This window comes from Nomascus leucogenys, chromosome 18, assembly GCF_006542625.1.
Source record: "Nomascus leucogenys isolate Asia chromosome 18, Asia_NLE_v1, whole genome shotgun sequence".
Lineage (NCBI taxonomy): Eukaryota > Metazoa > Chordata > Mammalia > Primates > Hylobatidae > Nomascus > Nomascus leucogenys.
Genome location: NC_044398.1, coordinates 513544 through 582448, shown reverse-complemented (window position 1 = coordinate 582448; position 68905 = coordinate 513544). Strand labels below are relative to the sequence as shown.

The 68905-nt window shown below is 59.6% G+C and overlaps 3 protein-coding genes across 6 annotated transcripts; all 3 read right to left on the bottom strand.

The window, feature by feature from the left end:
* Positions 1-932: 932 nt before the first annotated feature.
* C2CD4C (C2 calcium dependent domain containing 4C) lies at positions 933-3883 on the bottom strand. Its single transcript, XM_030798196.1, has one exon. The coding sequence runs from the start codon at positions 3844-3846 to the stop codon at positions 2581-2583; it is 1266 nt and encodes a 421-aa protein (XP_030654056.1). The 5' UTR covers positions 3847-3883; the 3' UTR covers positions 933-2580.
* A 6903-nt stretch (positions 3884-10786) lies between these two features.
* Positions 10787-52502, bottom strand: SHC2 (SHC adaptor protein 2). Of its 3 annotated transcripts, none has more exons than XM_030798118.1 (13): positions 52017-52502; positions 34783-34853; positions 32790-32850; positions 32538-32657; positions 30525-30578; positions 30276-30327; positions 30061-30187; positions 28604-28760; positions 27137-27200; positions 19615-19749; positions 16967-17277; positions 13273-13406; positions 10787-11807 (listed from the first exon to the last, which is right to left on the bottom strand). In XM_030798118.1, the coding sequence occupies exons 1-12, from the start codon at positions 52473-52475 to the stop codon at positions 13278-13280; spliced, it is 1740 nt and encodes a 579-aa protein (XP_030653978.1). In that variant the 5' UTR covers positions 52476-52502; the 3' UTR covers positions 10787-11807; positions 13273-13277. The 3 variants fall into 3 exon arrangements, with proteins under 3 accessions (XP_030653978.1, XP_030653979.1, XP_030653980.1); XM_030798119.1 differs by having other exon boundaries at positions 10787-11762; XM_030798120.1 differs by lacking the exon at positions 52017-52502 and adding an exon at positions 51257-51731.
* Positions 52503-54462: 1960 nt separating this feature from the next.
* Positions 54463-64087, bottom strand: LOC100591829 (outer dense fiber protein 3-like protein 2). Of its 2 annotated transcripts, XM_030798121.1 has the most exons (4): positions 63725-64087; positions 62713-62820; positions 57363-57476; positions 54463-55487 (listed from the first exon to the last, which is right to left on the bottom strand). In XM_030798121.1, the coding sequence occupies exons 1-4, from the start codon at positions 63849-63851 to the stop codon at positions 54967-54969; spliced, it is 870 nt and encodes a 289-aa protein (XP_030653981.1). In that variant the 5' UTR covers positions 63852-64087; the 3' UTR covers positions 54463-54966. The 2 variants fall into 2 exon arrangements, with proteins under 2 accessions (XP_030653981.1, XP_030653982.1); XM_030798122.1 differs by lacking the exon at positions 62713-62820 and having other exon boundaries at positions 54584-55487; positions 63725-63984.
* Positions 64088-68905: the final 4818 nt, after the last annotated feature.

Below are 68905 nucleotides of genomic sequence, written 5' to 3'. Positions count from 1 at the left end.
CGAGTGCTTGCAGGCCCTCACCTGGCCACAGGGGCACTGTTATATACGGCGAACATATGAACACAGTAACATGGGCACACACGCAGTCACACTGCACACACATGCAGAAGCACATGGCTACATATGTGCACCTACCTGGCATGCACACGCACACACCCACACAGCCTAGGGATGAGTGGCTGGGGTCAAAGCGGCTACAAGGCACCCGTAGCCCTGTCAACCCATCCCAGGCCCTGACTGGGGCTCATCAGGCCACTGTCAGGAGGCCGGGCTGCGCGGAACCCCAATTCCCAAAAGCTCCTGGTGGATTTGAGATGGCGGAGATATCTGGACCCCATGGGCAGCAGGACAGACAGAGCAGCCCAGCCTGGGCTGAGCGCACAGGGACGGGTCCTGTCCTCAGGGGTGTGAGGGGGGACGGGGTCCCGCCCTGAGGGGTCTGAGGGGGGACGGGGTCCCGCCCTGAGGGGTCTGAGGGGGGACGGGGTCCTGCCCTGAGGGGCGTGAGGGGGGACGGAGTCCTGCCCTGAGGGGCATGAAGGGGGAAGGGGTCCTGCCCTGAGGGGCGTGAGGGGGATACAGGGCCATGTCTGGAGGGGGTCTGTGGAGACGGGGTCCTGTCTGAAGGTTCTGAGGGGAGACAGGACCCATGCTGTAGGCACCGTGTGGGGTCAGAGTCCTGTTTCCTGACATCCATGCAGTCACAGAGCTGGAATCGCGAAGCAGCATCCAGACCTGCTGCTCCAAGGGAGGTGGATTATCAGGGGCTGGGCTCCTGCCCCCTGCCTGCCTCCACCCAGGGCAGGAGAATGCGGAGGGCATTCTGAAAGTCAGCGAGAAGGACCTTGCTATCTGGAATCCTCTCCACCTTCCTCCCTGGAGTTCACGGCAGAACTCTCTGTTATTAAACAGCCAGGGAAGCCAACCTCCACCCCCGTATTCCCGAAACACCTTTATTGCACTATAAACAGCATTTATAAACAAACACAGTTGGGGAGTGTCTTAAAGATTTACCCACAGTCAACCTCAGACACTAAGATATCAAACAGTGCAGGGGGCTATGAAACAGGGGACCCCAGGGAGAACGGGGCCTGGGAGGGGTGAGCATCAGAGAAGGCGGGGAGTGCCGGCGTCTCTCTCCATGCAGGGCACCCTCTCCGCCTCCTGGGCCTGAGGAGCCTCCGCCCTGGGTGCCCTGGCTTCCGGAGAGAGCACAGCACCTGCAACACCAGGCTCAGAAGGGGCCTGCACTCTCCCTCTGGAGGGCTCACAGGTGTGTCCCACCGGACGTGCAGCAGAGGCCCAGCTGCTCCTCCAGTCCTGGGAAGCAGCTCCTCCACCCTTCCCTGGTCCAGAGGAACAATGTGTGGCAAACGGGCTGACAAGGGACGTCCCAGGATGCCACAGATGTGCCCTGGTTCCCCCGTGCCCCCCAGCAGCCGGGAGAGGTGAAGGCACCGGCCTGGCCTGGCCCCCGCTTTGAGTCTTATCATTTCTGCGTCATTCTGAGCTGGAAACCTCCCCAAAATCGTTCAAGGACCCACATAACCACACAATGGGAGGCTTGCAGCCACCTAGCAGCATGAAAGGCCACAGCCAGGTCCCCCCAGCTGCCTCCTGGGCTCCGACACACCCACCGTAGCCACAACCTATTTACACACGTGGTGTCAAAGCCACGGCCGTCAATCACTGCATGTCGCTCCCAGCTGCAGACGCTGGACAAAAGGGCGACAGGGTGGCAGCCCCCAGCGAGGACGGATGGGCCATAGGGCTGCTCTCTGGGCATCTCTGAGCAAGACCCTCCGGCACCACAGCAGAAATGGCCAGACAGGCCTGTACCCAAAAAGCCAGTGCAGACGGTGTCAGAGGAAAACAGGCCAGGAGAGCCGTCTCCTCCCCGCGGACCTCTGCCACGACCTCCTCTGCTCCGACTGGCAGCGGCTGCTCCCTCCGCGCCCACCCTCGTCAGGGCACCCTCGCCTGGCCCTGCTCGCCACCGGAGCCTGGGAAGCTGGGGGCTCCCAGAGCCAGCCTGACCCCTGGGAGGGGGCGTCTCGGGCAGAGCCTGGGCCTGGTGTCCCCGCGAGGCCCTGCTCTCCGCGGGGTGGGAACTGGATGGCGGCAGGCTGTGGGGGAGGAAGACACACGTGCAGTGAAGGAGACTGTGGGCTCCAAGACTTGTGACCTCCCTGTCCACGGCCCCGCCCTGGCCACTTGCACGGATTCCTGGACCCCTGAGAACCTCCTTCTAGAACTCTGCGTGAAAGGCGCGAGGCAGTGTGGAGGGGCAAAGGGGGACCTTCTGTCCCGCGAAGCGGCCCTTTCTCTTCCCCCGAGGCCCCCTCTCCTCCTCCTCCTCCAGAGAAGAAATTAATTCATGACAAATACTACTCCAGTCAGCATCGAGTGGCCCAGGAAACCTGCGTCAGCTACAGCCGCAGGCCCAGCCCAGCCTGAGGGTGAGCCCCTCCCCGCCCAGCCCCAGCCCAAGCCAGGGACCCGCCCGCCAGGACCCGGTGTGCAGGAGGAGAGACCGGGGTCTGCCCTGTGCACCCAGCGGGCAGCGAGCAGGTCCCCGCTCTACAGGAAGGGCAGCAGGGAGGTCAGGGGCAGCTCCTTCTCCCCGAGCAGCGCGTCCCGCTTGAGGCTGCTGCCCTTGTTCACCACCTTGATCCTGAGCGCCAGCTTCCGGACGCTGGCCGGCCCCAGGCCGTCGAAGAAGAAATCCTCGTTGAAGACGGGGTGGCGGCTGTTCTTGATGATGGTGCTGCGCTGCTTCTGCAGCTTGCCCGGCACCAGGCACAGGCCCACGCAGCAGTTGATGCTGCGCGCGTCGCACAGGCGGTCGTAGAGGCCCTCGGCGGCCAACAGACGCACCCGCAGGCGGGCCTGGCCTGCCTCGTACTCGGCCAGCAGCCGCACGCTGCCCCGCGGACTCACGTGCACCGTGTGCTCCCCACGCGCCTGGCCCGACTCGGGGCCCGGTTCCGGGGGCGCCCGGCGGGTCAGGCGGCGCCGGCTCCCGGGGCTGGTGTCCGGAGCGCTGTCGTCCGCAGACACGGAGCCGTGGCGACCCACCGAGTGTCGCAGCTGGCACACCTTGGCCTGGCTGTCCTGGGCGAACCCTCTGAGCAGAGACACGGAGCGGGACAGCAGAGGGGACCCGAAGGGAGAGGACTCGGCCGAGGACCCCGTGTCGCTCTCCCCGCCACTGAAGCAGCGGCCGGGGCTCATGAGGGTCCCGCCAGCCTCCCTGGGGCCCCCGTCGCCCACGTCGGCCTTGGCAGCTGCCCGGCGGCGCCCGGCACCCGGGGAGCCCACCTGGGCCAGGGCCCCGTGCTCACTGTGGAACAGGGACTCCTTGCGCCTCGTGTGGGGGCTCTCGGCCAGCGTGGCGAAGCCGTAGGACGTCTGGGCCTTGGGCACCGAGGGCAGGGACATGGCACCCTGGGCCTGGGGCTCGGCGTCAGCGGCCTCCCCCGACGGCCAGTCCTCCGCACTCTCGATCTGGATCACGTGCCGCGTGGCTGCCTTCAGCAGGCTCTTGCCCTCCGCTGCCAGCTTGGCAGGCAGCCGGGGGCTCCGTGGGGTCTGGCGGGGGCCCGCAAAGGCCAGGTTCTGTTCCGACGTGGAAGGGCCCAGCGCGGCCTGTCCCTCGCCCTCCACGGGGCCCGAGGGCAGCTTGGGGGGGATGAAAAAGTCGGGGATCTTGTCGGGCGTCAACACATTGCTGTACAGGGGCCCCTTGGAGGCCTTGTCCCCCGCCTCACTCCCCACGCCCCGGGCAGCACCGTTTTCCCCAGACCCCCGGAGCCGCTCCAAGAACCACATGTTGGTTTTTCTCATGGGGGCCGCAGGCGAGAGGCCCGGACAGGGGCTGCAGCGTCTGGGAAGAGAAGCAGGGGTCAGGAGCAGTGGGGGGCGGCTGGCAGGGGGGCCCCGGGCACCTGTTCCCTTGGGGCCACCCGGCAGGGGCCTGCCGGCGGGGTGGGGGTGGAGGGGTCCTCTGGGGGCGTCCCGCGCAGGCGCGGCGGCCCAGGACAGGAGGGAGGCGGGTTCCCCCTCCTTTTTCCGGAGAGATCCCGCTTAACTTCCAAGCACCAAGCCCAGGGGGGTGGGGGCCGCGCTCTGACTCTCCGGGGAGCTCCCAGGAGACTGGCCCCTCTCCCGCCCCCACTCCGGTTTTGAGCATCTCAACGCTCATTCCAAAGGGTTCCGCGCTCAGTCCCACGGGAAGACACGGATGTGGGTGGACCCCCGGGGTGTCCCAGCTCCGCCCCCCCCAGCTCCCACCCACCTGTGGCTTCTCCCTGGACTGCAGGGCCAGGCGTTCGGGGTGGGGGAAGGGAGGGGCGGCAGGTCTGGGGCCGAGAGCGCAGCAAGTCGACTCCCCGGTGTCCCCCCCAACCCTCCCCCGACTCCGCTTGGGGTGGGGGTGGGGTCCTGGCAGTCCCCGCAGACCGGGCGGGGTCCCTGGACTTACCTGCCCGGGGTGATGGCCCGAGGCTGGGGGTCTGTTCGCAGACACGTAGGGGTCTCGGCGCACAGGCTCCCGAGGCTGGCGCGGGGGACGCGGCCGGAGCTTCGATGCGGGCGGCGGCGGCAGCGCAGTCGGACTCATTCACCCGCGGCGGGAAACCGCCCAGCCCCGCCGCCGCCGCCGCCGTATTCCTCCGAGTACGGCCGCCCGCGCCCGCGCCCCCGAGGGACAGGGGGTGGGGCCGTCTCCCCGCAGCCCCCGGAGGCTGGTGGCAGGGAGGAGCCTCGCCAGGACCCGGGGGCTGACTGGGGGCCGGTGGGAGACAGGCAGGTGGTCACGGTTGGCTGATGGCCACCCCTGGCGCTCACGCCCGCAGATTCCGGGAAGCCGGACTCCCAACCCAAGCCCCTGCCTCCGTATATCTGAAGAGGGTCCCAGACCCCCTCCTCGCTGCCGGCGAGGAGCTTTCCCGACTAACGACGACGCATTAAATGACCGCAACAGTAATAAATGCAGCTGGGTTTATGATGGAGCGTTTCCTCCCTGCCAGCCTCCCAGCGTCCTGGCGGGTCTTGGACTCTCACACAATCCAGTACGCAGGTCCTACTGCAATTCGCAATTTGTAGATGAGGAAGGTGGGGGGTTTCCTTCCAGAAACAAGGACCGAGCAGCTAGGACAGCAGGTCTTACTAAATGTGCAACCTCTCAGCAGCCCTCCAAGAAGCCTGCAAGGGGGGGCTCCTCCTTCATTTCATGGACAAACGTTTTCTGAGCACCCGCTTGATGCTGGACAGTGACCTGGCCACCGGGGACACAGCTGGGACGGAGGGAGGTGGCCCCAGCCCTGGTGATGCAGGGGCAGGCTGCCTGCAGAGCGTACAGGTGCAGCTCAGAACTGCAGGGGTGGCGACTCCCGGAACACGAATTCAGCATGAAAGTGTGAGGGTCGGGGGCGAAGGGAGAAGGCACATGCGTGTGATTCACGGATGGAGAAATCCAGAGGGGGCAAGACCAGGTCCAAACCCAGGCTTCCTGGCAGTTCCTGAGACCACAGGGTCCCCCCTCCTGAGGCCCCGACCCCCCTCCTGCCAGCTGCTCATGTGATCTGCCAGCCCCGGCCTTCACTGCTTCCTTCTCTTCCCCGCTCGCCGCGTCAGTTTCCTCTTCTGGAACCGAGCTGAGCAGTTCGCAGCCTCCGCGTGCATGGAGACAGCAAGATAACATATCACCAGGACCCACCCGGAGCCGGCGGACGCCTGACGCTTTATTGAATTATTGATTGTCCAGGAGCCTCCTGCATTCTCGGAATATCCCCAAGGCTGGACGTGGCCCAAGCTGGGAGGAGCGGCTGCTGCCACAGTGGTAGAAGAGGGGTCCAGGAGGGCGAGGGACCTGGGCTGACGCCTCCCCACTCTCCACGTACCCTTGCAGTGAGGGGTTAGAGTCCTGCCATCCAGAGGGGGAAAGTGAAACCCAGAGGACCTGTGACCCCATCTCAGCTTTGCTCACCCAGCAAACGTTGATGAGCCCCCACTTTGTGCTGGGGCAACCACGACGCAGCCCCGAAGTCTGACAAGGAGGCAGACACCGAGGAATTCTCCCCTTCACTGCCGCCGCCTCCAGGAAGCCTGGGCAGGCCCCACCACAGCCTGGCAGGGCCCCGAACCCCAGCTCCTGCCGCCATGAAGAACACCCTTGGGCTGCTGTCCACCACCCCTGCTGGGCCCGAGCCGGGAGGAGGGTCCTGGGGGTCCTGTCCCTGTAGTGTCCCCAAGGCACAGGCCAGCCATGTCTCCAGTAAACATTTGCCAAACAAATGGGCGAATAGCATCGCCACAATGGCCCCGAAACAGTGCTCTTTCAGCAGGCCCGAGGGGAGGGGGCCTCAGGGGCCACAGAGCCACCCTCCTCCATTGCAGACAAGGACAGCAGGGCCCCAGGAGGGAAGGGGACAGCTTGGATCCGAGGAAGGGGCAGTGACGGGTCTCCTGACATCAGGCCAGCCCCAGGTATTGGGGGTTCGCTCTCCGGCACCCCTGCCCAGCCCAGGTGGGGGCAGACCCTCTCCTCCCAGCTGGGTTGGGGGATGAGGCACTGAGTTTACACTATGCCTGTTTCTGTGCTAAGGACACGAATCCAGAGCTGGTCAATCAGGGCTTGGATCCTGGTGCCAACCCTCCCCACGGTGTGACGCTGGACAAGCATCCAGACCTCTGTCTTTTCGGCAGCCCAGGGCACCACAGCACTCGAGGGAGGGCTCAACAGATCACTGTGTGCAAAATGCCTGCAGCAGCCCCACCACGTGTGCCAGGCAGGTGTCAGTCACCCTCTTCCTCAGACGCTTCTGCAGGTCAGGAAGGGGTCTCAGCCAGGGGGGAGCCGACCCAGACCTCAAAGTGTACCCCAGAGCCCTGACCCCACCACAGCCTGGCTTGGCCAGAAGCCCCACCCCATCCCCACACCCTATCACATTTGGGGGCTGGGGACACATAGGCCTGAAAAGTACCTGGGATGGGTCCTAACACCTGCTCTGTGGACGGACGCAGACCCCACCCTGGGTGGGGCAGGGGCAGGGAGGCCGGGGCTTTCCAGCTGCTTAGCTCTGCACCATCCGTAAGTAAACAGGAGCCTCTCCTGGTCAACAGAACCTTCTGCTTCCCTCTGCAGCAGCCTCGCTGCAGCCCTCCAGGATCAGAGACCAGGTGCTGTTGATTCCGGCTCAAGCTGGAGGAGGGGCCCAGGTGGTATCGACCAGCCCCCCTCGGCCCTGAGTCGTGGCGCCTCATGCTGGGAGGCTTTGACCCTCCATCCCCCCAGGTGGGGCCCCCAGCAGGGACCCGGGGCTTCCCAGAGCCAGGCCTGAATCCAAGGCTGCCCCACAGTGGCCTCCAGGGTAACAGGCTTGGAGGACCTACAGGGAGGTGGTTTTAAAAAAAGGGGGGGGCCTGCAATCCGAGCTCCAATGCTGAGGAGGCCCCTGGGTGCCTGTGCAGCTTGAAGACTTACCCTGGGCGCCTCAGGAAAGGGAGGGGACGGCGTAACAATAAAACAATCCCAGGAGCAGGACTGTCTGCGAGCTCCCATGAGGGACCTGGCTGGTTCGTGCATCACAGGTTAGCCCAGTGGAGGGCCCTGGAGGGCCACCATCGCCAGTTTCCAGAGAGGGACACTGAGGCACGGGGGAGTAGCCCGATTCCTCGGGGAGCGCACGGAACCGGCTGACCTCCAGGCCTGCCGCAGGCGGGGTGCTCAGTTGATGCTGATACCCGGGGCATCCTGGCCCCTCCCATCAGCTGATTCCTAGGGCATCCTGGCCCCTCCACGGCAAGTCCTCCTGTCTCCTCGTGCAGGGGATCGAGTGCGATTCAGGGAAGAAAACGACTCATCCAGGCTGCGCAGCATTCAGAGGTTGAATGTGACCCAGAGTTCTCCTGCCTCCCACTCCAGGCCAGGCTCCCGAGGAGTGGATTATTGACTTAATTATTCCAGTTATTGGAAGTACAAAGGTAGGAAGGGGTAGGAGACAGGTGTAGGGACCCAGCTGGAGCCAGGCGTCTGGGCGCCCAGACTCTTCCAGCCCAGAGAATGGGATTGGAGGATGGGGGCCCTCCAAAACCAGCTTCACCGCCTCCCAGTGGGATGGTCTCAGAGGTCACCTCGCCTCTCCGAGCCTCCGTTTCCTCATCTGTAAAGCAGGGAGAGTTTCAGCACCCCGAGTTCACGCTGCTCTTGGCTCATGTCCCAGCAGGCGCCAGTTTCTATTTACACAGGGACTTGGAAGAGGACAGACGGAGGTGGGGCGTGGATGGGCAACTTGGGCCCAGGGCTATGAATGAATGAAGCGCATTTAGACCCTCTCTGTCCTACGCGTCTTGGGAATCTGACCCTCCTTACTCCCCAGCATTCCTCTGGTCCAGCGCTTCCTCCTTGCCCTCCCCGCAATTCCCAACAGTTTACTTCCCACTGGGAAATCTCACGGGGAGTGTTATCGCCCCTGTGCTCAAAAGACCCCTGGCAGCTCTTCCTGGCACCAGGCCTCCCCCAAGCTCTGTGTCCTCACCCCACTTCTGACCTCACCTCGGCCACACTGGCCACCCTTCTGCTCCCTGAATGTGCTGGCTGAACACACCACAGGGCCTTTGCACACGCCGTCTCCCCTGCCCAGAGCTCCACTTTCTTCACCAGGGGCTCACCCTCCAATCACAGTCTCTATGTTGTTCCCACAAAGATACCCTCCTGGATCTCCCGGGATCGCTAAGCTCTGTGACATGCTCCTTTCCACAGTTGTTTGTTTGTTTTGAGATGGAGTCTCTCTCTGTCCTCCCAGCCGGAGTGCAGTGGTGCAATCTCAGCTTACTGCAACCTCCGCCTCCCAGGTTCAAGTGATTTTCCTGCCTCAGCCTCCCGAGTAGCTGGGACTATAGGCATGCACCACCACGCCCAGCTAATTTTTGTATTTCCAGTAGACATGGGGTTTTGACATGTTGGCCAGGCTGGTCTCGAACTCCTGACCTTAGGTGATCCGCCCACCTCAGCCTCCCAAAGTGCTAGGATTACAGGCATGAGCCACCGCGCCCACTCCACAGTTGTTATTGTATGTTGAGTGGTGATTTGCTGATTAATGTCACTTGGCCATTAACTCCATGAGGGCAGATCTGTCTTGGTCACTATTGCATCTTGGTTGCCCACCAGAGCTCCTGGCAGATAAAAGATACTCAATGCACGCATGCTGAAAGATGGTGGGTGGGTGGATGGATGGAGCAGTGAAGGGAACGAAAATGAACAGACGATGGATGAGCGGTAGACAGACAGGTGGGTGCACGGATGGTGAATGGATGGACAGATGGAAAATGGATGGATGGAAATAATGATGGAGGCTTAGGCAGATGGATGGGGGACCAAGTGGGTGAATGGATAGATGGCTGGGTTACTGATGGGTGTAGATGGGGGGATGAATGGGTGACTGGATGGATGGATGATTGATGGATGTGTAGATGTGGAGATGGATGGATGGCTGGATATGTAGACGGATGGTTGGATGGATGAGTGGGTCACTGATGGTTGTGTAGATGGGGGATGGGTAGGTGGATTACTTGATGTGTGAATGGGGGAATGGATGTATGGTTGGATGTGTAGATGGATGGATGGGTGGATTACTGATGGATGTGTAGATGGGGGATGGATGAGTGGATTACTGATGGATTTATAGATGGATGATATACGATGGATGGGTGGAAGGATGAGTGGGTTACTGATGCATTTAAGATGGATGATGCATGATGGATGGATGGAAGGATGAGTGGGTTACTGATGGATTTATAAATGGATGATGTATGATGGATGGATGGATGGATGAGTGGGTTACTGATGGATGTGTAGATGGGGGATGGATGAATGGGTTACTGATAGATTTATAGATGGATGATGTATGATGGATGGATGAGTGGGTTATTGATGGATTTATAGATGGATGATGTATGATGGATGGATGGATGGAGGATGGACGGATGGATGGATGGATGCAGGGTTACTGATAGATTTATAGATGGATGATGTATGATGGATGGATGAATGGGTTATTGATGGATTTATAGATGGATGATGTATGATGGATGGATGGATGGATGGATGGACGGATGGACGGATGGACGGATGGATGCAGGGTTACTGATAGATTTATAGATGGATGATGGATGGATGAGTGGGTTACTGATGGATTTATAGATGGGTGATATATGATGGATGGATGGATGGGTGGCTCTGCCTCCACGTCTTGGAAATGAGATGTGTCATCGAAGCCCCTTTTGGGTTTGCCTTTGGAAGGCTCCAGTCCTAGTTAAGGACAAACCAGAGTGGCTTTTTCTCCCCACACACACCCTTACTAGACCTGTCCCCCAGGGCAAGGGGTAGGGCCTGCCGTCTGCAGAGAAAGCAGCCAGAGATCCTCGGCCCTTGACAGACGTGGCCCTGCAGGGATGTGGAGAGGCTGGGAACCTCTCTCCTGGGAAGATGCTGTGTTTGTGGGAGGAGTTGGGGGGGCTCTTGGAGCCAGAGGCTCAGATATAACATGACGGCAGGTCTAAGGAATGGAGTTGGGTGCTTGAGCCTGATGCAGGGCGTCGGGGAAGAGCAGGGGCATCGAGGGAATGTCTTGGAGAGAAGTTAGGACAACAGAAAAGCCCGGCCCATCTAGGGCCACGCTGGGGTCATCTTGGAGAAGAAAACAAACAGCTCTTGTCTGATGTCCTGGGCTGTCTTAAAAGGCAGAGGTTTGGCATTTGGGTGATAAACTAGGGTGTCTCCAAGGAGGTGAGAGAAGTGTTTAATGGAGAAGTTGAAGTGTGTTTTATCCTGGATAAAATAGAGGTAACCAGAGAGATGCGGGGGCTGCTGGGCAGAGGGGTCACCCCACAATCTGCCAGGTACGGGCACACGCACAGCCCCGCCTTCCTTCTCTCCAAGTCCAGGCCCTTAGGTAGGCCAAATGTGGTCCCTCTGAGCCCCTCATCAGCTCTCCACCTGGGAGACTAGTCCCAGCCCCAGCCCCGCGAGGGCCCAGGTGGGTTTGTGCTCTTGTGGTCATTTCCAGGTTTAATTACAAACCCATCTGAACATCCGGCCTAGGTCCACAGCTGCGAGGGCGGGATTGCGGGGAAGCTACCGGGCGCAGCCCAGGCCGGGCAACCACATCCTTCCCCTGCTCCCAAGTGGAGTAGGGGCCTCACGACTGCCTCGATACCCACTGTCTCGGAGCAGCCTGGCTACCCCAAAATCCCAGGTGACCTCGAGGCTGCCTCCACTTCAGCGCCAGCAGGTGTCCTGGCCTGAGAACCCCAAAGCACCTTAACCGTCCCCCCTCAAAGACAACTGTGCACCCAGTTCCTCGGGTGGGAAAAGGAAGCCCAGCCAGGCCCGGAATCCGCCTCCTCCCCAGGGTCCTGGGAGCCCTGACTCCCCGGGGTGTTAGACTGAACCAGCCAGGCGAGAGGGGGACCCACAGGCCAGGGCTCCGGGGCAGCGGCTGCTTCCGGATATATTTCCTTTAAAGGCGAAACGGTTCCGTCTTTGGTATGAACTGCCCACTCCAGGCAAAGGAGGGGGTGGGCAGGGGCCCCCGCGGGAGGAGGCTCGGCCCAGCCCGGGGCCAGTTGCAGGAAGGGCTATGCCGGAGGCTCATGCGGAGGAAGGAGAGGCAGCGGCAGTTCGGCCTGACCAGGATCCAGCAGGAGGGCTGAGAGCCCCAAGGCCACGACAGGCAGGAGCGGGGGCTGAGAACGGTCACCTGCCAAGGCCACGACAGGCAGGAGCGGGGGCTGAGAACGGTCACCTGCGGGCAGAAAGAGAAGGCGAGGTCAGGGCTGAGACGGCGGCCGCAGACCTGGGCTCCGGTGCGAGCCACATCGCTCTTGTGCCTCGCCGTCATCTCCACGAGTGCCGCGCCTCAGGTCCAGCCCGGAACTCCGGTGCAGGTGTCCTGAGTCCTTTGCTGCGGACCTAGGGCAGTGCCCCAACCTCTCTGCTGTTCCCTCGCGTGCAAGCGAGAATGCCGATCCCACTGCCTGTCTCAGAGCCGAAGGGCTGAGCACATTCCCGGGACAGGGCAAGGCCTCCCGAGCAGGAATCATTACTGCCTTCCAGGTTATTTCTGGGGTCACCAACGCCTTTCCGAGAGGACGCAGGCAGGGACCGGCGCCAACGGAACACGGCAGTTTCAGGTGCTTTACGGGAGCCCCTCCCAGACCCGGAACCCCCTCTGCCTGCAGCCCGAGGCCTGGCTGGGGGCTGGGTGGAGGCCGCAGCCGCGTGGGGGAGGTGCCGCCCAGGAGAGAGGAGGCTGGAAGGAGACCGTTGTCATGGGGACAGAAGCGCAGCCCGACCTGGCCCAGAAGCGCAGCCCTTGGGAAATTCCACAGCCCCCTCCCCCTGCCAGCCCTCCCTCCTCCCCGGCTGCTCTCTCAGCCTCCGCTCCCTCCAGACCCACAGCTGCACCCTCTCCTGCCCCAACCTCACCCCAGAGGAGAGACCATGAAATCACCCAGACCTGCCTGTCCCTCCTCCGTCCACACCCTACCATGGGTGCCCCCCAGCCCCGCACCAAAAGTGGAGGCCTGGGGCTCCTCGGCCCGGCCTGAGGTGTGGTCTTCTCGCTGCCTGGGCTCACACGCCAGCCCCAGCCTGTCCCAGCCCACCGTCCTCTCCAGCAGTGCCCACCCCTCCTCTGGGAAGGAGGCCTGGCCACTCAGCACGCAGCCGGGGTCCACAAAGGCCAGGCGACGTCCATCACAGCTAATCGCAGTGTCACGGTCACCCGTGGGCAGTGACGCGCGTCCACACACAACCTGCACACAAAGGCTCACGGTGGCCAAAAGGCGTGAGCAGCCCCAGCGTCCATCAGCGGATGAACAAAGAAAATATGGTCCCGTCACACAGCAGGACATTATCCAGCCGTGAACAGGAGCCGGGCTCCGGCCCAGGCCACAGCGCGATGCACCCAGAGGACGTCACGCTCAGTGAGAGACGCCAGACACAGAAGGACACACAGCGTGGGATCCCACTGCTATGAAATGTCCAGGACAGGCCCATCCACAGAGACAGGAGGCGGATGTGTGGGGGTTGGGGCTGGAGAGGGGACAGGGAGTGACGGCTGGTGGGGACAGGGCCTCTTTCGGGGCTGACAGAATGTTCTGGAACTCGACAGAGGTGGTTGCACGGCTCGGATGCTGAACACCCCTGAGTCGTGCCCTCTAGAGGGAAAGGCATAAGGCCAGCGACCCATGGCGGCAGCCACACACCTGGCTCAGGGCTCCCGTGAGACCACGCCGCGCAGGTGCAGCTCACTCTCAGCGGCCACGATGGGCTGCCCGTTCTGCAGGTGATGGTCAATCAGGTGGCTGATGCTCTCAAACAGCACGTCCTTCGTCCGTACCTGCAGGACAGAGACCTCGGCATCAGCTCCCGGAAACTCACCTGGACCCGCAGAGTCGGAGATCGGCGTTCTGGGGTCCTGCCGGGGAGCCCCTAGGGTGCCTACATGGATGAGTGGCGGGACCAGGGAATTCCGGGACACCAGCCACAGGATCGGCCTCAGAATTCCAGAACCACATATGGGCGCGGGCTCTGAAACCCCCAGGGTTCTGTCAGGGGCTGAAGGGTGACCCCAAGAAGATATGGCCAGGTCCTAGCCCTCAGCCTTGTGAATGTGACCCTCATTTGGAAAAAGGTCTTTGTAGATACACAGGTCAAGGGTCCTGGGACGAATGCGTCCAGGATGAGCCAGGGGGGCCCTAAGTCCAGTGACCGCTGTCCTGACAGGAAGAGGAAAACACGCAGACGCACAGGACAGGGCAGAGACTGGCGCCGTGTGTCCACAAAGCCGGCAGCGCCCGGGAGGCCGGCTCCCGCAGAGCCTCCAGAAGGCACCAGCCCTGGCCACACCGTGAGTTCGGACTTGTGGCCTCCAGAGCCGTGAGAATGAACCTCTGCTGTTTTAAGCCACTTCGTGTGTGGCCATTTGCTACGCAGCTCCAGGAAACACACCCCTGAAATCATGGAGACACAGGCCTGAAACCCTGAATCGCCAAATCAAAATCCATCCGCATTTTAGAATGAGAACCTCTTAGCGCTACTGAGCGCTGGAACTGGATGCAACACCAAGAGACCCTGTGTCCCACGGCTGAGCCGTTCCCGGGTGAGGCGGGGCCCGGTGCACGTTTCACGTGGGAAGCGGGACAAATGCACATTCCCAGGCCTGTGGCAAAATCACGTCCTTCCACGGCACTGGCAATGGGAGCTGGGAATCCGCCTTTTAACAAGGTACTGGTAGACGTTCTGAAGCTTCTCCGGGTGTAGTGGCTGCTGGTCTGACCCCAGCCATCCATTTAACAGAGAAAGTCTGGCCTGGGAAAGAACTGAGGCATCACACAGCAGGCTAGAGGCTGGGCGGTGGCGGGGAGACCGGAAACAGTCTGCAGGGGTTCAGGAACTGGGAGAACAGGCACCTCTCACCCAAGCCCTGCCCCCTCCAGCTTTGTCCCAGGCCCGGGTGCACAAGCGCCCCCACCTGCCCGCCGCCGTGTGCTTCATGCAGAGACCAGGCTCACACCAGCCTAGGAGCCACCCGGGGATTCAGCTGGATGGCTGAAAACGCCTCCTACACTCTGAGAGGCCTCCGAACCCTCTAGCAGCCCCTCAGCTGGGAAATAACCTGTGCAGTCCTCAGACGCTCAAAATGCTTCATAAACCCTAGAACTCCTTGTAAATTGGAAAATGCTTTGTAAACCCTAAAACGCTTTAGAAGCTGGAGATTACTAAATCTCATTGGCCCAGAGCAACTGTAAGATGCACCACGATTTCAGGTACCAGGAGGACAGAGAAGAGAAAAACCTCCCTGTAAAATAATGATGCAGTTCAAATATGCAATTGATGGTTTTTAAACAAAATCCAGACTCCAGAGATGTCGAAATTCGGGCAGGGAGAGTGTATATCTTAGAATTGAAGCAATTAGGCCGGGCTCGGTGGCTCACACCTGTAATCCCAGCACTTTGGGAGGCTGAGGTGGGTGGATCACAAGGTCAGGAGTTCGAGACCAACCTGGCCAACACGGTGATACCCCGTCTCTACTAAAAATACAAAAATTAGTCAGGCGTGGTGGCGGGCGCCTGTAGTCTCAGCTACTCAGAGGCTGAGGCAGGAGAATCCCTTGAACCTGGGAAGTGGAGGTTGCAATGAGCTGAGATCGCACCACTGCACTCCAGCCTGGGAGACAGAGGGAGATTCCATCAAGAAAGAAAGAAAAGAAAGAAAAAGAATAGAAAAGAAAAGAGAGAGAGAGAAGAAGGGGAGGGGAGGAGAGGGGAGGGGGAGGGAGAGGGGGAGGGGGAGCGGGAGGGAGAGGGGGAGGGAGAAGGGGAAAGGAAGGGAAGGGAGGGGAGGGGAGGGGAGGGGAGGGGAGGGGAGGGGAAGGGAAGGGAAGGGAAGGGAAGGGAAGGGAAGGGAAGGGAAGGGAAGGGAAGGGAAGGGAAGGGAAGGGAGAAAGGAAGAAAAGAAGAAAAGAAGAAAGAAAAAAGAGAGAGAAGAGTAAGAAAGAAGGGCCGGGCGTGGTGGCTCACGCCTGTAATCCCAGCACTTTGGGAGGCCAAGGCGGGTGGATCACAAGGTCAGAAGTTTGAGAACAGCCTGGCCAACGTAGAGAAACCCCCTCTCTACTAAAAAAATATGAAAAATTAGCCGGGCGTGGTGGTGGGAGCCTGTAATCCTAGGTACTGGGGAGGCTGAGGTGGGAGAATTGCTTGAACCTGGGAGGTGAGGGTTGCAGTGAGCCAAGATTGCACTATTGTATTCCAGCCGGGGCAACAGTGGAAGACTCCATCAGAAAAAAAAAAGGAAAAAGAAAATAAAAGAGAGAGAGAGAAAGGGAGGGAGGGAGGAAGGAAGAAGGAATTGAAGCAATTCAGTAATTTGATCCCAAAATTCCTTGTAAATTGAGACATATTTTGTACATCCTCAAATAAATTAGAACCTGAAAATACCATATTTATCCCTCAAATGCATCACCATTTGTAAGGTGCACAAGTCACGATAAATGGGGGGGGAGCATCTTATGACGGAAGAAATCGTAACATTGGGATTACGACTGGGAGGCCAAGGCAGGGGGATCACTTGAGGCCAGGAGTTCAGGACCAGCCTGGGCAACGTGGCAAGGCCCCATCTCTACAAAAACTTAGCTGGGGACGGTGGCTCACACCTGTAGTCCCAGCTACTCAGGAGGCTGAGACAGGAGGATCGCTTGAGCCCAGGAGTTCGAGGCCGCAGAGGGCTATGATTGTGCCACTGCAGTGCAGCCTGGGTGACAGAGCCAGACTGTCTCAAAAATAAACTGGAAAGTACTTTGTAATTCTATAGTAGCTGGTCAAAGGCAACACCTGGAACAATCTGGAAAAGCTTCATAAACCTGGAAAGCTCCTGCATGCCCCGGGACCCTTGAGACCCTCCCACCTGTGCCCAGCTTACCACGCCCTCAGGGTCCAAGACCCTCCCACCTGTGCCCAGCTTACCACGCCCTCGGGCCCAAGACCCTCCCACCTGTGCCCAGCTTACCACGCCCTCGGGCCCAAGACCCTCCCACCTGTGCCCAGCTTACCACGCCCTCGGGGTCCAAGACCCTCCCACCCGTGCCCAGCTTACCACGCCCTCGGGCCCAAGACCCTCCCACCTGTGCCCAGCTTACCACGCCCTCGGGGTCCAAGACCCTCCCACCTGTGCCAGCTTACCACGCCCTCGGGGCCCAAGACCCTCCCACCTGTGCCCAGCTTACCACGCCCTCGGGGTCCAAGACCCTCCCACCTGTGCCCAGCTTACCACGCCCTCGGGCCCAGACCCTCCCACCTGTGCCCAGCTTACCACGCCCTCGGGGCCCAAGACCCTCCCACCTGTGCCCAGCTTACCACGCCCTCGGGCCCAAGACCCTCCCACCTGTGCCCAGCTTACCACGCCCTCGGGGTCCACGAGCAGCAGGTGCTTGGGCTGCCCGGCGTGCATGCCGGTGAGGACATACTGCCCGGGGTTGGTGACGCTGTCTCTCACAAGGAAGTCCCCGTCAGCTCGAAGCATCCTCTCTGCCGCCCGACGGCTCATCCGGCCATGGTACCAGGGCTCCTGACGCAGCTGTTCCTCCGTGGGGGCCACGGGGGCCCGGCGGGTAGGGGGGCTGGGCCACTGGTCCTCCAAGGGAAGGGGGGCTGCTGTCACGCCTGCCGCCACTGAGCACTCATGCAACTTCAGGGCATCCTCAAAGGGTCCTGCAGGCCAGGGACAGGGGTGCTGGGCAGGCAGGGGGCAGGCAGCTGCTCCTGCCGGGACCAGAGCTGGGAGAAACGGGTTCCCCGGGGAGTCCCTCGTGAACTCGTCGGCCTGCACTGACCAAGCGCCCACAGCGTATCAGACTCACGCTCGGCCCAGCCCCGTGCGTGCGGTGGGCTCACATGTGCAGCAACCCGGACCCCCAGGTTGGGTTTTCTAAGCACGTACAAGGGTAACAGCAGCTGTTTCTTTCAGAGGTTAACCCTTATTTCTTTTTCCTGCCTTGTCAGGTGGGCTTCCTTCCCAAAGCGTACGCCTCTCGTTTCCTTATCTGGTCTTACTGCATTGGCCGGGGCCTCCAATGTACCCTAAATACTCACGATGACAGCCGGCATCCCTCTCTTGCCCCAGCATTAAAATGTTCTGCCCTGGGTTTTCTAACGGCTTCCAACAACGCCGACATCCGACAGGCCACTCAAAGGCTGTCTCTCCTCTGAGTCTCAGTCCCCTCATGGTCAAACGGGGGTGGGCATGTCCCCGGGCAGAAAGCAGCGTGGCTCAGACCCTGCAGCGCTGGAGCCCAGCCCTGACAGAGACACATCTACCTGTGGCTGCGGCCGCATCGAATTCCTCCAGCTCCTGGTCCTGGGGGTCCTCCCGCCCTGACCTTCACTCCCTGGTCTCCCTGTGGCTGCGGCCGCCTTGAATTCCTCCAGCTCCTGGTCCTGGGGGTCCTCCCGCCCTGACCTTCACTCCCTGGTCTCCCTGTGGCTGCGGCCGCCTTGAATTCCTCCAGCTCCTGGTCCTGGGGGTCCTCCCGCCCTGACCTTCATTCCCTGGTCTCCCTGTGGCTGCGGCCGCCTTGAATTCCTCCAGCTCCTGGTCCTGGGGGTCCTCCCGCCCTGACCTTCACTCCCTGGTCTCCCTGCGGCTGCGGCCGCCTCAAATTCCTCCAGCTCCTGGTCCTGGGGGTCCTCCCGCCCTGACCTTCACTCCCTGGTCTCCCTGTGGCTGCGGCCGCCTTGAATTCCTCCAGCTCCTGGTCCTGGGGGTCCTCCCGCCCTGACCCTGGGGCTGAGCCAGCTCCAACTCTTAGCCTGGCCAGTCAGCATGTTCACCTCCCCCTCCCAGCCAGCGACTGGTTTGGGGATGAGCATGTGGCGAATCAGAGGCAGCCCCAGGACTCTTTGTGGAGGATGGACAAGAAGACACCCTTCCTCAACTGGGGCTGCCTGGCAGTCTGGTCACCCTGAGGGACAGCCTGCCTCAGAGGGACGCTCACAGCCTCAAGCCCCTCCTTTCCCATCTGAGGGTTGCTGTGAGGAGCCAAGAGGGCCAAGCTCTCCTCATAGTGCTTGGTACACAGCAGGCGCCCACTAGGTGCTAGATGGTGTCATTATTGTGATGCTAAGAAGAAGCTGCACTGTCAGGTGATGGAAGGAAGGGAGAAATTTGCAGCTAGCTTAGGAGGCGTCCTGAGCTCGGGCGAGGACCCTACCCAGGGAAGGAAGGGACGGGCTCACCGTCAGACCAGCCACTTTGCCCAGGGGTGGACTGAGCCTCCCTCATTGGACTGGGTGTTCCTTCAAGCAGGAAGCTGTGCCTCCCGCATCGGGCCGGGGTTTCCGTAGGAAGAATCCTCAGACCCCGGAGTCACATGAAGAGAAAACTCACATTCCCTCATCAGACCAGGGAGACCCAGAGTCAGCAAGACCAGTGAGCCAGGCAGTGGTCCCAGCAGGCCGGGAGTCCCACGGAGAAAAGACCAGGCCTCCCCTCACAGACTAAGGCGTCCCATGGGGCAAGGGTCTGGCTCCCCTGCTGACTGGAGGGCCTCACAGACGGCGCCGCAGCCTCACACCACACAGATCGTTCTTTCAAGGAATGACCAGGCCCCTCCCTTCAGACTGGGGGTTCCGACATGGGCAGGTGGGTTACCCCCGAGAGCGGAGCTTCTCGCAGAGTGGGGGCCAGCGGCATTCCCAACCAGACTGGGGGGTTCAGCAGGGAGGCCCCAGGAGATGGGGTCCTGTAGGAGGGGCTGGGCCTCACCCATCACGCTGCTCGGCTGCGTTCGCTAGAGAGAATGGGCCTCCCCTGTCAGACTGGCCCCTTTTAACACAGAGTCCAGGACACCCCCATCGGACAAGGCCTCCAAAAGGAAACAGACTGGGCTTCCCTGCCCCACCACTGTGGACTTGAAGGATCTCACGGGGAGAAGGGAGCCTCCCCCATCAGACCAGGGATCCCGCAGGGAGTGGGGGTGGGGTTGTGCCTCCCCCTTCAGACGACCACGGCCGCACAGGGTGACGGCCGCCCCCCAGGCTGCCACATACGCATGTCAAACAGATCCTTTTTGGGGCTGTCCTCTGGCTCGGGGGCGTCCAGACCCTGGGTGTTGACATACAGGTGCTCCTCGTGGTCCGGGGGGCCCCGGGCGTCCGCCTGCACATAGCCGTCCCCTGGTGGAGCTGCGGAGTGTAAGGAGGGGCAGGGGGTCGGCTGGGAGCCAGGCAAGGGGCTTGCAGGGAGCCAGGCCCTGGACACCTGACGGGGTCCCATCAGGAGGTCCCCCCGCCACCGTCTGTGCTGCTGGCTGCAGGGCGGATGATGCTGTGGCCTTGCCGTGGTAACCCGCCCGTCGGCAGGCGCTGCAGGGAGCATCTAACAGCAGCAAAGCCCCGTCGGGGCTCCAACCAGGGACACGAGTGGGACAGCGTGCGGCTGGGGCTGTGGGCACCAGACGTCCGCGCCCAGGGAGAAGGCAGCTGCTGCTCCACCCCGCCCTGCCCCTGCCCTCCCCGGCCCAGGGACCTGAGCTTCCCAGGGTGTATGTTCAGTCTCCACGTTTAAAAATAATCACAGCAACTCTGCTTCCCTATAATTATGCTATCAACATGACGCACGGAGGGTCACTTGTTCTGACTCAGTTCTATTTTAGGGTTTTCCTTCCTTTCTTTTTTTAATTGTATTTTGAACGTGTAAAGTATTTACATGGGGCCAGGCGTGGTGGCTCACACCTGTAATCCCAGCACTTTGGGAGGCGGAGGCGGGTCAATCGTTTGAGGTCAGGAGTTCGAGACCAGCCTGGCCAACATGGTGAAACCCCGTCTCTACTAAAAATACAAAAATTAGCCGGGTGTGGTGGTGGGCGCCTGTAATCCCAGCTACTCGGGAGGCTGAGGCAGGAGAATCGCTTGAACTCAGGACGCAGAGATTGCAGTGAGCTGAGATTAGGCCACTGCAGTCCACCCTGGGCAATAGAATGAGATTCAGTCTCCAAAAAAAAAAAAACAGTATCTACATGGTTCAAACCGGAACGGCATCGCAGGTATCCTCGGGGCATCTCCCCCGGGAGCTGCCTGGACCCCATCTGTATTCTGCCGGGTCCTGACCATACTTCCTCTGCCCTGGAACAGCGTCTGGCTGTGATTCCACATGAATGTGAGGCTGCGCTAGCCCTTGCTGGGTGAGGAGGGCAGAGGGGCTTCTCCCCAGCCTTCCCAGTCTACCGAGAGGGGCACAGATTCTCTCAGCTTCTTAGGGTCAGGATGGGTGAGAGGGAAGAAACGCAGTTGCAAGAGTCTGGGGAGGGAGGACGAGAGTGAGAGGGAGAGTCCGGGGAGGGAGGACGACAGAGAGGGAGAGTCCGGGGAGGGAGGACGAGAATGAGAGGCAGAGTCCGGGGAGGGAGGACGAGAGTGAGAGGCAGAGTCCAGGGAGGGAGGACGAGAGTGAGAGGGAGAGTCCGGGGAGGGAGGACGAGAGTGAGAGGGAGAGTCCGGGGAAGGAGGACGACAGAGAGGGAGAGTCCGGGGGGGGGAGGGGGGAGGGGGAGGGACGAGAGCGAGAGGCAGAGTCCGGGGAGGAGGACGAGAGCGAGAGGCAGAGTCCGGGGAGGGAGGACGAGAGCGAGAGGCAGAGTCCGGGGAGGGAGGACGAGAGCGAGAGGCAGAGTCCGGGGAGGGAGGACGAGAGCGAGAGGCAGAGTCCGGGGAGGGAGGACGAGAGCGAGGGAGGGGGGGGGGGGGGGAGGGAGGCGGGGGGGGGGGGGAGGGGGGGGGGGGGGGGGGGGGGGGGGGGGGGGGGGGGGGGGGGGGGGGGGGGGGGGGGGGGGGGGAGGAGGCGAGAGGGCAGAGTCCGGGGAGGGAGGACGAGAGCGAGAGGCAGAGTCCGGGGAGGGAGGACGAGAGCGAGAGGCAGAGTCCGGGGAGGGAGGACGAGAGCGAGAGGCAGAGTCCGGGGAGGGAGGACGAGAGCGAGAGGCAGAGTCCGGGGAGGGAGGACGAGAGCGAGAGGCAGAGTCCGGGGAGGGAGGACGAGAGCGAGAGGCAGAGTCCGGGGAGGGAGGACGAGAGCGAGGGAGAGTCCGGGGGGGGAGGGGGGGGGGGGGGGGGGGGGGGGGGGGGGGGGGGGGGGGGGGGGGGGGGGGGGAGGACGAGAGCGAGAGGCAGAGTCCGGGGAGGGAGGACGAGAGCGAGAGGCAGAGTCCGGGGAGGGAGGACGAGAGCGAGAGGCAGAGTCCGGGGAGGGAGGACGAGAGCGAGAGGCAGAGTCCGGGGAGGGAGGACGAGAGCGAGAGGCAGAGTCCGGGGAGGGAGGACGAGAGCGAGAGGCAGAGTCCGGGGAGGGAGGACGAGAGCGAGAGGCAGAGTCCGGGGAGGGAGGACGAGAGCGAGAGGCAGAGTCCGGGGAGGGAGGACGAGAGCGAGAGGCAGAGTCCGGGAGGGAGGACGAGAGCGAGAGGCAGAGTCCGGGGAGGGAGGACGAGAGCGAGAGGCAGAGTCCGGGGAGGGAGGACGAGAGGAGAGGAGAGGGGGGGGGGGGGGGGGGGGGGGGGGGACGAGAGCGAGAGGAGAGTCCGGGGAGGGAGGACGAGAGCGAGAGGCAGAGTCCGGGGAGGGAGGACGAGAGCGAGAGGCAGAGTCCGGGGAGGGAGGACGAGAGCGAGAGGCAGAGTCCGGGGAGGGAGGACGAGAGCGAGAGGCAGAGTCCGGGGAGGGAGGACGAGAGCGAGAGGCAGAGTCCGGGGAGGGAGGACGAGAGCGAGAGGCAGAGTCCGGGGAGGGAGGACGAGAGCGAGAGGCAGAGTCCGGGGAGGGAGGACGAGAGCGAGAGGCAGAGTCCGGGGAGGGAGGACGAGAGCGAGAGGCAGAGTCCGGGGAGGGAGGACGAGAGCGAGAGGCAGAGTCCGGGGAGGGAGGACGAGAGCGAGAGGCAGAGTCCGGGGAGGGAGGACGAGAGCGAGAGGCAGAGTCCGGGGAGGGAGGACGAGAGTGAGAGGGAGAGTCCGGGGAGGGAGGACGACAGTGAGAGGGAGAGTCCGGGGAGGGAGGACGACAGAGAGGGCGAGTCCGGGGAGGGAGGACGAGAGCGAGAGGCAGAGTCCGGGGAGGGAGGACGAGAGCGAGAGGCAGAGTCCGGGGAGGGAGGACGAGAGCGAGAGGCAGCGTCCGGGGAGGGAGGACGAGAGCGAGAGGCAGCGTCCGGGGAGGGAGGACGAGAGCGAGAGGCAGAGTCCGGGGAGGGAGGACGACAGTGAGAGGGAGAGTCCAGGGAAGGAGGACGACAGAGAGGGAGAGTCCGGGGAGGGAGGACGAGAGTGAGAGGCAGAGTCCGGGGAGGGAGGACGAGAGGGAGAGGCAGAGTCCGGGGAGGGAGGATGAGAGTGAGAGGCAGAGTCCGGGGAGGGAGGACGAGAGTGAGAGGCAGAGTCCGGGGAGGGAGGACGAGAGTGAGAGGGAGAGTCCGGGGAAGGAGGACGACAGAGAGGGAGAGTCCGGGGAGGGAGGACGAGAGTGAGAGGCAGCGTCCGGGGAGGGAGGATGAGAGTGAGAGGCAGAGTCCGGGGAGGGAGGACGAGAGTGAGAGGCAGAGTCCGGGGAGGGAGGACGAGAGTGAGAGGCAGAGGGTGGAGGAATCCCTGGACCCTGGACGTGCGCTATGGGCACATTTGTAGGAGTTCTTGGCCAGAGAATCGGGAAAGGCATGAGTACAAGTGAGAACAGCCCGGGTGTGGGCACAGGGGCAGGGAACGCTGGCGAGCCCCGGGGTGAGCAGCCAGCATCCCAGAGGAACGTGCGCCAGGACCAGATCACAGCTGGGCACCGGATGGGCACTCGATGGCTCGAGTTTCTCTAACCAGCTCGAGGGCTCTGACGCTTGGCAGTGAAATGCCAGACTGTTTGGGAAGATCTAAAAAAAGCTCAACACAGATGTTAGCAAGGCTGTTAGGGAACAGGCAGCTGCAGGCGGGGCTGGTGGGCGAGCCGACTGCACAGCCGCCTCCAGGGTGGACTGGCACCGCGGGTAACGTGATTAAGGCCGGCGCTCCGTGACCCGGCAGTTCCCGGCTCAGCATGCACTGGAGAAGAGGGCTCGTGGCAATGAGGGGCGCCTGCCGCGGAGTTACCTGAGGGAGCGGGAAGACCCTCAATGCCCATCAGGAATGGCTTGGGTAAGGAGGAATTGCACACAGCACAGGGAAGGGGAATTGCACACGGCACAGGGAAGGGGATGGCACACGGCACAGGGAAGGGGATGGCACACGGCACAGGGAAGGGAACTTGCACACGGCACAGGGAAGGGGACTTGCACACGGCACAGGGAAGGGGACTTGCACACGGCACAGGGAAGGGGACTTGCACACGGCACAGGGAAGGGGAATTGCACACGGCACAGGGAAGGGGATGGCACACGGCACAGGGAAGGGGAATTGCACACGGCACAGGGAAGGGGAATTGCACACGGCACAGGGAAGGGGAATTGCACACGGCACAGGGAAGGGGAATTGCACACGGCACAGGGAAGAGGAATTGCACACGGCACAGGGAAGAGGAATTGCACACGGCACAGGGAAGGGGGATTGCACACGGCACAGGGAAGGGGACTTGCACACGGCACAGGGAAGGGGAATTGCACACGGCACAGGGAAGGGGAATTGCACACGGCACAGGGAAGGGGAATTGCACATGGCACAGGGAAGGGGCATTGCACACGGCACAGGGAAGGGGACAGCACATGGCACAGAGAAGGGAGGATCTCTTGAGCCCAGGGCTTTGAGATTTGAGACCAGCCTGGGAAACATAGTGAGACCTCACCTCCACACAATTTAAAAATTTGCTGGGTGCAGTGATGCACGCCTGTGGTTCCAGCTACTCTGGAGGGTTAGGAGGGAGGACTGCTTGAGCCTGGGAGGTGGAGGCTTCCGTGAGCCATGATCACACCACTGCACTCCAACCTGGGCGACAGAGCAAGACACTGTCTCAAAAACAAAAAGCCAAAGCTCGAAGTGCCTGGTGGGAATGTCGGTTGAGCGGGCAATTACTGATTCCTACTGAAATGGCACAGGTGCCCCTCCCTGGGACGTGTTTGTTGAGTCCTGGCACACAGGCGGACCGTTTAAGGTCACTGCACGGCTGTCTGTCATGGCAAACGCCTGGAATCTATGCAGATGTCCAGGCCCAGGGCGTGGGTGGAATAAATGATGTAACAATGAGGAAGTCTGGCATGCACGGTATGGGAAGAACCCGTGATGTTTGCCCCATGGACGCAGCAAGGTGGAAGATGCATGGGTAGCACGCCCTATCTGCAAAAACGGGGGCTATGACGCACGTTTGAACTGGCTTGAATATCCATTCCAAAGCTAGGAAAATAACTCAGGAGCCACTGACAGCTAACAGTGGCTGCCTGATCAGGGAGGCAAAGAAAACAGATGCAGACAGGTATGAGAGAGTAAGAGTGCTCACCGAACAGCTTTTTAAACTTCATGATGCTTTGAACCATGTGGACGAATGCAGTACCTACACCCAACGTGCACGGAATCCTAATACCGCGTGGATGACGCAGTACCTACACCCAACGTGCACGGAATCCTAATACCGCGTGGATGACGCAGTACCTACACCCAACGAGCACGGAATCCTAATACCGCGTGGAGACGCAGTACCTACACCCAACGTGAACGGAATCCTAATACCGCGTGGACGACGCAGTACCTACACCCAACGTGCACGGAATCCTAATACCGCGTGGACGACGCAGTACCTACACCCAACGTGCACGGAATCCTAATACCGCGTGGACGACGCAGTACCTACACCCAACGTGCACGGAATCCTAATACCGCGTGGACGACGCAGTACCTACACCCAACGTGCACGGAATCCTAATACCGCGTGGACGACGCAGTACCTACACCCAACGTGCACGGAATCCTAATACCGCGTGGAGACGCAGTACCTACACCCAACGTGCACGGAATCCTAATACCGCGTGGATGACGCAGTACCTACACCCAACGTGCACGGAATCCTAATACCGCGTGGATGACGCAGTACTACACCCAACGTGCACGGAATCCTAATACCGCGTGGATGACGCAGTACCTACACCCAACGGCACGGAATCCTAATACCGCGTGGACGACGCAGTACCTACACCCAACGTGAACGGAATCCTAATACCGCGTGGACGACGCAGTACCTACACCCAACGTGCACGGAATCCTAATACCGCGTGGACGACGCAGTACCTACACCCAACGTGCACGGAATCCTAATACCGCGTGGACGACGCAGTACCTACACCCAACGTGCACGGAATCCTAATACCGCGTGGACGACGCAGTACCTACACCCAACGTGCACGGAATCCTAATACCGCGTGGATGACGCAGTACCTACACCCAACGTGCACGGAATCCTAATACCGCGTGGAGACGCAGTACCTACACCCAACGTGCACGGAATCCTAATACCGCGTGGATGACGCAGTACCTACACCAACGTGCACGGAATCCTAATACCGCGTGGATGACGCAGTACCTACACCAACGTGCACGGAATCCTAATACCGCGTGGATGACGCAGTACCTACACCCAACGTGCACGGAATCCTAATACCGCGTGGATGACGCAGTACCTACACCCAACGTGCACGGAATCCTAATACCGCGTGGATGACGCAGTACCTACACCCAACGTGCACGGAATCCTAATACCGCGTGGATGACGCAGTACCTACACCAACGTGCACGGAATCCTAATACCGCGTGGATGACGCAGTACCTACACCCAACGTGCACGGAATCCTAATACCGCGTGGATGACGCGTACCTACACCAACGTGCACGGAATCCTAATACCGCGTGGATGAGCAGTACCTACACCAACGTGCACGGAATCCTAATACCGCGTGGATGACGCAGTACCTACATCCAACGTGCACGGAATCCTAATACCGCGTGGATGACGCAGTACCTACATCCAACGTGCACGGAATCCTAATACCGCGTGGATGACGCAGTACCTACATCCAACGTGCACGGAATCCTAATACCGCGTGGATGACGCAGTACCTACACCAACGTGCACGGAATCCTAATACCGCGTGGATGACGCAGTACCTACATCCAACGTGCACGGAATCCTAATACCGCGTGGATGACGCAGTACCTACATCCAACGTGCACGGAATCCTAATACCGCGTGGATGACGCAGTACCTACATCCAACGTGCACGGAATCCTAATACCGCGTGGATGATGCAGTACCTACATCCACGTGCACGGAATCCTAATACCGCGTGGGTGATGCAGTACCTACATCCAACGTGCACGGAATCCTAATACCGCGTGGATGACGCAGTACCTACACCCAACATGCAAGGAATCCAGTCTGTGCAGGAAAAACAGACACTGATGATGAAAATCTCAGCGGAGTGTTAGGAGCAAGACGATCTCGTAGGTGAATGTGAAATAAGCAAAGAGGAGAAAGACTGAGGGGGAGCCAGCACGGGACAAGGCTGAAGAGCACCAGAATCCTTGTGGGTACCCCTTGCAGCCCAAGCCCATCCTACCTGTACCGGTGGACCCCACGTCCCATGGCAGGCTGCGGGCATCTCTTAGAGAAGGAGATGGGCCCTGGAAACAGAGAAGCGAGAGGTTCCCCAGTGTGTGCAAGCCCCTCTTCCTGGCTCAGGACCCCCAGTCTCCCCACCCGGCCCTCCTAGATGGCTGGAGACTTAGGGGTGGTGAGCACAGCCCTGTCCCTCCCACGGCTCCCTCGCTCTGTGACTACGCCCCCTGGGTGTCCGCCGCCCACCTCTGCCGTGGCCTTCCCCGCCTTCTCTCCATCTCGGAAGGTGGTCAGCACATCCCGCCACCTTGCAATGGCTGTTCCCCCTGCCTGGATAACCTTCCCTGCACTGCTCTCCCAGGCAGCTCCTATTCAGCAGTCAGGGCTCCGCCCAAATGCCGCTTCCTCAGGGAAGGCCTCCGGACCTCCCTGCAGAGTGCATGCCCCTGTGGACATCCTCACTGCCTCCCTGGTGGACTTATCAAGGCCGTGATTAAATCATTGCCGTATTTATTCAGTGTCTGAGGGTAGAAGTCATGTCTGAAATGCCACCTCGTCTAATGTGTCCAGAGTAGGCCGAGCAGATAGACGGCGCTTCATCGTGAGTGAGATTGTGACTGAGAGATAGAGGAGGCCGGGCAGATACACGGCGCCCCATTGTGAGCCTGTGATTGAGCGACTGAGTGAATGAGCGAGTGAGATCCTGAGTGAGATCATGAGTGATTGAGATCGTGAGTGTGTGAGTGAGATCGTGAGATCGTGAGTCTGTGAGATGGTGAGTGAGATCATGAGTGAGATCGTGAGATTGTGAGATCCTGAGTCTGTGAGTGAGTGAATGAGATCATGAGTGAGTGAGATCATGAGTGAGTGAGATCGTGAGTGAGATTGTGAGTCTGTGAGTGAGTGAGATCGTGAGTCTGTGAGTGAGTGAGATCGTGAGTGAGATCGTGAGACTGTGAGTGAGATCGTGAGTGAGTCTGTGAGTGAGTGAGATCGTGAGTGAGATCGTGAGACTGTGAGTGAGATTGTGAGTGAGTCTGAGTGAGATCGTGAGTGAGATCGTGAGTGAGATCATAAGTGAGTGAGATCGTGAGTGAGACCGTGAGTGAGATCATAAGTGAGTGAGATCGTGAGTCTGTGAGTGAGTGAGATCGTGACTGAGATCGTGAGACTGTGAGTGAGATCGTGAGACTGTGAGTGAGATCGTGAGTGAGTCTGAGTGAGATCGTGAGTGAGATCATAAGTGAGTGAGATCGTGAGTGAGATCATAAGTGAGTGAGATCGTGAGTGAGATCGTGAGTGAGATCATGAGTGAGTGAGTGAGTGAGTGAGTGAGTGAGTCTGAGTGACAGAGAGACCCTCCTCTAGGATCGAGGAGAACAGGAGCAGAAAGAAGAGCTGGAGGTAGGTCCAGGGAACCAGCAGCTGGGGCATCCCTGCCCCTGTCCCCCCGAGGGCAGAGGCTGACCTGGCTGAGGGCCGTGAGGGCGCAGGGCTGTGTCAGGGCCAGCCTGGAGTCCACCAGCCCGCCCAGCGGCGGCTCCTTCCCCGGGATGCTGTTGTAGTAATTGTGATCCAAAGCCTCCTCCTCGTCCCCCCAGGCCGACTCCTCCGGCCCCGCCAGCCTGGGGGACAGACAGCAATGGCCGTGGCACAGGCAGGGCCCAAGGGGGGCTAAAGCCTTACGGCTTGAGCTTCTGGGGGAGCAGGAAAGATCTGAGTTCGAATCCCAGCCCCCCACCTGTCGCTGAGGGTTCCTACCAGGAAACACTTCTAGGGCAAGTGACCAGGCCCACGACTTCCTCATCTATAAAATGGAATGTTGCACACATTTCCGAGCTGTGGCACAAAAGGCAGGTCGTTGGCAAACCCGGTCTCCACTCCTTTCTGCCCACCTCCGGCCCCGCCCGGCAGCAGAGGACACGAGCCAAGTTTATACCCAGAACCAGGACATCGCTGGTCAGGGTGGCAACTCTCTGGGATCAAAGCGCCCCCATCCTCTGGCCCCGACGGCACTGGCAGGAATGGATCCTGCAGTTGCTCCTCAGCAAGCACGGCCCTGAGAGCCAGAGGGGTGCACCCCACCTGGCCCACAATCGCTGCTGGGATAAATTACGAGGCAGCCTACAGAAGGCAGAGGCAGCTCCAGAGGCAGGCGAGGAGCCCGTCCCAGCTTCGGAGCGTGCTGAGCGACGTGCATCAAGCACGCTGTCCCCGTGCACAGAGGGGTGAGTGTGAGCAGGTGTGCGATGCCGCCTCCCTCGTGACCAGCACAGCTGGGAGCTCATGCACCTGCACCTGCCCTCCCACCACTGGAGGAAGCTGACTTTCTAATGATGAATAGAGACTTAAATAGCTCCTTCTCCAAGGCCAGCTGGCAAACCCCAGCCCAGGGCCAAATCCAGCTCACTGCCTAGATCTGTGTGGCCCACGAGCTAAGAATGGGCTTTCAACCTTTAAATTATCAAAGTTAAATGTTTGAGAAGACATCTAGAGAATCATATTGTGCAACACGTGACATTCACACTTCAATGTCTATAAAAAACGTGTTACCAGCACACAGACACGTCCCCCCCTTTACACATCTTCTGCAGTGAGACGGAGGCCGTTTTCTGCCCTTTGCAGGAGCCGGCCTCGCGTCTGGAGGAGGGATATTGGTTGTAGCAGCAGGGCTGACAGCCTCAGGCACACGGGGGAGTCAGCTCGCTCAGTCCTCCCCAGTCCTGGGGGGCAGGTGGGGATGCATTTATTCGGGTGTTACAGCCGAGGAAACGGGATCCTCTGGCTGAACCACATTCTCACGGGACAGGGAGGGAGGGACAAGGGCAGGACAGAGGCTGAGGCTTGCAGGAGGTGGAGCAGGCTCTGCACCTGGGTAGGTCACTGGGGGCGTCCCCAGGGCACGGGGGAGGCAGCTCTGGTTACCTTTCTGGGGGCAGCGCCACCTTGGGTGGGCTGTGCAGGTACTGCTTGAAGCGCAGCTCAAAGGCTTGGCCCACGGTGCTGATGATGCTCTGCGCCAGGCCCTCACAGCATTCCAGGATGTGGCAGGCTGCGGGCGCATTGGTCATGCGGCCTCCGAGCCACACGGCCGTGCCCCCCGGACACGGGACCCCCACCGGCCTCCCCAGGGGCCTCACCTCTCTGGTTGATGGGGTCCTTGGCGACGTAGGCCACGTAATCCGTCATGTCCTGGGGGCGGGGAGGGGCCAGCTGGACCTGCCTGGGCCTCCCACCTGGATTCCCAGCCGCCCACCCCAGCAATGCAGAGAGATGGGGCAGTGGATGTGGGCACAGGGTACGTTAGGCAGGCTCTGGGGAAGGATGAGAGGGTCTCGCGGCCGGAGGGGGCGGCAGGGCTGCAGGTCCACCCCCACCCCTGGCCTCACCGTGTCTCCGCCCGATGCGAAGGAGATGGACGGCATGTGGTGGTTGGCGATGACCTGAGGTGGCAGGAGGCACACGCGGTCATGGGGGCCCCGCTTCGAGGGCAGGGGGCCCGGCAGATGGAACAGGATCACAGCAAAGAGTGGGGCAGGGGCAGGGATGTAGGGATGGAGACGTCTCCTGGACAGGCACCCACTGCACCTGGGTCCTGGGTCAGCCTAGACAACAGAGGCTGGGATGTGGAGTCCCCAGCAAGGACGGGACTAGGGCCCTAGGAGATGTGTGGGGTCTGCAGGAGGTCACACGGGAATGTGTGTGAGTGGACAAACCACCCCCACTGCAACACTTCACACATGCACCTGCCCAGACGCTCACGCACACACACATCCCAAGCCCCACACACGTGCACACACACACACACACACACCCGAAGCAGCCACGGGAGGGACGGCCCCACACTCCTGACTCCTTTGTCCATGTGCAAGGGCATCTGTGAGTGTATTTGCGTGCTCATCTGCATGCTCATTTGCATGATCATCTGCATGCTCATTTGTATGCTTGTTTGCCTACTGATCTGCGAGCTCGTCTGCGAGCTCGTCTGCGTGCTCGTCTGCGAGCTCATCTGCGTGCTTGTTTGCGAGCTCATCTGCGTGCTTGTTTGCGAGCTCATCTGCGTGCTTGTCTGCATGCTCATTTGTGTGGTCCTGCTTCATTTGCTTCCCGTCACTCAAATCCCTCTAGGCCCCAGTAAGCCCCTGCTACCAGCCACATCCTGAGTCCTCCCTACTGAACATCCACTCCTCAGCCCCCATAGGGACCCTCAAGGCTTTCCCCTTGCCAACCCTGGCCCAGCCAGAAGGGCCTACTTGGAGCCCCAGTGTCCTGTCCATATGGTGGTCAGGGGTCCATGCCTCGCAGGGTGGGGGCAGAGATGGAAATTGCGTGGAAATGGCCCTCAGCCAGCTCCCCTGCCAGCTCCATCTTTCTCTAGCCTCCTCCCTGGAGCCCCAGCTGCCCCTCACCACCACCTGCCACCTCCACACCAGCCCAGGGACGCTGCCTTGCCCCAAACCCCTCACGATGACCCATGCTAACTTCTCCAACAGGGAGATGCCTCCTCTCTCAGCCACAACTCCCTGAGACCCCCCCTCCTCACCACCTCCCAGAGCCCTCCAGGAAGTCTCTTCTAACACACAGGGCCCAGCACATGCTCAGGACACCCCTCGCCTGGCCTCACAGTGCCTCCTAAAATCTATTATTTCCTTCATTTCTGCAATTATAGTTTTTTTGTTTTTTGGTTTTTTGAGACGGAGTCTCGCTCTGTCACCCAGGCTGGAGTGCAGTGGTGCAATCTTGGCTCACTGCAACCTCCACCTCCCAGGTTCAAGCGATTCTCCTGCCTCAGCTTCCCAAGTAGCTGGGATTACGGGAGCCCGCCACCATGCCCGGCTAATCTTTGTATTTTTTGTAGAGTCGGGGTTTCACCATGTTGGCCAGGCTGGTCTCGAACTCCTGACCTTAAGGGATCTGCCCACCTCAGCCTCCCAAAGTGCTGGGATTACAGGTGTGAGTCGCTGCACCCAGCCTCACAGTACTGGGGTTACAGGCGTGAGCCACCGAGCCCGAGCCCGGCCTGCAATTATACTTTTGTTGTTTGTTTCCACCTGAAGACTGGTAGCCAGGGTTTATCCCCGCCCCTCCCCAGGCACTGTGGATGTTGGGACAGACCACTCTCTGGGGCGGGGCGTCCTGGCCCCTGCGGGGTGCTGAGCAGCATCCCTGCCCCCACGCACTCCATGCCAGGAGCACCCCCGTACCGGGACAGCTTGCCCAGGCCGGGAGCCCCTGAGCTGAGCCCCGTGAGGGCAGTGGCTGCACCCCCAGCTCCTGCTCAGTGGGGCCTCGGCTCGTCTTTCCAGATAAACGCCACCTGCTGCCCACCCCCAGCACCCCACCCGGCTTTGCCTCCTAGGACTCCTGGCCCCTGGGACGCCAGGGGAAGAGGGCAGACCCACCTGGCGCGTGGCGGGCACAGAGAGGCTGAGGCCGTCGGTGGAGATGTGGATGGAGATGCTCATGCCGGCAAAGCGAAGGTTGCTCTTGCCCAGGACGGATGCCAGGGCCTTGTTGGGGGCCTGAGTCGGGGCCGGAGCACAGCGAGGGCGGCCGTGGGTGGGGGCTGCCGAGGGGCTCCCTGGATGGCCGCAGCGTCCCCAAGGCCCCCGACTGCCCCACCAGCCCCACGAGAGACCACAAGCCTCACTCACCTTTTTCTTCCAGGATCCCCGGACGCCAGGCACGGCCTCATGGAGCCGGTTGATGGCTTCCCTGGGGTTGGGAGGAGGGGGCTTAGAGAGTGTGGTGGGGGCGGCCATGGAGGGAGCTGGGGAGGAAGGGGTCAGAGAGGGCGGGGGTCTGGGGAGGAGGCAGGAGCTCAGAGAAGGGCGAGAGTCAGAGAGGGGAGAGGAGGGCAGAGAGGGAGGGGTGGGAGAGGGTCGGGGGGCCTAAAGTGGGGAGGGAGGGGGCTGGGGAACCTGGGGAAGGAGTGCCCAGCAGGACAGGTGCAGTGTGGGCACCAGCCCACTCCATGTGTGTCCTTGCATCCGGCAGAGGCCCGGCCGCCAGCTCTGGCCCCTCTACCACCCTCTTTCCCAGGGACCAGTGTGTCCCCGGCCTCGGCCCACAAGGAAGGCGCGCGGTCAGATCTGGGGGTTGGACCGGTGAGCTGGAGGCCCTGAGCCTGACCCCGGGTCCCGTGTCGTGATCCTGTCTGCAGCACTGGAGGAGCGACCTCCGCTCTGGAGGGCCCCTGAGTGGCGGCAGGAGCTGACCCCAAACAAGAGCGCCTCAAACCACTGGTCCCCAGGAGAGGTTAGAAGTCTACGGGTCCTGAAGGGGCCTCGGAAATGTCGGCGTCACGTGGAGAAACCAGATCCCCCCACCCAGGGCGCGTGGGAATTTTCACAGCATGGCTGCTGTGGAAAACAGCCGGGAGCTCCTCAAAAGGTTAAAAATTGGCTGGATGCGGCAGCTCCCGCCTGTCATCCCAGCACTGTGGGCCTGACACAAGCAAATGCATGTCGGGTGTGGTGGCCCCCATCTGTCATCCCAACACTTTGGGAGGCCGAGGTGGGTAGATCACCTGAGGTCAGGAGTTCGAGACCGGTCTGACCAACATGGAGAAACCCTGTATCTACTAAAAATATAAAAACTAGCTGGGTGTGGTGGTGGGCGCCTGTAGCCCCAGCTACTGGGGAGGCTGAGGCAGGAGAAATGCTTGAACCCAGGAGACAGAGGTTGCAGTGAGCCAACAGGGTGTCACTGCACTCCAGCCTGGGCGACAGAGTGAGACTTCGTCTCAAAAAAAAAAAAAAGAAAAGAAAAGGAGCGAGGCTTTGACCCAGGCCACAGCACAGACGCACCTTGGGAATGCCATGCTCAGTGAGAGACGCAAGACACAGGAGGCCACGCAGTGTGTGATCCCATTGCTATGAAACGTCCAGGACAGGCCGATCCACAGAGACAGGGAGGGGATGCGTGGGTGCCGGGGCTGGAGAGGGGACGGGGAGTGGCGGTGATGGGGAGGGGACGGGGAGTGGCGGTGATGGGGAGGGGACGGGGATGGCGGTGATGGGGACGGGGTGTTTTGGTGGGGTAATGAGAATGTTCGGAACTAGACTGGTGGTGGTCGTGTGACTCTGTGAAGAGCTAAAAAGCCTCGAATTGTACATTATATCTCACACACGCACGTGTAAACTATCCCACATGGTTTTTTAAAGTCTATACGAACGGAATCTACCAGTTTTCACAGAAAAAAAAGGGTGTCACTCTCCTCCCTGCTTAAGCCCTGGGCATATCCACCGCCCCTATGATTCCTTTCCAGACACCGCACGGCATCCTGAGGTCACCGTTCGGAAAACAGAGCGGGGACACAGAGACGCCATCGGGCCCCAGTCCCAGAGGGAACCCGCCAGGCCCTGCGCCCCCCGCCTTGCGGGGACTTGCCCAGCCCCCTGTGAGCGACCGGCGTTCTTTCCATCTCAGAGGGGGATCAAGGTCTGCAGGGCACGGTGACCGACACCTGGCATGGGGACAGGGCGGAGACGTGGCGTGAAGTGGGAGGGAGGGAGGGGGGCACCGAGGCTGCGTCCTGGGACCCCAGCGCGGCCGTCTCAGAGCCCGTCGCTGCCGCCCTACAGTGCTGCCGCCCTCCAGCGCGTCACTCAGCCCTACGCGGCCAGGGCAGGGTTAGAGGCTCACCTGGTCACCTGCGTGCGCGTGTTAAAGTCCAGGGAGCGCATGGAGCGGAGGACCTCAATGCAGCCCATGTACTGAGGGGAGAGAACAGGTGTCAGACGCCATCGGAACCCCTGCAGTGGAGCCACATCCCTTTTCCCGGCAGCCCTTCGCCTCCTCCAGCACCCCTGGGGTTGAGCACTTTCCTCTGTCCCTGGTGGCTCTGGGGCCTTCGTGCCTCCCCCACCTCAAGGCCCAGCCCTGATGCTGTCCCGAGAGCCGCCCTCTGACTCCAGACGTGTTTTTCTCTGTTGCTGTTTCCCGGGAGCCTGGCGGTTCCCTCCCGAGGCTCCGTGGTGCCTGTTCATTTAACCATCTTGCCCTCATCGGTGTCATTCTGTTCCACCAGCACCTAAGCCGAGGAGCGTGGGGACGGTGCCGTCCTGAGCACTTCCCTATCTCCAGCGCCCAGTTCAGGGTCTAGCAAACCGTGGGGCAGAAGTCCCGGGCAGCCACAGATGCACACACTGCTGGCCTCGCCCTCCACAGGAAGTTTGTAGGCTCCTGGCCAAGACAGCCGTTTCCGTGAAAAGGGAGTTCGCCGTCTCAATGACTCTGATGACACTGAGGGAGGAGAGGGGCAGGGACGTCCCACCGCGTCCTTGACCTGCTTCAGTGCCGTGAAGGGTGGGGGAGCAAGGCCAGGAGGAGAAGACCACAGCGCCCTTCCAACCTTGGCCCTTGCTGGAGAGAGGGTTAGGGGCACAGCCCACGTCATCTCTATGAAATGTCCTGCAAAGGCAGCAAGAGGATGTGTGGGTGCCAGGGACCGGGGAATGAAGGCTGACACGAACAGGTTTCCTACTGGGGTCATGAGAAATTCTGGAATTAGACAAAAGGGGTGGTGGCACGATATTATGAATGTACTAAATGCTACTGAATTGTGAAAAATGCAACATGAAAAATGATGAATAATGTTATGCGAAGTTCACCTCAGTTTTTTTAAATGATCAACACGCAAACACTTTGACCCTGCGCCTCCATGTTTAGGACTTTACCCCACAGATGCATCAGCCTGAGGGCTTCTGAGGCGTGTACAGGTCACTGTATGGGCTGGCCCAGGCTCTGCCCCTCTCCACGGCTCCATGTACCTGGAGTAGGGAGAGCAAGGAGCAGAGACAGATGCGAGAATGCAGGCAGGAAGCAGAGGCCACAGGACCTGGGCTGTGATGAGGGGCAGGGGCTCATCCTGGGCCAGCTGGGGAGCCAGGGAGCACTTAAGCAGGGCATGGACTGAGCGGCCTCACCTCCTGTTGAATGGATGGATGATGGGTGGATGGACTGACAGAAAGACGGCAGATGGATGGATGAATGAAAGAATGGATGGAGGATGAATAGATCGGCGGGTGAGGGGGTGAATGGATGGATGATGGGTGAGTGGATGATGGATACATGGGTAGATGGACAGGCAGATGGATAATGAATGGATGGGTGGGTGGATGGATGGATGGGTGGGTGGATGAATAGATGGATGAATGGGTGGATGGGTGGATGGATGGGTGGATGGATGGACGGATGGATGGATGGGTGGGTGGATGAATGGGTGGATGGACGGGTGGGTGGATGGGTGGACGGATGGATGGGTGGGTGGGTAGACGGATGGATGAATGGATGGATGGATGGGTGGATGGACAGGTGGGTGGATGGACGGGTGGGTGGATGGGTGGATGGACGGGTGGGTGGATGGGTGGATGAATGGGTGGATGGATGGGTGGGTGGATGAGTAGATGGGTGGATGGATGGGTAGATGAGTGGACAGATGGATGGGTGGATGGATGGGTGGATGAATGGATGGATGGATGGGTGGGTGGGTGGGTGGGTGGATGGACGGGTAGGTGGATGGGTGGACGGATGGATGGATGGGTGGGTGGATGAATGGGTAGATGGATGGGTGGGTGGATGAGTGGATGGGTGGGTGGATGAATGGATGGGTGGATGGATGGATGGGTGGATGGATGGGTGGATGAATGGATGGATGGATGGGTGGGTGGGTGGATGAATGGATGGATGGATGGGTGGGTGGATGAGTGGATGGGTGGATGGATGGAGGGTGGATGGATGGACAGATGGATGGTTGGATGGGGGGACAGATGGGTGGATGGGTGGGTGGATGAATGGATGGATGGATGGGTGGGTGGATGAGTGGATGGATGGAGGGTGGATGGATGGAGAGATGGATGGTTGGATGGGGGGACAGATGGGTGGATGGGTGGGTGGATGAATGGATGGATGGATGGGTGGGTGGATGAGTGGATGGGTGGATGGATGGACAGATGGATGGATGGGTGGGTGGATGAGTGGATGGGTGGATGGATGGACAGATGGATGGATGGGTGGGTGGATGAGTGGATGGGTGGATGGATGGACAGATGGGTGGATGGGTGGGTGGATGAATGGATGGATGGATGGGTGGGTGGATGAGTGGATGGGTGGATGGATGGACAGATGGATGGATGGGTGGGTGGATGAGTGGATGGGTGGATGGATGGACAGATGGATGGATGGGTGGGTGGATGAGTGGATGGGTGGATGGGTGGACGGATGGATGGATGAGTGGGTGGATGGGTGGATGGATGTGTAGGTGGATGGATGGATGGATGGATGAATGGATGGGTGGACGGACAGGTGGGTGGATGAGTGGATGGGTGGATGGATGGACAGATGGATGGTTGGATGGGTGGACAGATGGGTGGATTGGTGGGTGGATGAATGGATGGATGGACGGGTGGGTGGATGAGTAGATGGATGAATGGATGAACAGATGAATGGACTCTAGGCATGTAGTAGACAGGTCAGACCCTAAAGGAATTAGCCATGGTCCCTGTCCCTAGCACTGGATTCTCCCACTGAGGAGGCAGCTTTGCTGGGATGCTGGCTGCTCAATGGCTGTCTTCTCTCAGGCAGAGCATGTGACTCTGGGGTGGTGTCTGCGCCAGTGTCTGGTGCTGCAGGGCCACAGGGTGAGGGATTCTCCTTCCCTTACCTGCCCCCTTATTAACACGTAGCCCACTCCAGTTACGCGGCTGAAACCCTGAACTGTGTGGTCCACGGGTCCCGTTGTGGGGACACCAGCCTAGTGCACGGGGGAGGTGGGGAGCAAACTCTCTGCGGCCCACAGCAGCTCACGAGAGGAAATGCAATATCCTATTCGGTTGAGAACAGGGACTGCAAACTCAGATGCCTGCAGCCTGCAGGATCGCCAGGTAAACACACAAGGTAGGATGCAATGCAGTAGCGATACTGACACCTCGCTAACTCTGGGCGCTTGTCACGTGAGGCTCTGCTGTGGGCACGCTGTGCACAGAGTCCTCTAATCCACTGCACGCAGATCCGGTAACGATACCGGCACCTCGCTGACTCAGGGCGCTTGTCACGTGTGAGGCTCTGCTGTGGACACGCTGTGCACGTGGTCCTTTAATCCACTCCACGCAAATCCACATGCCATGGACAGCGATGACCCCTCGGGAAACAGGCCTGGGCGGGAGGGTGACTGGCCTGCTGGGCACACGGCCTGCCGAGCTGGGTCCTGAACCCACACCCCTGGGCTCCAGGATCGGAACTGCTCCCCCTGCACGACAGGAAGAGGTGGGGACCTCAGCTCACTGCATGTCCCACGTTCCAGGGCACCGATGCTGCCGGCCATGTGCTTTTTTTTTAAAGAGACCAGAAATTCAGGGCTTTTCTGTGAAATTCCCCCAGTTCGTAAATATCAATCTAGGGCTGAATGTCTGTGCCCCCCTCAAAATCCCTCTGTGGAAACCTACGCCCCACAGTGAGGGTATTTAAAGGTGGGCCTTTGGGAGGTGAGGAGGCTGTGAGGGCTCCACCCTCAGGACTGGGATGAGCGCCCTTATAACAGAGACCCCAGACAGAGCCCGGCCCTCCACCACGTGAGGACACAGGAGAACAAGAGGCCCTCGCCAGACACCGAGTCTTCCGGCGCCTTGATCGTGGCCCTGCCAGCCTCCAGAACCGTGAGAAATAAATTTCCAGGCCTGGCACAGCAGCTCATGCCTGTAATCGCAGCACTTCAGGAGACTGAGGTCGGAGGCTCTCTCGAAGCCAGGAGTTCAAGACCAGCCTGGGCAATATAATGAGCCCTAATCTCTACAAAAAAATAATTTTAGCCAGGCGTGGTGAGTGTGGGCCTGTGGTCCCAGCTACTCAGGAGGCTGAGGTGGGAGGATGGCTTGAGCCCAGGAGGTTGAGGCTGCAGTGAGCTGTGATGGCGCCACTGCACTCCAGCCTGGGCGACAGGGCAAGACCATGTCTTAAAAATCACATTGTTAGGCCGGGCGCGGTGGCTCACGCCTGTAATCCCAGCACTTTGGGAGGCCGAGGTGAGTGGATCACTTGAAGTCAGGAGTTTTGAGACCAGCCTGGCCAACATGGCGAAACCCCAACTCTACTGAAAATACAAAAATAAAAATAAAAAAATTAGCTGGGCGTGGTGGTGCACGCCTGTAATCCCAGCTACTCGGCAGGCTGAGGCAGGAGAATCATTTGAACCCGGGAGGCGGAGGCTGCAGAGAGCCAAGATCACGCCACTGCACTCCAGCCTGGGTGACAGCGGGAGAGTCTGTCTCAAAAAAAAATAAAAATAAAAGACAAGCACAGAGGGAGATTTGAGAGACAGAGACACAGAAGGGAGGGGCCGGGTGAAGACAGAGGCAGACACTGGAGGGGCCGTGTGCAGCCGAGGACACCAAGGCCGGCCGCAGGCACCAGATGCCGGAGAGGGGCCTGGGACGGAGCCTCCAGCAGAAACCAGCCCTGCCCACACCTTGGCTCGGACTTGGGGCCCCAGAACTGTGACAGAACAAGTCTATGTGTGTGTGTTGTTTTGTTTTTGTTTGTTTGTTTGAGACGGAGTCTTGCTCTGTCGTCAGGCTGCAATGCAGTGGTGTGATCTCCATTCACTGCAACTTCCACCTTCCGGGTTCACGCCATTCCCCTGCCTCAGCCTCCTGAGTAGCTGGGATTACAGGCGCCCGCCACCACGCCCGGCTAATTTTTGTATTTTTAGTAGAGACAGGGTTTCACCATGTTGGCCTGGCTGGTCTGGATCTCTTGACCTTGTGATCCGCCTCAGCCTCCCGAAGTGCTGGGTCTACGGGCGTGAGGCACCGTGCCCGGCTGTCTGTGTTGTTTTAAGCCCCACAGTTTGTGGTGGTTTGTGGTGGCAGCCCCGGGACCCTCCCACAGAAGATGGGGAGGAGCCCTGGCAGCTTCACGTTCAACCTTCCCCTTTGCAAATTCAGAAACTGAGGCCCAGAGAGAAAGCATGACCCAGAACCCACAGAAGGTTAAGGGAAGGAGCCGCTGTACAAGTCAGTAAACTGAAGCCCGGAGAGGGGAAGCCACCTGGCCGGCCTCACGCACGCAGCAGGCCAGGGCAGATACAAGCCGAGGTCGCTGTGTCTGTGCTCCCAGCCTGGGAGACTGTCCAAGTCTCCACCACTGCCCACATCAGCCACGGGGACCCTCCGCCGCCGCCCGCGTCAGCCACGGGGACCCTCCACCGCCGCCCGCGTCAGCCACGGGGACCCTCCGCCGCCGCCCGCGTCAGCCACGGGGACCCTCCGCCGCCGCCCGCGTCAGCCACGGGGACCCACCTCATAGGCTTTGCCATGGTCTGTATTGATGTCATTTACTGGGTATTTTCCTTTTAAATAAACTCCACTTACAAACATAACTGCGTTTACTTTTTAAAGGAAATTGCAGGAAACAACTAAAATATCTATCAACAGATGAACTGATAAATCCAGTGGGGTCCATCCACACGCTGGAACGTGACCCAGGCGTGAAAAGCAGCAAGGCTCCCACACAGGCCACAGCACGGATGCACCGTGAGGACACCACGCTCCGTGGGAGATGCCGGACATGAAAGGCCACACAGCATGTGATCCCATTTCTATGAAATGTCCAAGACAGGCCGATCCACAGAGGCAGGGAGGGGACGCGTGGGCGCCGGGGCTGGGGAGGGGGCGGAGGGGAGGGATGGCTGAGGGCGGGCCGTAAGTTTCCATTTTGCCTGATGGGAGCGTCCTGGAACTAGACATTGGTGAGGGTTGCACACCCCTGTGGCTGCACTAAATACACTGAATTGCACAGTTTAAACAGTTAAGGATTAGGATACGTGAATTATATCTTCATTTTTTAAAATTTGCACGAGAGCCGGGCACGATGGCTCCCGCCTGTAATCCCAGCACTTTGGGAGGCCAAGGCAGGCGGCTCACCTGAGGTCAGGAGCTCAAGACCAGCCTGACCAACACGGTGAAACCCTATCTCTACTAAAAATACAAAATTAGCTGGGCGTGTTGGCACATGCCTGTAATCCCAGCTACTCGGGAGGCTGAGGCACGAGAATCACTTGAACCCAGAAGGCGGAAGTTGCAGTGAGCCGAGATCGCACCACTACACTCCAGCCTGGGCAACAAGAACAAAACTCCATCTCAAAAAAAATAAAAAAAATTATGTGAGAAAAAGAAGAAACTTCACACTGCAACCATAACTCCCTGCTTTTCCATTAATATAAATATATTGATAAAATGAACGGTCTCCATTCACACAAGAACCCTAAGGTTTTGCTAAAACAAGTATGTGAAGGTTTGCTGGGAGCTGGGAACCAGGATGTCTGCACAGTGTCAACGTCTGTCTCCCCCAGATCACGTTCCAGGGCAGAAAGACCGGATGCCGGGGCCAGGGCTGGGGAGGCCGCAGGCAGCGCTGGGCTGGAAACGTGCACGGCCGGGCCTGCGAGGGGCTCCCGGGGCGTGCGCTGAGACGTCCCCATGCACCTCACCCCCAATTCCACGAGTCCCCACGGATCTTCCTAATTATAAGGGAAACAGACAGAGCTCACCTTCACCAAGTGCATTCATTTCCCGGGGCTGCCGTGAGCAACGGCCACTCATGGGGGCCACAGGAGCTGATCCTCTCCTCGTCCCGGCGCCGGGAGTCTGAGGTCAAGCTGTGGGCAGGGCCTCGCTCCCTCCCACGCCCCGGGGGAGGGTCCTTCCTGCCTCTTCCAGCTTCTGGGGGCTCCTGGCGTCCTTGGCTCGTGGCCGTGTTACTCCATCTCTGCCTCCTCCTCTGCACAGCTGTCTCCTTATGTGCTTCTGTGCAAATTTCCCTCTTCTTAGAGGACACAAGCCATTGCATTCAGGCCCCACCTTACTCCAGTAACTCCAGTATGGCCTTATCTTAACTAACCATGTCTGCAAGGGCCCTTTCCCAAATAAGGACCCATTCTGAGGCTGGAGGTGGACATGAGTTTTGGGGAACACCGTTCGCCCCAGGACACTAGGTGATCAAAGTCTCCAGCACCAGTATCAGGACAAACCAGCACCCTGGGGACCTCCTGACATGATGAGCTGGGAAAACACAGCACCCCTCCGTGCTTCCTGCCAAAAACACAACCTTGACCCAACTGCAGGCAAACACCAGGCAGACACAAACTGAGGGACGGCAGCCCAGCAGCCGGCGTGCACTCTTCAATACTACTGGCTCCACGGATCCCAGCACGGAACAACTGCGAGGCTAAAGGCGGTTAAAGAGACAGGACGGATGGGGTGCGGTGGCTCACGCCTCTAATCCCAGCACTGTGGGAGGCCAAGGCGGACAGACGGCTTGAGCTCAGGAGTTCAAGACCAGCCTGGGCAACATGGTGAAATCCCGTCTCTACAAAAAAAAAATAAAAATACAAAAAGTAGCCAGGCATGGTCGTGCACACCTGTAGTCCCAGCTACTCGGGAGGCTGAGGCAGGAGAATCGCTTGAACACAGGAGGCGGAGGTTGCAGTGAGCCGAGATTGCGCCACTGCACTCCAGCCTGGGCAACAAGAGCGAAACTGTGTCTCAATAATGACAATAATAATAATTTATACAGACAGAATAAATGAGGCAAGATGTTAATAATCGGCGAATCTAGGTGAATGACACACAGGAACTCTTTGTACGAGTCTTCTTTGTAACTCTTCATCTCAATAGAATTTCAAACTTACAAAAGCTCTGTGTATTCTACTGTTCTTATTTCTTTTTTTTTTTTTTTGAGACGGAGTCTCGCTCTGTCGCCCAGGCTGGAGTGCAGTGGCGCAATCTCGGCTCACTGCAAGCTCCGCCTCCTGGGTTCACGCCATTCTCCTGCCTCAGCCTCCCGGGTAGCTGGGACTACAGGCGCCCGCCACCACACCCGGCTAATTTTTTGTATTTTTTTAGTAGAGACGGGGTTTCACTGTGTTAGCCAGGATGGTCTCGATCTCCTGACCTTGTGATCTGCCCACCTTGGCCTCCCAAAGTGCTGGGATTACAGGCGTGAGCCATCACGCGCGCCCGGCCCTGTTCTTATTTCTTTGATCTAAGGTTGAAACTATTTAAAGGCAAATTTCTTTGACGCCCTGTGCCACACTGACCACTGCCGCCCTCCGCCCCTGGCCAGGAGAACGCCCCTCCCACTGGCCACAGCCCCCGTCAGTGCCCCCGGCCATGGCTTTCCACAGGGGCGAGGGGTGCGTGCTGCCCTGGGGGCGCCCTGGAAATGTGGGGCCCTGTTGGCCATCATCGCAAGGCTGGGCAGCCGGCGCTACAGGAGGGGGGACTCACAATGACGCCAAACTGTCCCCAGGGCCTCGGAGCTTCCTCCGGGCATCGTGTGGGGAAAGCTTTCCATGACTGCCACACCTCCAACCTAACTCCACGTGACCCGTGACGCGAGAGTGGTGCGTTTTCGTGTGCTTGCTTTTTTATTGTGGTAAAACACACATAACATAAAACTTAGAGTTTTAACTGTCTTTAAGTGCACAGTTCAGTGGCACTCAGCGCATTCCCGTGGCTGTGCAGCCACCACCACCGTCTGTCCAGAACATCCTCATCTTCCCAAACTCAAATTGATCCCACGAAACACTTACTCCCCGTCCCCTCCCCAGCCCCATCCTACTTTTTGTCTCTCTGAATCTGATGGCTCTGGGGACCTCTGATGGGTGGAATCACACAATGCTTGTCTTTCCATGTCTGGAGTCTCTCACCAAGTGAGACATGCTCAAGGTCCATCCGTGCCGTGGCCTAAGTCAGAGCCTCGTTCCTTTTCTTGGCCGCATCATATTTCAGTGTGTGGATGGCCACGCCATGGTGATCCACTCATGCCTGGGTCACAGCCTCATTTTTCCTTGGCCACGTCATATTTCAGTGTGTGGATGCCCACGCCGTGGCTGTGTTGTATTTCAGCGTGTGAATGGCCATACTGTTGCCACATCATATTTCAGCATGTGGATGGCCACGCCGTGGCCTGGTGGTATTTCAGCATGTGGATGGCCACGCCGTGGCCTGGTGGTATTTCAGCATGTGGATGGCCACACCGTGGCCGCATCATATTTCAGTGTCTGGATGGCCACGCCGTGGCCTGGTGGTATTTCAGCGTGTGGATGGCCACGCTGTGGCCACGTCGTATTTCAGTGTGTGGATGGCCACGCTGTGGCCACACCATATTTCAGTGTGGATGGCCATGCCGTGGCCAGACCGTATTTCAGTGTGTGGTTGGCCACACCGTGGCCACACCATATTTCAGCGTCTGGATGGCCACGCCGTGACCTGGTCATATTTCAGCGTGTGGATGGCCATGCTGTGTTGATCCACTCATCCATCAACAGACACCTGGGCTGTTTCCACCTCTGGACTGCCGGGAGTTATGCTGCTGTGGCCGTGAGTGTACAAACATCCCTTCAAGTCCCTGCTCTCCGTTTCTGGAAGGTGTATATCCAAGAGGTGAAACTGCTAGATCATATGGTAATTCTCTTTAACTTTTTGGCATTTTTTGTTTGTTTATTTTGAGACAGTCTTACTCTGTCGCCCAGGCTGGAGTGCAGTGGCGTGATCTCGGCTCACTGCAACCTCCACCTCTTGGGTTCAAGCGATTCTCCTGCCTCAGCCTCCCAAGTAGCTGGGATTACAGTTGTCTGCCATCACACCCAGCCAATTTTTGTATTTTTAGTAGAGATGGGGTTTCACCATGTTGGCCAGGCTGGTCTCGAACCCCTGACCTCAGGTGATCTCCCCGCCTCAGCCTCCCAAAGTGCTGGGATGACAGGCGTGAGCCACCGCGCCTGGCAGCATCGTTTTAATACACGTTGGACTAAAATAGTTGTTCACTATTTTAGAAGCCACATCATCCGCATGACTCCAGCCGTGGTGTTGGAGCTGCAGAATCGCAGCCTGCATCTGCCCCGTCTGTGGCTGTCACAGGAATGGTGGCCTTTGTGGTGGCCTCTGTGCTTCCCGGAGAGCGGACCCTACATATTTACAGGCTGAAACATATTTCAAGTTACTAGGAATCGCCGCCATTGCGTTTCTCTGTTTCACTGAGGTTGGGGCATCGTACTGACTTGGGGAATTCCTGCGTAGGTGGGTGTTACAGGTACACTTGGGTTTCATTTCAGGAGTGAAGGGTCACAAAATGCTTGCTATAAATAGTGGTAGTTGATCGGCAGGACAGCCACATGCAGCTTCAGCTGGTGGATCTCAAACCTGAGTGTGAATCAGAATCACCTGGAGGACTCACAAAACGCAGCTCTCCAAGCCCCCCCGCCCCCAGTCTCTGACCCAGCAGGTCTGGGGTGGGGCTCGAGAATCAGCATCTGCAGCAGGTTCCCAGATGCCGCTGGTCTTTAAGCCAGTTTGGTGGCCCCGTTCCCCTCCACGAGTGAAGGGTTTGCCATTTCCAGCCAATCGGGGGAGGGAGAATGGCCAGAGTCTCTCACAAAGAGCTCCAGGAAGGGATGACCTCTGCTTCCAGTGGACGTGGCCAGGTCCCAGCGACGTCGGGTGCCATGGCCACCATTTTTGTGACCCTGAAGGTCGCCAAGCCAGCGTGCCGAGGATGGCGGCACAGAAAGACGGGAGACGCTGTGGTCACACCGTCCTGAAAAAGCCTGGTGCCGTCTGGCCTTGGAAGCTGAGCAGGGTTGGGCCTGGTTGGTACTTGGATGGCAGGAGGACAGAAAGAACCCAGATATGGGTTCTTTTGTTTCTCAGAAACTCAGAAACTCTCTGTCTCTCAGAAACTCAGATATGGGTTCTTTTGTTTCTGAGGCAGGGTCTTGCTCTGTCACCCAGGCTGGAGGGCAATGGCACGATCTTGGCTCCCTGCGGCCTCGAATTCTCAGGCTCACGTGATCCTCCTGCCTCAGCCTCCCACGTAGCCGGGACCACAGGTGTGCACCACCCTGCCTGGCTGATGTTTTTTCTTTTTTGGTAGAGACAGGGTTCCACCAAGCTGCCCAGGCTGGTCTCAAACTCCTGGGCTCAGGTGATCCTGCCGCCTTGGTCTTCCAAAATGCTGGATTACAGGCGTGAGCCACCACGCCTGGCCAGAACCCAGATCTTTAGGGATGCTGTCAAGCCATGGGATTCATCCACCGTGTCAACTGGCCACACCTGACCCCTCGCCTTCAAGGAAAAGCTGCATTTGGAGCTGAACCATCTCAACTTCGTCACCCTCTCACAACTCCCTGCACGTCCCAGTGTGAGGGACCCGTGATACAGGAAGGATGAAGTGTCTTTTTGCCGACCGTGTCCTGGTTGGCGTCCATCCCCTGCTGGGCCTGGGCTCCACGCTCCTGGAGCAGAGCCGGACACGCCCAGGAAACTCTCCCTGAAGCATTCACGAGGTGAGGTGCACGAGGGCACCGCAGAGGGCAGGACGGCCTGACTCGCGGGACTTCTGTGTAGGGACGAGCCCAGCACCAAAATGGTACGTGTGGGAGGAACACGGGGTCAGTGTCCACAGGCCTTGGCACGAACTCTGGCCTCTCCACAAGACAAGCTGTGTCTTTCTCAACAGAGACATATTGCTCAGATCTACGCCTTCAGGTGAGGCCCAAAGATCAGGCATAAAGATTCATCCAGACCGAGCTGTCCAGCACGGCAGCTGCTTGCTGCCTGTGGCCACTTAAGTTTAAAGTCAAGTAAAATTAAGTTGGCACCACAGTAGCACAGGCCACATCTCAAGGCCCAGCCACCCATGTGACTCGTGGCAGCCACCCTGGATGGTGCAGACACAGACGGTTCTGCTGGGCAGTGCTGGGCTGGGCTCATGAGACCCACAGCAAAGTCGGCGGGGGATTCCCAGGAAAAATGTCCGCATTCACAAAAGGAGCCCCACAGAGAGAGGGCACCCTGTTCTGCCGAACCAGAGCCACTGCCTTTCGGCCAGGGGAGGAACTGACCCAAGACCAGCAGAGGCCCCGGGAAGGACGGTCGGTCTCCCGTGGCTGCCCTAACAGATCCCCACAAACGGGGCTTAAGACCACAGAAATGGGCCGGACGCGATGGCGCACACCTGTAATCCCAGCACTTTGGGAGGCCGAGGCGGGTGGATCACCTGAGGTCAGGAGCTCAAGACCAGCCTGGCCAACAGGTTGAAACCTTGTCTCTACTAAAAATACAAAAATTAGCTGGGCGTGGTGGCGGGCGCCTGTAATCCCAGCTACTCGGGAGGCTGAGACAGGAGAATCGCTTGAACCCGGGAGGCGGAGGTTGCAGTGAGCCGAGAAGGCACCACTGCACTCCAGCCTCAGCAACAAGAGGGAAACTCCATCTCAAAAAAAAAAAAAGACGATAGAAATGCTTCCTCACACAGGCCTGAGGGCCGGAAGCCCGTCCCCTCCGGAGGCAACAGGGAGGGCCTGTCCCGCCTCTCCCAGCGCTGGTGGTGGCCGGGGCTCCCCAGCATCCTTGGCGCGTGGCCGCGTCGCTCGTCTCTGCCCCCCTCATCCTGTCCCATGTCCTTCTCTCCGTGCCCTCACGCAGCTTCTCGTAAGGACGGCAGTCACCGGCTCAGGGTGATGTGAATCCAACGTGACCTCGTTTAATGACACCTGCAGAGAGCCTGTTCCACAGAAAGCCTCATTTTGGGGTTCCAGGTTGGCATGAATTTCGGGGGAATAACAACGACCTGGACCCGTGACAAGGTCACTGAAGCTGCTGAATTAACCAACCCCAGAGCCGCCCACGCCGGGTGCTTCTCACAAGGGACAATCAAGGTCCCTTCGGCGCCCAGCGGCTCCGAGTCAGGTCTGTGGTGACTGCCCCAAAGGCATCACAAGTGCTGTGACCCAGGGGAGGGCTCTCGGGCAGCCCTTTGACCTGCTGTGCCTCAGCTGCCTCATCTATAAAATGGGTGGAAGACGCAGGGTTGTGGGGAGAATGGAACCCGGGGCTCCACGGGACTCAGCACCGCGCAGGACTCAGCGGTGTGAGCCTCGGTGCCTGAGGTGCTGCATTTGCAACGATGCTGCCCACGGCGCTTGGATGCGGGGCCCACGCCGCTGCTTGTCCAGCGTCCGACTTCTCTCCCGCACACCGGGATCGCCGCAGGGTTCTGTGGGGGTTCTGCGATGCCGGCTGAGTTGCCCGGCCCATCCACTCCCTCTTGCTGCTGTCACCAATTACCACAAATCGAGTGGCTCAAAACAACGCGAGCTAATCCGCTTCCATCTAGGGGTCAGAAGTCTAAAATCAAGGTGTGGGCAGAGTTGGTTCCTAATCTGCTCCACCTTTCCCAGCGTCCTGAGGGGCCCACATCCCTTGGCTGGGGGCCCCTTCCTCCCAGTTAGCAGCCACAGGGCAGCCTCTTCCGGTCTCTCTCTGACCCTCACCCCCTGCTGCGAGGACACCGGGCCCCCAAATCATCCCATCTCAGGGTTCCCCACTCGGTCCCACCTGCAGGTCCCCTGTCGCCGTGTGACGGGCACCTTCACAGAATCCGAGGGCTGGATGTGGACACTGGGGGACGGTTGCTGTGCCCCACACAGGTGCGTGCGTGATGAGTGCCCTCAGAATGTTCTCTCCGGCTCCCACAGGAGGACCCTCATCCCCGGGTTCTGGTCCTGCTTTTCGCTGCGTAACCTCAGACGCAGCTCTGCCGCTCTGTGCCTCAGTTTCCCTCAGTGCACAGGGTTCCTCCAGTGTGGAAGAGCCCCGCGGGCCTGAGCCGCAGGCCGCAGCCCCCGGGTGATGGGGCTTGGCTATTCCCCTCCTTAACTCAAGCTTCCCTGTGACCAGGAGGGACCGGCTGTCCCTGTGCCTGCTGTGATGTAGGTGCTGGGGGACGGGGCTCCCGGGGGACAGTGCTGGGGGCTGAGGCCGGTCAGGCTCCCTAGGGCCGGGGCCCCTCGTCCATCAGCAACTCCAGCAACTCCATCCGGGCTCCAACACAGGCTCATTGTCCACTTATCCACTCGCCTAGGTCCCCCGGCCTGGGCCACCACCGGCCCTCGCAGGCTCCTCCTGGGTCTCTGCTGCCCTTCCAGACCCTCCTCCTCCCTCAGCACCACTTCCACACCGCCCCTGGAAGGGGCTTTCAGAACTGCACACTCTGCGCCACCCCCCTAAATAAAACCACCCCCACTCCTCACCACAGCCCACAGAGAGAGTCCTCCTCCCTCTCCATCAGCTCCAGCCTCGTGGCTCTCCTTGCCGTGACGCACATGCACCAGGTCCGCTCCCAGCGTGGGGCCTTTGCACCTGCTGCGCCCCCCTAGAATTCTGTCCGCAATCCCACTGCGTGGGGCCTTTGCACCTGCACCTGCTGTGCCCCGCCTAGAACTCTGTCCGCAATCCCACCGCGAGGCGCCTTTGCACCTGCTGTGCCCCCACCTAGAACCCTGTCTGCAACCCCCACTGCGTCGGGCCTTTGCACCCGCACCTGCTGTGCCCCGCCTAGAACTCTGTCTGCAATCCCACGGCGAGGCGCCTTTGCACCTGCTGTGCCCCCGCCTAGAACCCTGTCTGCAACCCCCACTGCGTCGGGCCTTTGCACCCGCACCTGCTGTGCCCCGCCTAGAACTCTGTCTGCAATCCCACCGCGAGGCGCCTTTGCACCTGCTGTGCCCCCGCCTAGAACCCTGTCTGCAACCCCCACTGCGTCGGGCCTTTGCACCCGCACCTGCTGTGCCCCGCCTAGAACTCTGTCTGCAATCCCACCGCGAGGCGCCTTTGCACCTGCTGTGCCCCCGCCTAGAACCCTGTCTGCAACCCCCACTGCGTTGGGCCTTTGCAGCCGCACCTGCTGTGCCCCGCCTAGAACTCTGTCTGCAATCCCACCGTGTGCGGCCTTTGCACCTGCACCTGCTGTGCCCCGCCTAGAACTCTGTCTGCAACCCCCACGGCCGGGGTTTCCATGGCTCAGGTCTCAGCTTCAAGGTCGCCTCCTGGGAGGGGCAGCCGCCCAGCCTCCAGCTCTAACATCACACGATTTTAGCTCTGCAGAGCCGCTACCAGAACCTATTTCCTCATGTGTTTGTCCTCTTCTGATTTACTGACTGTCTCTCCCACTGGAATCTAAGCTCCCTGAGAGCAGGAACAAGGTCTCTCATTGTCTACTCCTCATCTGTGCCGGGCAGGGGAAGCGTATGCTAAATATTTCCTGCACTGACGGAAAGCAGCAGTTACCCCCCAACATCCGGAGCCCCAACAACCCTGGCGTCTGAATTCTGAACATTCTAAAACCCACATCCACGGCCAATGGCCAGACCCGACTGGTCCCGATGCACGTGGTGCGAAGGAAGCCCACGCGTCCTCCGTGGAACACGCTGGCTGTCGGCGTTAAACCTGCAGGACAAACTGCCGGGAGACGGCGAGGGCGGCCCGATGCCACCGGGGAAAACAGACCCAACCAGGCCTGGCACCTGCACAGTCCCGGGGGAGGCGGAAGCGGGTTCCGGGAAGGAGGAAGCGGGTTCCGGGGAGGCGGAAGCCGGGTGCGGGGAGGCGGAAGCCGGTCCCGGGGGCGCGGAAGCGGGTCCCAGGGAGGCGGAAGTGGGTTCGGGGAGGCGGAAGCGGGTCCCGGGGAGGCGGAAGCGGGTCCCGGGGAGGGGGAAGCGGGTCCCGGGGAGGCGGAAGCGGGTCCCGGGGAGGCGGAAGCGGGGTTCGGGGAGGCGGAAGCGGGTCCCGGGGAGGCGGAAGTGGGTTCGGGGAGGCGGAAGCGGGTCCTGGGGAGGCAGAAGCCGGTTGTACTCCGCAGGCCGAGCGTGCCCGAGGCTGACAATCCCAGGCCCCCAGACCACACGTGGGGGAGTGAGGTTTCGCAGCCAGCTTCTGGGGGCTCCCACAGGCTTTGGCGGGCCCTAGCTTGAGGCCCCCACCGCTGCCTGTCTCCTAACGGCCCGCTCCTCTGTGCATCTGAGTCTAAATTTCCTTCTCCTTACAAAGACCCACCCTGATCCAGCCAGGCGTCATCTTAACTAGATTACATGTGCAAGGACCCCGTTTCCAAATAAGGTCAGACTCCTATAGCACAGGAATTGTAGGGGGACCCTTCTCAACTCGGTGTAGGGGGAAGGACCCTACTGAACTCAGTGTCCCGAAAAGCAAAGACATAACCCAATGCGAACACAGGCTAATGTTCTTGGCCGCAGAGGCCCGGGGGAGCTGGGAGCACCCACCGGCAGTGGCGTGCGGGAATGGCTGATCATTTTCCCAGACGCCGTAATGACTGCAGCTGTAGGACTGCCGCTCTCTCAGAAGACGGGGGACTTGCACGGCGCTGTCACTCCTGCAGGTGACTTCACACGGTTTATCATAAACCACAGAGAGCGGCAGACCGGTCAGCAGAGGGGAAGGTTACCGTCCTAGGTGGAGGCGTGCTGTGTCCAGGCACCCGACTTCCCCGTGTGTTTGAAAAGGTTCATTTATCATAAGACCCAGGATACATAAACAAAGGCCGCTTCTTTGGCCGCCCTGGAAGTCCCTGCAGCCTCCCATCTGGAATCCTGGGGTCTGTCCAGCCCCTTTCCAAACACCCCTTCCCGCACCCCCACCGCAGGCCAGCGTCTCGGGCCCCGTCTGTCATTCGTGAACAGCTGTCCAGGGGGCTCCGGTGGCAGAGACACCCCGGCCGCTCGCCGCTCTCGGCCTCGCCCGCCCAGTCCGAGTGGGGGGCGGTGCACCTGCGCATGCGCGCCCCTCCCCCGCCGCCCTCTCCCCGCCCCTCCCCACGTGACGCCGTGGGAACCCGGACCCCAGCAACTCCCGGTGGGGGCAGCCGCCAGGCGCCGGCCGGAGATGGGGGTCCGGGGTGGCGGGAGAGCAGGAAGGATGGGGAGGGGACACCTGGCTCACGGGGTCCGGGGGTCCCAGAGGAGAGGGTGGGGGAGGGAAGGCCGCCGCGAACGGGCTCCCGGGGTGGGGGTGGGGGGGACTCACCCGCACGACGTAGGAGACCCCGGGCCCCAGGACCCTGGCGTCGGGGTGTAGCCAGCCGTGCGCGGGTTTGTGGATGAAGCTGCCCTTCCGGATCCACTCGGCTGCGGCGACGGCGTCCCCGGACCCGGCCGCCCCCCTCGCGCCCCGCGGCCCCCGCGGCCCCGCGCCCCGACAGCGGCTGAGCGCCGGCAGGGGACAGGGCGCGGCGCAGCGGGGCTCGCAGGCGCCCAGGACGGCGGCCGCCAGCGCCGGGACGCCCCCAGCGCCCGCCGGCTCGGGCTGGGGGTCCGCGCCCCCCGAGGCCCCAGCCGCCCGCGCCGCCGCCGGGCCGCGGCCCAGGAAGCCGCCCGGGGCCGCGAACTTCCACTGCGGCATTCGGGGCAGCAACGCGCAGAAGGTGGTGGGCGCCTCGGGCTCGGGGGGCGCCGGGGGCGCGCGCCCGCCCGGACCCTGCGTCATGGCCGCGGCCGCCCGACGGAGCCCGACCGGGCGCTGCGCCTGGCGCGGAGGAGGCCCTCCCGCTCCGCCCGCTCCCTCCCGCCCCCGGCCCGGTGATGTCATCCGCCCGGCCCAGCGCGCAGCCGCGGGGGGCTGCGCCCCTGGGACCCCGGCCCTCCTCGTCCCGGCGCCTGGCCGCGAGGCTGGGGAAACTGAGGCCCTCCGAAGGCACCGGGCGCTGGCCTGGAACCCGCAGCCAAGGCGGGACGGGGCTTTGAACCCAGACCCCCGTCAGCGACCCTCCCCGCTGCGCCCCCCACCCCCGCCCGCGGCCCAAGTTCCCAGAAGGACCGAGCTGGAGAAGCTTAGAAATCACATCCCTTCTTTCCCCTATTTCCTAGTGGGGAAACTGAGGCCCGGGGAGGCGCGGCCAGGGAAAAGAGAACCCCAGACCCTAAGGTCAGCCCCTCCCTCTCCGTTGTTCCAGCTAGAAGATACCTTAGGGTCACCCCTATTTCTTAGTGGGGAAACTGAGGCGCGGGGAGGGGAAGGGGCGCGGCCGAGGGCTCACAGACGAGGCTCAGACCCAGGAGTGCCGGCTCTGGGAGGGGGGTGCTAGGAGCGGAGCCGGGCCCCTGCTCTGCGGCCTGTCTCGGCCTCAGTTTCTCCGGCTGTAACCCAGGGGAGTGGGCTGGAGGGTCGCGGCCCTTCCTCCCTCACTTCTGGGGAGCCCAGTCCTGCACCAGCTCATCTGAGCTCTGGGCCTCAGCCTCCCAGGCCGGCCGCACCTTCCCTGGCCTCAACGGTCGGTTCCTTCTGCACCAGAAAACGGGGTGTCCCTGTCACCCAACATCCTGGCCCGACTTGGCCGGAGCTCCCCTGCACCTGCCCCGCCCCAAGCAGGGCTGATTGCCGGGAACAAAGGGAGGGGCCGGGACGCGCTGGCAGGTGGGGAGGGAGGGAGGGGCGAGGCTGCCCGGAGCCTGATCGATAATTCAGAGGATGAGATCACAGCCGGCGCCGCCCGTGGGGCCGGGGAGGTGGGGGCGGGGAGGGAGGCGCGCGGCCGCGATTGGCCGTCTCTGCCGCGGCGCGTGTCGGACTCAGATCGCCCCTGCGCGTCCGCCGGAGGAGCGGATCGTGGGCGCGACTGGTCGGGGTGGAGCCGCGGCTGGACCTGCGGGCGATGTGTGTGTTGTGCGCAGGGTGGACGCTGTGTCTGGGTGCGTGTCCAGGCATATGCAGGGGATTCAGGCTGCTAGGTCGTGGGGTGTGTTCACCTAATGGGTAAAGGGTGGGACAGCTTTGGCGGCCCCAGAGGCTGAGGGCTGTGGGCTGAGGAGAGAGCAGCCCCACCACCCCCACTCTGCGCCCTGCATGCCTCCCAGGCTGCATCCCTTGGGGAGGTCCCGGGGCAGCGTCGGACCCTCCCAAGCTCCAGGATTAGGGTCTTTCTGGATGGGAGGTTTGTAAGGTGGTCCAGGTGCCATCTCTCCCTGGCACACAGAGGGCTCAGTCGCACGGCACCCCCAGTGTGTTTCCTTCCTGTCCCTTGGAGCGGTGGCAGGAACTGAGTCCAACGTCCAGGGTTCAAATCCTGACGTCAGACTGAGGTGGGGGCTGACAGCATGCCCCAGGACAAGTGTCCAGTCTTTCCAAAGCACCATTTCCTCTCAGTAAATGCCACCTGGTCCTGAGTTGCTGTGAAGCTTAGATGCTCTTTATTAACATCCAAAACATAGCAAGCAGCTACTGATGGCAGATATTAGAATACCTCAAGCTCCTATACATCCTTCAAAACCCAGCTTCAATATTGCCTCTTCCAGGAAGCCTACCTGGCTGCCCGCTCAAAAGCTTGGCTCCACCTCCGGCCTCCCCTCGCCCTGGGTCTCTCTTCTGGTCTTTCTGACCCCCAGGGCGCTGGAGGGCTACGGGTCTGGATCTGGAGGGCAGCGTTCAGGTCTCCTTTCTGTGACATCAATAGACACGTTAAATGAGCGAGCACGTGTGATGCTGACAGCTCTCCAGCCCAGGAAAGGTTTATTGGCTAAGCAACTGTAGAAGGCAGAGTGGGAAAGGCACAGGTCTGGCAGCTGCCTCCAGCCTGAGTTTGGGCTGGGACCGGGGCTAACCCACGCTGTGATGGGGATCCAGGCCCTAGTGGGCTGGACGCCGAGTTCTAGGACACAGGAAGCTCCGTCTCCAGTCAGCTACTGGGGAGGGCCGGAAGGTGTCCCTTTCCCCGCCTGGCCTGGCCTGGCCTGGTGTGACCTGGAAGAAACTGGAAGAAACTGGGGCACTGGAAGGGGACTCACCCTGCACCCTGCAGAGGGCCATGGGTCACAGCCCCCAGGGACTGGAAGGGTCAGATGTCCTAGAAGGACCTGGACAGTTCAAGAAAGGGGAGGGAAGCCTCCTTTCCCAGCCCTTCTCGGCTTCTAGCCCCTCCCGCCAAGCCAGGCCCCAGGACAGGCCCGCCCGCCCCGTTCGCTGTGTGGGAAACAGGCCTGGCCTAGCAGCAGCGGCCGGGCAGCCTGTGCCCCGCAGGCCGGGAGGGTGTGGTGGCGGCCATGGTGCTGGCCCGTTTGGAGTGGCGGACACCCATAGAGAACGCTGGAGCCCTGGCTTTGTTCACGGTGACCTGCTCTGGGCAGTGGGCGCCGGGGCCGGGGGTCTCCTCCAGGGGGCGCGGGGCCCGGGGCCGCCCCAGCATGGTGAAGGCAGGCAGGCGCCGGCGGTAGGTGTTGGTGTCTGGGCTGTCGTACTGGCCCGGGCCTGGTATCTCCGCAGGATCCTGCGGGGGGCGGGCGGGCGGTGTGCGACCCACCACCGTGTAGCTGGGGCTGCTGGGCTTGGTGAAGATCTGGGAGCCCCACAGAGGGGGCATGGTGTAGGCATTAGGGGCAGGGGCTGAGGTGTCCAGGGGTTTCGGGGGGAGGCGGCAGCCCAGGGTGAACGCCGGCGGTGTCCGATGGCGCACAGGGGGCACCTTCTCTGGGCTGTAGGCCCCAGGACCTGGCGTCACCTCCGGACCTGAGAGAGTGGGGAAGGAAGGGTGGCACTGATGTCTTCACCTGCCCGGAGACCCGGCATGGTCCCCACTGCCCACATGCATCCTGGAGCTCACAACGCTTCTCAAGCAGCCCGGGTGCCTTTCTCTCCCTTCCCCATCCTCCACACACATGGTGTGTGTTCAAGCCTCCAGGACTTTGCCCAAGCTGGACCCAGGGCCAAGCATGCCTTCATTTTCCACCCCTCCTCCCTGCTGCCTTCCCCATACCATCCAGGGTAGAGCCCTCACAGCCCTTCCCAAGCCCCGCAGCCTGGGTTTTCCCTTCTCTCCAGACGTGAGCACACTGAGGTGGGATGGTCTGCACCCGCATCTAACTGCCCCACCAGACTGGGATCTCATAAAAAGGAAGGCATGTCAAATCTACTCCAACTCTCCAGCAGTTGACTGAGTTGATGGGTGAACAGGATAGGTAGGAGGTGAGTGGTTGAGCGAGGAGTGAATGGTTCATGAAGGGATTTGTAAATGGATGGATGGATGGATGGGTGGGTGGATGGGTGGGTGGATGGATGGATGGGTGGGTGGGTGGATGGATGGATGGGTGGGTGGGTGGATGGATGGATGGGTGGGTGGGTGGATGGATGGATGGGTGGGTGGATGGATGGGTGGATGGATGGATAGATGGGTGGATGGATGGATGGAAGGATGGATGGGTGGGTGGGTGGATGGATGGGTGGGTGGATGGATGGGTGGATGGATGGATGGATGGATGGATGGGTGGATGGATGGATAGATAGATGGATGGATGGGTGGATAGATGGATGAGTGAGTGGGTGGATGGGTGGCTGGATGCTAGGTGGGTGGATGGATGAGTGGACTGATGGATGGATAGATGGTTGGGTGGATGGTGGAAGGATGGGTGGATGGATGGATGGGTGGGTGGGTGGATGGATGGGTGGGTGGATAGATGAGTGGATGGACGTGGATGGGTGGGTGGATGGATGGATGGGTGGGTGGATGATGGATGGATGGATGGGTGGATGGATGGGTGGGTGGATGATGGATGGATGGGTGGGGATGGATGGATGGGGGTGGATAGATGGATGGGTGGGGATGGATGGATGGATGGGGGGGGTGGGGGTGGGTGGGGGTGGGTGGGTGGATGGGGTGGGTGGATAGATGATGGATGGACTGGGTGGGGATGGATGGTGGGTGGGTGGATGGATGGGTGGGTGGATAGATGGATGGATGGGTGGATGGATGGGTGGGTGGATAGATGGATGGATGGATGGGGGATGGATGGTGGGTGGATAGATGGATGGATGGGTGGATGGATGGATGGATGGGTGGGTGGATGGATGGGTGGGTGGATGGATGGATGGATGGGTGGGTGGATGGATGGGTGGTGGATGATGAGTGGATGGAGGTGGATGGGTGGGTGGATACATGGATGGGGGTGGGTGGATGGATGGGTGGGTGGATAGATGGGTGGGTGGGTGGATGGATGGATAGATGGTGGCTGAGTAGGCAGGTGGATGGGAGAATGGAGTCAGGCAGGTGTGTCAGCTGTGCGGTCAAACTGTTGGGTGCCTGTGAAGGACACTGCTGATTTGCCACAGTCCCCATTCACCTCTCACCTCCTGACACCTAGGCCAGCTGCCTCTGTGGTCATGTGTGCCCAGGGCCTCTGTGACCCTGACCCACTTCACTCATTCAGTTCTCCCAGCCCCGGTGGGCACTGGAGTGGCGGCCTCTCCTCCGTGTCCCTTGGATTTGATCACTCCAAAGACTGCATTCTAAGAACTCCAAGGATAAGAGGGGGAGGGAGGACAGGGCAGGGGAGTCGCTGAGACCCTGGAAAGCAGGTCCTCATGCAGCTGCATGGCCCCAGTACTCACCCCGGGGCTTGGCCCGGCCCTGCATGGAGTAGGCAGGGGTGCAGCTGCGGCCAAAGCGTGTGACTTTTGGGTCCAAGAAGTAGATGGGGCCTGGGCTGGTGTCCTGACGTGGTGCTGGGGAGAGGAGCCCAGAGTGCTGAGAGTGATTCTGAAGATGGTGCCTGCCCCACCGCCCGGCTTCAGTGTCCCTGTTGGCCCCAAGACACTCCCACCCGGTCAGAGGCCACCCCAGCCCCATCTCGGAGTGGTCACCCCAGGGGCCCTGAGTTGTGGCTGCCTGAACTGGGTGCCTCAGGTCTCTGTTCTGACTCTGTCTCCTCACAATCAAAGTGATTCTGCTGTGCTGCTGTTTGTAGCCACCTCTGTCCCTCTAACCTGTGCGCAGGTGTGGGCTGGAGAACCAGCTCGTGGGTTTGTTGGAACTGGACATGATTAGGCTGGGTGTGGGGGTGCACACCTGTAATCCCAGCACTTTCAGAGGCCGAGGCAGGAGGCTCACTTGAGCTCAGGACTTTGAGACCAGCATGGGCAACACAGCGAGATCCCATCTCTACTAAAAATTTAAAACTTAGCCAGACATGTTGACATGCACCTGAGGTCCCAGCTCCTCAGAAGGCTGAAGGGGGAGGATCACTTGAGCCTGGGAAGTTGAGGCTGCAGTGAGCTGTGATCGCGCCACTGCACTCCAGCCTGGGCAACGGAGCAAGACGGAGACTCAAAAGAAAAAAAAAAAAAAACTGTACGTAAAGAAAGAGTAACAAGAGCAAATGGGCTCTGAACCACGGCTTCGGCTTGTTGGCAGGTCGCATGCTTAAGAGAGGGGCCCGGCGTTGGATCACGTTCAAATCCAGCAGGGCCTCTTGTGAGCTGGTGACCTTGGCCAAGTTATTTATCCTAAGCCTGTTTTTCTCATCAGTATGTTGAGAAAATCAAAAAGTGAGAGGATCCACAGAAGGGAGTGATCCTGGGGCCTTGCACTTCACGATTGGGACCGTTTGCTGCTTTCACCATTGTTGCCCCGCCAAAGCACATCCAGTGACAGATGCGCAGGCACCTGCGTGTAGCAGCATGACCGGTGTTCACGGCCCCACAGACCGTCTGTGCACACACTCAGTACACGTGGCAGCGAGCCACGGGCGAGGGACGAAACGTCATCCAAACCTTTGCCCTCCCCTGAGGAGTCCGTGGCACGCAGTGTGGCCCAGACACGGCTCCAGACCTCCCCGAAACATCATCCAAACCTTTGCCCTCCCCTGAGGAGTCCGTGGCACGCAGTGTGGCCCAGACACGGCTCCAGACCTCCCTGCCACAGGCACAAGTACTTGCACATACGCTGTGGTCCCCAATGCAGGCTCACTGGCCACACTCCAAGGGTGATCACTGACCCTTAGCCACGGCCTCATCCTTCGTTAGACTGGCAGGAGGGAGGGGGTCTATTTTTAGCCCCTTCCCCAGGCCCAGGGCAAATAACAGTCCCCCAGGACTGGAAGAGGCTGGGGAGATTTTTTTTTTTTTTAAGGGAGTGTCTCACTCTATCGCCCAGGCTGGAGAGTGTGGTGGCTCATGGCTCACTGAAGCCTCGACCTCCTGGGCTCAAGTGATCCTCCCACCTCAGCCTCCTGAACGCTAGGACCACAGGCATGCACCACCAGGCCCTGCTAATTTTTTATTAGAAACCCTTGATCATAGCCGGGCATGGTGGCTCATGCCTGGCATCCCAGCACTTTGGGAGGCTGAGGCGGGCAGATCACCTGGGGTCACGAGTTCAAGACCAGCCTGGCCAATATGGTGAAACCCTGTCTCTACTAAAAATACAAAAAATTAGCTGGGCGTGGTGGCAGGCGCCTATAGTCCCAGCTACTCGGGAGGCTGAGGCAGGAGAATTGCTTGAACCTGGGAGGTGGAGCTTGCAGTGAGCCGAGATGGCACCACTGCACTCCAGCCTGGGCAATAGAGTGAGACTCAGTCTCAAAAAAAAGAAAAGAGGCCGGGCGCGGTGGCTCACGCCTGTAATCCCAGCACTTTGGGAGGCCAAGGTGGGTGGATCACAAGATCAGGAGATTGACACCATTCTGGCCAACAGGGTGAAACCCCGTCTCTACTAAAAATACAAAAAATTAGTTGTGTGTGGTGGCGGGCGCCTGTAGTCCCAGCTGCTCGGGAGGCTGAGGCAGGAGAATCACTTGAACCCCGGGAGGCAGAGGTTGCCGTGAGCCAAGATCACGCCACTGCACTCCAGCCTGAGCGACAGTGTGAGACTCAGTCTCAAAAAAAAAAAAGAAATCCCTGGTCATAATCCCATCGCCCCTCTGCAGATGCCTGGGCCTCACTCACGTGACCACAGACTTGCCTCAAAGTGCTCACTGTGCAGGGCTTGGCCATCAGGACTCCCCATGCTGAAGCACTGACCTTGGCCTCTACCATGCACCTAGAACCTTCCAGCCTTTGTTTCTGCCCTCCCCAACCCCTGGCTCAGTGCCCCGTGAGAAATGAACACACCCCAGCTCATCCTGACATCACTCATCTCAAGGCCTCAGCCTACAAAGCAGGCTCTGCCTGGAGTTCAGTTCTTCTGGGGGCTCCACCGAACTCCTACTCATCCTACAAAACCCAGATCCCATGCTCCACTTCCAAGACGCCTATGCTGGGCCTTCAGCAAAGTGTGCACAGTCCCCACTGCACCAGACTCCCCACTGCACCAGACTCCCCACGCTGTCCGATCCCCACTGCACCAGACTCCCCACGCTGTCTCTGACCCAGGAGGTGTCCTGAGACTGGGATTTGAACCTGGGAACTCAGATCTGTCTGGGTCGTAGGCTAAGTTCTTTTTTTTTTTGAGACGGAGTCTCGCTGTCGCCCAGGCTGGAGTGCAGTCTCGCAGTCTCGGCTCACTGCAAGCTCCGCCTCCCGGGTTCAAGCGATTCTCCTGCCTCAGCCTCCCGAGTAGCTGGGACTACAGGCGCCCGCCACTGCGGCCGGCTAATTTTTTTTTTTTTTTGTATTTTTAGTAGACACGGGGTTTTCACTGTGTTAGCCAGGATGGTCTCGATCTCCTGACCTCATGGTCCACCCGCCTCAGCCTCCCAAAGTGCTGGGATTACAGGCGTGAGTCACCACGCCCGGCCCATAGGCTAAGATCTTAAGCCAGTCCTGGGGACAGGGGGTGCTGAGGCCTTCACTGGCCTTCTGGGACCCCTTGCAGCTTCCTGAGTCCCAGTGTGTTCTGGGATTTTTGCTCATTCTGAAGGCTGAGAACAGGCTGCTGTCCTGCCCCTCCTCCAGACGCCCCTCCCAGCAGGGCCTCTGTCCAAATCCCCACACAAGACCCTTCCGACGGCGCTCCCAGCCCAGCTGGGGCGTTGGAGCAGCGGTAGAAAATGGAGGGATGGAATCTGGGAGCATTGATGGAGTTACGGAATTTGGGAGCCCGGAGACCTGCTGGCCCCTCAGCGCCGCTAATGAACACCAACAGCTCCCTGTGCGCCGGGCAGGGTCCATGCCTGAGCTGCTTCTCTCGGTCGGAGCCCATCGCAGCCACTACGCCCATTCTAGACAGGAGCAAGGCCACCAGCACGTGGCACAGCGAGCCGGGGCACCCCATGCCCTCCCTCCCGCCGTGCTGCCTGCCCAAGGACAGGAATGTCCACAGAGATACACGACAGCCCTGTGAGATGGGCCAGGCCTGGGGAGCCCCCACCTTCATGGTGGAGAAACTGGGGCTCAGGGCTCAGCCTCACACCGGACAGCACACGTTTACTTTTTTTTTTCTTAAATTTGTTTTGAGACGAGGTCTCGCCCTGTCGCCCAGGCTGGAGTGCAGTGGCGCGATCATAGCTCACTGCAGCCTCGACCTCCTGGATTCAAGTGATCCTCCTGCCTGGGCCTCCTCAGCAGCTGGGACCACAGGCACACACGACCACACCCAGCTTTGCGGCTACTTTTAAAAGCATTTAATCCTCATTTAATGAATCTCAAAAAGGCATCTAATATGCATCTAATCCTTACAACAGGCCTGTATGGAGTCTGTTATTTTTAATATTATGTTAATTTTTTTGTGACTATTGTTAACTTTTTTTTTTTCTTTTTAGAGACAGAGTCTCACTCTGTCGCCCAGGCTGGAGTGCAGTGGCACGATCTCGGCTCACTGCAAGCTCCGCCTCCCGGGTTCCCGACATTCTCCTGCCTCAGCCTCCCAAATAGCTGGGACTACAGGCGCCCGCCACCATGCCCAGCTAATTTTTTTTTTGGTATTTTTAGTAGAGATGGGGTTTCACTGCGTTAGCCAGGATGGTCTTGATCTCCTGACCTCGTGATCTGCCCACCTCGGCCTCCCAAAGTGCTGGGATTACAGGCGTGAGCCACCGCGCCCGGCCTAGCCAGGATGGTCTTAATCTCCTGACCTCGTGATCTGCCCGCCTCGGCCTCCCTAAGTGTGGGGATTACAGGGGTGAGCCACCGCAGCCAGCTAATTTTTTTGCATTTTTAGTAGAGACGGGGTTTCCCCGTGTTAGCCAGGATGGTCTGGATCTCCTGACCTCGTGATCCACCCGCCTCAGCCTCCCTAAGTGCGGGGATTACAGGCGTGCGCCACCGTGCCCGGCCTACTATTGTTAACTTTTAACAGAAACTGAGTTGCAGAGCACTTAAGCAATTTGCCTGAGTCCAAGCAGCAAGGAATTGCAAACACGGGAAGGCAGGTACAGGTATTCACCCCCCTACTGCGCTCTTTCTCCTTCCATTCTCTTTATCAATGAAAAAACAGAATACTATGCAGCCATAAAAAATGATGAGTTCGTGTCCTTTGTAGGGACATGGATGAAACTGGAAAACATCATTCTCAGTAAACTATCGCAAAGACAAAAAACCAAACACCGCATGTTCTCTCTCATAGGTGGGAATTGAACAATGAGAACTCATGGACACAGGAAGGGGAACATCACACTCCGGGGACTGTTGTGGGGTGGGGGGAGGGGGGAGGGACAGCATTAGGAGATATACCTAATGCTAAATGACGAGTTAATGGGTGCAGGAAATCAACATGGCACATGGATACATATGTAACAAACCTGCACATTGTGCACATGTACCCTAAAACCCTAAAGTATAATAAAAAAATAAAATAAAAAAATAAAATAAAATAAAAAAACAAAAAAAAAAACAGAGAGGGACAGCAACTTGCCTGAGGTCTCACAGCAAGTAGGAGGTGGAGCAGGTTGTAGAGCCCAGCCCTGCCTGCTTCCTGCCACACTAACTGGGGGCCTGGATCTAAGGGGTAAGGAGACCCATCAGTGCTCCTGGGGGGAGATTGGAGGATCAGGGAAGCCCCCAGCCGCCCGCCCGCTCGCCTTACCCTCACTGGGCCTCCGGACGAGCGAATAGGCGGGACTGGCCACCCTGGTGCAGTCGTGGTTGATGAAGCCCACGGTGGACGGCAGGACATACAAGCCTGGCCCCGAGCCTGCAGTCCAAAGCCCTCAGGTCACCGCCTGGGCCCAGATTCCCCGCGGAAGGAGCCCTGGCCCCGCTCCTGAGCCTCAACCTGGGTTCCCCTCTCCCTCCATGGTGAGGATTGGGGGCCCCGGGGAGCAGGAGTCTGCTGCCCCTCGGGGACAAAATGTGATGCTTGCATTGTGAGTCAGACATGAATCACAGAGGGAAAGGCTGGGGACAGCAGCGCCCCTCACCCTGCGGCACAGACAGGGAGACTGGGGCCTGAGCCTCCCAGTGATACATGGTCACAGGTGGGTAAACTGAGGCCCAGGCAGAGATAGACAGTCACAGATGGGGAAACTGAGGCCTAAGCCTCCCAGAGATACACGGTCACAGACGCCACGTGTTGTGGCTTCTGCAGAATCTCGATGCCACAGGGGTCAGGAGAGACCACAGAACCAGCCGGAGGACCTGGCTTGGGTGTGGGTGAGGAAACTGCGGCGCGTCCTGGGCCCTCACCGAGGCCGGCAGCTGATGTGGTTCCCAGCGGAGCAGCCTCTGCACACGCACCCCTCGCCCTGCCCCGGGTTGTCTAGGGCCCCGGTCCCTGAGGGCCACGCTGGAAACATTCCCTCCTCCCCGCGTCTCCCTCACGATCGCTGTGGCTTTGCCCACCGCTGTACCCACAGCCCCCGGAAAGGGGCCCGGCTGGCAAAGCATTCAGCTTCCGTCGGACAGACACTTACGCGGGGCTCATGGCAACCCCGTGTCCACACCCATCCTGCCGGAAGGAAAACTGAGGTCTGGGGAAGGGCAAGGACTTGCCTGAAACTCCTGCCTCCTGCTGGACTCCCAGAACATTCCAGAAGCCCCAGAAGTAGGGGGAGTGGAGGAGGAAAGGGTCCCACCCGTCCCCCGCGGCTGGCACGCACCGTTCTCCAGGGTGGCCGTCCCACAGGACTTCCTCAGGCCGGTCTCCGGAATCTGGCCCTCCGTCACTCGCCGGCCAAGGGGGGCTGTGGCCAGCCGTGGGGCGGGGTCGCAGCTGAGGGTCCCCATGGTGGGCAGGCGATGGCCCCCACAGCACCCACGGGGCCTGGTGCTACCTTCTGAGCCGCAGCAGCTCTGGTGGCCACAGGCCCAGGCACCGTCCCCACCTTCACGGCCTCACCACGCCCTCCCACGACCACAGCCACACAGACGGCCCCTTGTCTCGCAGCAGGGAGTCGTGGGGCCCTGGCCCGAGGCAGGCTGGTCGGCCGGACACTGGCCTGGAAGTGGGGCCGGGATCGAGTGTCGGCCAGGCGGCCGGACGGTCCAGGAAAGAGTCCGGTGTCAGCAGAGTGTGTCTCCCGGGAGCCGGCAGAGCTGGGCAGCTGAGGCCAGGGCTGGCCCCAGGGAACTAGACCTGCAAACATGACACCCACAGCCTCGCAGCAGGAGGGCCTGGCGGGGTCGTGGGCGGCGTGGCCCCGTTTCTACACCTGGGGAAACTGAGGCACAGCCCAAGGTCATACAGCAACTGCACAACTCTGGGAGTTTCAACTCTGAGCCAAGAAGCATTCACTGCCTCATCCTGTCACTCATTCCTCCCAAAGCATGTACTGGGCACCTACTGCGTACCAGTCTCTGTTGGGGGTGGTGAGAACTGGACAGGAACAGACGGAAAAGAAGGAGAAGTTCTCAGGATGGGAGAGAGAAAGTCGTCAGTAAACGTGTTAAGTGAACAGAGTCTGGTGTATGAGGAGGCACTGAGTGTGAGGGAAAATGCAGACAGGTTTGGGGCCCAGGGTGGCAGTGTGGGTGCGGGTGAGCCCCGCGGAGAAGGTAAAACTGAACAGTCCCAAAGCAGGTGAGGAGGCAGCCGTGCAGAGGCCCTGGGGCAGCGGCGAGGACAGAGGGGAGGTGAGAGCCGTCCTCACTGCCTCCCAGATGCCTCCGAGATTTAAACCGCAATGGATTTTGATACACTGCAGGTGACCACTGCGTGAGGCTCCAAGAAGAGGCTCAGAAAACTGCCAAATGAGATGCACGTTCCTGTCTCTTCCTTGTTCGTTTCTATATTTTTTGGAGACTTTTGCAGCGTAATTTTTTTTTGAGATGGAGTCTCGCTCTGTCACCGAGCCTGGAGTGCAGTGGTGCGATCTTGGCTCACTGCAACCTCTGCCTCCTGGGTTTAAGCGATTCTCCTGCCTCAGCCTCCTGAGTAGCTGAGATTACAGGCACCCGCCACCACGCCTGACTAATTCTTGTATTTTTTAGTAGAGATGGGGTTTCACCACGCCTGGCTAATTTTTTTTTTTTTTTTTTTGAGACGGAGTCTTGCTCCCTCGCCCAGGCTGGAGGGCAGTGGCGCGATCTCGGCTCACTGCAACCTCCGCTTCTAGGGTTCAAGCAATTCTCCTGCCTCAGCCTCCCGAGTAGCTGGGATTACAGGCATGCACCACCACGTCTAGCTAATTTTTTGTACTTTTAGTAGCTAATTACAGGCACACATCACCATGTCCAGCTAATTTTTTTGTATTTTTAGTAGAGACGGGGTTTCACCATGTTGGCCAGGCTGGTTTCAAACTCCTGACCTCAGGTGATCCACACACCTCAGCTTCCCAAAGTGCTGGGATTACAGGTGTGAGGCACCATGCCCAGCCTACAGTGTAATTTTTAACAGTTTTATTGATATAATTCACATACCATACAATTATACAATTCACCCTGCAATGTAATTTTAATGTATTGCATAATGTTTTAAAACTTTTTAATCAAAATGGTATAGTCTACGTAAAGGATCATAAAACAAGTCTTAGTACATATCAAACTTTTGAAACTTACAGATCATATTATCTGGTGAAAAAGGAATTAAAATAGAAACACCAACAATAAGATATCCAGGATCCCCCAAATATATTTAGAAGTTAAACAACATACTTCTAAATAACCCATGCATCAAAGAAGTAATCACAAAGGAAGTTAGAAAATTTTCAAACTAAATGACTATAAAAATTCAACATATTAAACTGTGTAGGATGCAGCTAAAGAAGTGCTTAGAGGGAAAATGGTTGCTTTAAATTTTTATATGAGAAAAGAAGGCTGGGCACAGCGGCTCACACCCGTAATCCCAGCACTTTGGGAAGCCAAGGCAAGCAGATTACTTCAGCTCAGGAGTTCAAGACCAGCCTAGGCAACATGGTGAAACCCCGTCTCTATAAAAAATACAAAAATCATCTGGGAGTGGTAGTGTGTGCCTGTAATCCCAGCTACTCAGGAGGCTGAGGTGAGAGGATTGCTTGAGCCTAAGGAGGTCAAGGCTGCAGTGAGCCAAGACTGTGCCACTGCACTCCAGCCTGGGCCTCAGTTTCCACCTAAGAAGCTAGGAAAACAAGAGGAAGTATAAGGAAGATCGTAAAGATAACGGTAGAAATCCATGGAATTGAACACTGTGGAAATAATCCCTTGGCCGGGCGCGGTGGCTCACGCCTGTAATCCCGGCACTCTGGGAGGCCGAGGCGGGCGGCTCACTTGAGATCAGGGGTTCGAGACCAGCCTGGCCACCATGATGAAACCTGGTCTCTACTAAAAATAAAAAAATTAGCTGGGCACAGTGGTGCATGTCTGTAATCCCAGCCACACAGGAGGCTGAGGCGGGAGAATCGCTTGAACCCGGGAGGTGGAGGTTGCCCTGAGCCGAGATCACACCGCTGCACTCCAGCCCGAGTGACAGAGTGAGACTCCACATCAAAATAAAAAAAAAGAGAGAGAAAAAAAGAACGCCTCCTCCCCACTCAAAAGAAGCTGGTCTTTATTTTTATTTTTATTTATGTATTTATTTATTTTTGAGACAGAGTCTCGCTCTGTCGCCCAGGCTGGAGTGCAGTGGCGCGATCTCGGCTCACTGCAAGCTCCACCTCCTGGGTTCACTCCATTCTCCTACTTCAGCCTCCCGAGTAGCTGGTACTGCAGGCGCCCGCCACCACGCCGCACACAGGCCCTGCACGGCCTCGTCCCCACCTCCCCCTGCTCCCTCATCCTGCTCCTTGCCCTTTGCCGCTCTACTCTGACCATCCGGACCTGCTTTCCCTCCCTCGAGCCCCTAAGACGGTCTCCACCTCGGGCTCTGCCTGAGCTGTCTCTACCTGAGATACCTCTGCCAGCAAACCAACCTCGCTGGCCCCTTCCTCAGTCACGAGGGCCCCCAGACCACAGGCCCTGTCACTGCCCAACCCTGGACACACCATTTGCTTGTTTCCAGAGGCAGCACAAACTCCAGAGCCACAGCAGGGATGGGTGCTGAGGAGGGAGAAAGGAGGAAACACCCCAACCTCCCTCGGCCGAAGCTGCTCCTTCACCAAAACCAGCCGAAGTGCAGGACCCCAGGGGCTCCCAGGGCTAGAGAGACAGAGGGGACGAGGGCCTAGAACGTCTTCCCCCAACCCCATCCCTCCTCACATCCGGGTCACCAGGTCCAGGCCACACCACACAGCCACTAAGGGCAGACAGCCAGAGACCTTGGTTCCAGCCGGGACTCGGCCCCAATTGACTCAGTTTCCCCTCTGTGACTTGGGCTGTCAGAACCCTACAACCAGGTTCCAGCCAGGACTCGGCCCCACCTGCCTCCGTTTCCCCATTTTACGTGGGCTGGAACCAAAAGCTAACACAGGGAAGATAGGACGGGAAGCCGGCCAAGCCGACCCCGTGTTGCTGTGAGGACGCTGAGGGCCGGCAGCCTCGCCAGAACCAGCTGGGGCCCCTCCAGCCTCCAGTCCCCTTCTGATCTGATCGCACCAGATTCTATCAACTCTGTCTTCAGCCCAAAGCTTGTCACAACTGCCAAGCAAAGAGCTTGCAAATGAGATGCAAATGAATTCAACACACATGCAAATGAGCCCTGATTTTAATCCTGCCTGTTCGACAGAAGAGACTAAATCCCCACAGTGAAAAAAGGGAGGCTGGACTGGATGAGAAGCCAGGCGCCAGTCCCACGTCCACCCGCCCAGCTGCCGGCTGCAGGCGAGGGACGTCACTGCCCGGCCTCGGTGTCCTGGGAGGTGACGCCGTCGGTGCTCCCGAGACTCTTGTTCTCGCCGTAGGTAGGAATTCAGCCAGTGTTTATTTGGGGCCAGGCCCCGCTCAGGTGCTGGGAAAACGGGAGAAGACAAAACACACAAGTTCCTCGTCCTTCCTTTCCCTTTGAGACAGGCGGGCAGATAAGTGAAACTTACATGAGTGCAGAGGGCACGTCGTGCTATGGAGGAAACGTGGGCGCACGGGGGTGTTGGAGGCCGAAAGAGTGAGGGCCTGATCAACTCAGTATACCACTAGATGAGTAAACAGCAAACTGTTCCATTAAATGCAGAATGTTGGCAAACTGACAAACTGTGTCTGCCATGCAGAAGGGCTGCAGTAGGGCTGCCGCCACCCAGGCACAAATGTTTCTTATGATTAGGCATAATTGAAGCCTGTCAGTAACAATATGAACCTGTGATCAATTAAGCAGCTGCTCAATCGTTACCTCCTCCTCCCTGCTCTTGTTACCCAATAAATACTAAGGGCTGTATGAAGCTCAGGAAGCTGCCTTTGCCCTCTAGGAGCAGGGAGTTCTTTTCTTCTTTTTTTCTTTTCTTTTTTTTTGAGACGGAGTTTCACTCTTGTTGCCCAGGCTGGAGTGCAGTGGCGCAATCTCAGCTCACCGCAACCTCTGTCTCCCAGGTTCAGGTGATCCTCCTGCCTCAGCCTCTTGCGTAGCTGGGATTACAGGCATGCGCAACCACGCCCGGCTCATTTTGTATTTTTAGTAGAGACGGGGGTTTCTCCATGTTGGCCAGGCTGGTCTCGATCTCCTGACCTTGTGATCTGCCTGCCTCAGCCTCCCAAAGTGCCGGGTTTATAGGCGTGAGCCACTGCGCCTGGCCCCGTCTTCTCTTTTTTCTCTCTTCTTCCCCGTGTTGCCCTTCCTTTAAAATAATTACTTTTAAGTTTTCATTTCTATTTAAAAGTTTCAAGGCCGGGCGCGGTGGCTCATGCCTGTAATCCCAGCACTTTGGGAGGCCGAGGCGGGCGGATCACGAGGTCAGGAGTTCCAGACCATCCTGGCTAACATGGTGAAACCCCGTCTCTAC

What these genes read in the sequence shown, in the direction of transcription:
- SHC2 (XM_030798118.1), bottom strand. Translation starts at nt 52,475, where the DNA reads ATGACGCAGGGTCCGGGCGGGCGCGCGCCCCCGGCGCCCCCCGAGCCC. An exon ending in CTGTGCCCGCCACGCGCCAG is followed by an intron (nt 30,579 to 32,537) that starts GTGGGTCTGCCC and finishes CTGCCACCTCAG; the next exon opens with GTCATCGCCAACCACCACAT. An exon ending in CGTGGGGTCCACCGGTACAG is followed by an intron (nt 19,750 to 27,136) that starts GTAGGATGGGCT and finishes TACACTCCGCAG; the next exon opens with CTCCACCAGGGGACGGCTAT.
- LOC100591829 (XM_030798121.1), bottom strand. Translation starts at nt 63,851, where the DNA reads ATGGGGACCCTCAGCTGCGACCCCGCCCCACGGCTGGCCACAGCCCCC. An exon ending in CGTCCGGAGGCCCAGTGAGG is followed by an intron (nt 57,477 to 62,712) that starts GTAAGGCGAGCG and finishes TCCTCTCCCCAG; the next exon opens with CACCACGTCAGGACACCAGC. An exon ending in GGGCCGGGCCAAGCCCCGGG is followed by an intron (nt 55,488 to 57,362) that starts GTGAGTACTGGG and finishes CCACTCTCTCAG; the next exon opens with GTCCGGAGGTGACGCCAGGT.
- C2CD4C (XM_030798196.1), bottom strand. Translation starts at nt 3,846, where the DNA reads ATGAGAAAAACCAACATGTGGTTCTTGGAGCGGCTCCGGGGGTCTGGG.